This window comes from Pinus tabuliformis, chromosome Q (assembly GCF_031772625.1).
Source record: "Pinus tabuliformis cultivar Carrire ecotype Pingquan chromosome Q, CPIR1, whole genome shotgun sequence".
Classification (NCBI taxonomy): domain Eukaryota; kingdom Viridiplantae; phylum Streptophyta; class Pinopsida; order Pinales; family Pinaceae; genus Pinus; species Pinus tabuliformis.
In genome coordinates, this window is record NC_142296.1 from 1,203,421,674 (window position 1) to 1,203,493,762 (window position 72,089).

Below are 72,089 nucleotides of genomic sequence, written 5' to 3' on the forward strand. Positions count from 1 at the left end.
TAATGAGTAAGCATTTTTACATTGGGAATGAGTAAGCATTTTCACACTGTTTCAAAATTTCCCCTTCGATGGTGAAGAACCAATTCAATGCTATTTTTCGTGGAGTATTAAGTTATTAACCGAAGATAAAAAATGTTAGTTTCTTCAATGACTGAAAAGGGATATTTCGAATGTTATATAGAATTTACATTTCATGTAGCTATATCTGCCTTGACGTAACTATAATATTTCAGCTCCCTTTTTTATATAGAAGTTACATTTTAGGTAGTTATAGAAGTCACATTTACGTGTTTCAAGTAGAAATTACATTTTACATAGCTATATCTACCATGACTTAACTATAATATTCCAACTCCATTTTTTTCACACTTTTCAACATTTTAAAGATTTTTCTATTTTAGTGTGATTATGCAATTAAATAGTACTTAATTTTTAAGACATCTCCTATTTCGAACATTTTGAATTATTACGTGGGATCTTCTGTAGGATTTCGTTTCTACCATATATCATGTTTTAAGTACATGGTGTTTTATAATTCACCCAAGAGACTTTAGGAGCAACCTTGAATTGCATGCTTGTTTCCATTATACATCTAATATTTGGAACCTTTTCCACATGAAGAACCTGATAGACCATGTTGAACATGAAGCAAGTACCTAAAAAATTTGGAAATATCAGTTATTCTTTTTCCAGAGCGAGATAGATCCAGAGAAGGCAACAACAACTATGATAAATGGATTTTCTTGGGTTGTATCTAATGAAATCCCACTAGAATTTACTACTAAATTAAATCAATTGATGAATTTGAAGGTTGAAGGTAGTTTTGAATAGGTGTTGCAAGATATCTCTATAACACTATATATCTACATGATTCTAATGCCATGAGATGGCGTCTCAATAACACTATTATCCAGTGATGGGTACTAGATGTATATAGCTTTCTCATGTCCTAAAAGTAAATTGTATCATTATATTTCTATAAAATATCCTAATGTGTTCAAAGTTTGTCTCAGATAAGGAAATATGTATGTACTCTTTAATTTATCTATATTTAAATAAGATCAAGAATAAATTTTTCACTGAAAATAACTAAGATCTACCATGTAAGTCTACTTTACTACATGGAATTCTTGATTTGTTAGATCCCAACTAGTTAGGCTTGAATTTACTTTTGTTGAAATGAGATTACGAATAAACATGTCATTTTAATCACAGAAATCTACCATGCGAGAATTATTCACTACATGAAATTATTTATTTGTTAGAGCACAACTTATTAGAATTATGAAGAGTCCTCTTTCATGACAAAATTTATGAATGCTCTATTCTTTCTCAAAGAATTACATATTACAGAAAGGTGGAAAATAAATGAGATGCAGCTGAATGGTTTATGTCTTAAAATGTGTGGAGTATAAAATCATTTTTAGTTGCATTCAAATATTTTGGAGCACCCACTAAAGTTCTTAATTTTCCTCCTTGTTAATTCTATTTCTACTATACCAATGCTTCTAGAAGTCCTTCTCCAAAGTGATCTCTTAACTATCTTGGAGGGAAATTGACTACTTGATTGGAACCCATGGATTACAATTTGATTAGGATAAAGGGACGAGAAAGCTTCATATTCTTCAGTATATTCCACATGTCAAAATCATATCGAACAATTGCCTTTATGTTTAATTGATATGACAATCACTCTAGCATTTGCTAGGATTTTGTGACCTTTTTCAATGATTTTTTTTTTCCCTGAAAGTTATGTTCTCAATTAAAGAAATTAAAGAAAAGGTGAAAATGATGAAATGGAAAGATTTTTTGTTTTAGTGCCTAAGAATGCCTTTCTAATGTGAAGGGATTAGTATTTTCTTGACTCAAGATTTCGCATTTTTCTTCCTACCATTTCTTTTAATCTCATTTTTGTTGTGTTTATATTGTTATCCTTGAAGTTGGTGATCTATTGTGTCTATAATAGGAAGTATTAACTACTAAGCACTCTCAAAGGTGATATTGATGGATGAATGACTTTAAATGCCCTTACTTGACACTTTAGTATTACATTATCATGCAAAGAAATTATTAATCATTATTAAAGGGAAGATGATTAAAGTGTATTGTTTCTTGGCTTGTCATATAATTACTGCATTTTGGCCCCCAATAATATATTGGAGGCTAATTTTTGGTTGCTACTTGTGGAGCTTCCCTTTGGCCCCCACTATTGAATCTTGGGGTATATCTCATATAAATATTTTATAGTCTACCTTATTTTATATTCAATTATTCATCGTCTTTCATGTCTTATACTCTGCATTGTATCTTCCTTCATTTTCAAGAGAGGAAATCAATATTTATGGTAAGAAGTAACAACTGAAGGAGGAGGGGAACAATAACACCGGAGTGACAAATGTAAAATGAGAGGGAAAATAGAATCTATCTAGTGATACCCTTAGAGCCAATATCTTGCGTAAGACACACTCATAGAGATTGATGGTCGAGCCTTTAGAATTGGTGAATTCACTTGCAATGCTTTCGCAACACATTGATAATGTTTTGAAATGGTGAAACAATATTTCATGTGTAAATTGTAATCCAACAAATATTAAGTTGGAAACTCATATTGTAATACTTGATATTTTTTTTTTTTTTTTTTTTTTTTTTTTTTTTATTTGAATAAACTTGATCTCGGGAGATTGCGCTGGTGATGGAGCGCTGGTGATGGAGCTCTTCCGCCGCTGTAAACCCTGATCGCTCCCGCTCGAGCTTGGCAGCCCTGCTGCCGGGCTTGCAGGCCCCCTCGGGCTCCCCTTGCTGCGCCCTCCTTGCTCGTTGCTTCCTGGGCCTCCTGCTCGTCCCTGGCCCTTCGTGCTGCCCTGAGGGCAGCTCTCTTCTGCCGCTATTTCCTTCCCTGGGCCTCCTGCCCCCCTCCCCCTTGCCCTTCGAGGTTCGTCCCAGCCCGATGGATTCTCATTCTTCTCAACAGACCGATTTTGAGAAAGCCTTTGCATCTCTAGTTCCTGAGAATAACTCTGAAAAGATCCGTCCTGCTGCCTCCAAATTTATTAAAAAACTTGATGAAATCCCGGAAATCCCTCTTCCTCTCTCTCTTCCAAGGAGATCGGTTGTAGCCTTAGCTGAACGTGGATTGGTTGGCCAGTTCACGGGGCTATGGCCCTCCCCTCGAACTGTTCAACGTTGGGTAGAACGAAATTGGAACGCCATGGTCCAAGGAAAAATTGCCATAAGGTTCTGTGGAAGAGGCTTCTTCACCTTCCTTTTCGAGTCAGTGGAGGATCGCAATCTAATTTTCAGGAATGGCCCATACTTCATGGACACAAGAGGCCTTTACCTCAACCGCTGGACTCCGGATTTCGATCCAGAAATGGATGTACCCAATGCAGTCCCTGTCTGGGTTCGTCTTTCGCATCTGCCGCTCCATTGTTGGGCTGATGAAACTGTTCGAGCGATTGGGAATGCGATAGGCAAATACGTGGACAGATCTGAACCAAAGGAAAATATGTATGCATGCGCGAGGATCTGTGTGGAGGTAGACTTGGGCAAAGGCCTTCCAGAGGCAGTCAAACTCAGAGTGGACCAGTGGACGCATATTCAACAGGTGGACTATGAACAACTTCCCTTCAAGTGTAAGGTATGTCATGAGTACGGTCATTTTGCCAATAGGTGTCCTAAATCTAATTCAGAAGTCGCCAATAATAATTCTGAATCTCATGAGGAAGCATGGGAAATAGTAAGGAAAAAGAAGAAATCAAACCCTCCTCCTGAGCCTGAGGTACCTCACTCCGGAACTCCTCCCTCACCCCCTGTCTTTCCCTCGTCCTCCAACCCCTTTGGATCCCTTGCTTCAGAGGACCTCCCATCTCCCCCTCCCTCCCCCAAAGGCCCCAGAATCCCCTCCTCTTCCCCCCTCCAAGCATCCCCTCCTCACTCAGTGGAAAGGAACTTATCCAAAGACAAATCGAAAGTGTCTGATGATGGCCCACATCCTGATCAACCAGTTCTAATCCGCGCTGATCCTCCTTTGATCTCTTCGACTCCATCTCAGCCAGTCCTCGGATCACAGCCCATCAGGGCTACCAGAAGTTCCTCCAAGGACCTTGGTGCATCTGGCGAAATCCACAAGAAACCTGGACCAGGTAGAAAATCAGCCAAGCAGCATCGGGAAGAAAGTACGCAAAAGGACATAGCACTAGGGATACAAACTCCTATGGACTCCTTCATCACAGGTTCTCAAGAGAATGACACAGTAGCTAAGGAACTTGAGAGGCGAGCACCTCTCCGTTCGAAAGTCTTATGATGAAGCTTTTATCTTGGAACAGCAGGGGTATGGGGCACCCCTCTAAATCAGCTGCCCTAAAAGACCTCCTCCTTTCAGAAAGGCCTGAAATTGTTCTTATTCAGGAGACCAAGCAAAATCAGAATGATATGCAGTTAATTATAGAAGCGCAAAAATCCTTCACAGGGACCAGTAGCAATTCCAGAGGAGCCTCTGGAGGAATCACAACTATGTGGAATAAGCAGAAGTGGAACTCCAAATTCTCTGTCCTCAACCCAAACTGGATCAGGACCAATCTCGTCAACAAGGAAGAAATATGTGACTTAATTATTTACAATGTTTATATCCCCAACCATTTCCGGGAAAAGGAACAATGTTGGAAAGAATTAAAGGAAGAAATTGATAAGGAGCAGAATTCAAATATTATTCTTGCTGGAGATCTCAATCTAATTCTCCACGCAAATGAGAAAAGGGGGGGTACCTTCACACCTGACCCCTTTAGAAGGCAGCTGGAAATTATCATGGCTGAACACGAATTGATGGACATCATTCCAAAAAATAGAAAATACACTTGGAACAATAGACGCCTGGGTCCAGGTAACATTATGGAAAGGTTGGACAGAATTATGGTTAATGTTTCCCTGCTTTCCTCCTATGCAGCAGGCCACACCAAAATCCTTAGTGCCACAGCCTCAGATCATTTCCCCATCTTATTAGAGCTGGACACCCACGCTAATTTGGGACCCATTCCATTCAGATACAATCCATTGTGGAGAGACAGCCTTGAGGCCGAATCAATTATAGAAAATACATGGAAGAATCACGTGGAAGGCTCCCCAAACCACATTTGGGAAACCAAACTACGAAACACAAGGAAAGCAATCAAGGATTGGGCAAAACTCAGCTACCAAGAACCAGAAAAAATAAAAGGAAAAGTGCAGCAGAAATTGGAAGAGATACATAAACAAATAGAAGAACATGGATTCACTAATCAGCTAAAAAGTAAGGAGTGGGAAGTGCAGGGACAGCTAACACAAATTAAGAGGGCGGAAGAAATCAAATGGAGGCTCAAATCACGAGAGATATGGCTGAAGGAAGGTGATAAAAATACGGCATATTTCCATAAGCAGGCCACAGTAAAAAATCAAGGAACATTGTTACTACTATCACAGACAGTCAAGGTAGCCAGCATGATGACCAGGATTCTATTAAAAGAGCAGCCTTCCACCATTACAAGTGCCTTCTCACTGAAACTCAAGGCGCCATGGACTATACGGCTTTTCTTCGACACCTTCCAGGAAAAATCTCAGCTGAGGAGAATGAGAAGCTGAATAGTGAAATAACAGAGGAAGAGATAAGAAAAGCTATCTGGACTCTTCAACCAGATAAATCTCCAGGCCCAGACGGTTTCTCTATTAATTTTTACAGGGACCATTGGCACTTGATAAAAAAAGATTTCGTAAAAATGATGAAAGGAATCCAAAGAAAAAAGAAAATGGGAGGTTTCACAAATTCAACCTTTCTTGCTCTCATTCCTAAGGAAACCAGGCCCACTTCCTTTTCCAGATTCAGGCCTATCTCTCTGTGCAACACTTCTTATAAGATTTTTGCAAAAATCATAGCAGCTAGACTTCAGCCCTTGCTCCCTTCCATCATATCTGAAAATCAGGGGGGCTTCATGGCTAATAGGCAAATACATGATTCCATCTCCTTGGTCCAAGAAGCTATCCACTCTAGCACCTCTAGACAAGAGAAAGGTTTCGTCCTCAAGCTTGACTTAGCCAACGCTTTCGATCGAGTAAGACACTCTTTCTTGTATGCTGTTATGGGAAAAATGGGCTTTAACCCTGAATTCATAAGCACCATTGCTGCATGCATCTCTGGGCCCTGGATCTCGCCTCTCATTAATGGCCGCCCCTGTGAAGCTTTTCAATCTTCAAGAGGACTAAGGCAAGGATGTCCTCTCTCTCCCTATCTTTTCATATTGATGGCAGAATCCTTCAGCAGCAACCTCGACCACTGTCGAAGAGTCGGCCTCATCTCTGGTATCAAGTTCGGGAATGGAGTTAAAAACATTAATCATTCGCAATTTGCTGATGATACCCTGCTTATTGGTGGGGCTTCCACCACAATTGCAAAGCATTTCAAAACTCTTCTTGATCAATTTATGGATTGTTCTGGAGGAGAACTTAACATTCAGAAAAGCTGCATATATGGCTGGAATATCTCCAAACAAACAGCTCATAATATTGCTAATATCTTTGGAGTAGCATACAAAGAAACTTGGGATCACTTCTCCTATCTTGGGATGCCGGTCACCTTGGGTGCTCTAAAAGCGGCTACCTGGAATGAAATAATCGACAAAGTCAAAAGAAAGGTTCAGCAATGGGGGACTCAATGGCTTAACCCAGCGGGCAGACTAATCCTTCTTAAATCAGGTATTTCCTCCTTACCTTTATATCGCTTCACTCTTTACCAAGCTCCTGCTTCGTTCCACAACAAGCTAGAAATTATCCTCCGGAATTTTTTATGGCAAGGAGGAAAAAAAGAAAAAAATAGATATAATTTGGTCAACTGGAAAAGTGTAATTCAATCTCCAGACAGAGGTGGATTAGGAATCAGAATGCCCAAAATTCTAAACCTAGCCTTTGGGATCAAAATGGCTTGGAGACTCATTAGTGAACCAAAAGCCTGGTGGAAACAGGTCATGGAATGCAAATATCTCTCGGATCATAGACAAAGACTCCTTGAATCTGATATCCCTTTAAGAAACTCCACCAAAATCTGGCAACTATGCAAGAAAGCAATTCCCAATCTTATTCAAAACACCTCAAAGATTCCGGGAGATGGAAGCAGTATCAATTATGCCACTGACAAAATCATGGGCCTCCAACCCTTAAACACTGTCGATGAAGCCATTCCCATCATACATTACCTTCACAGCAAAGGCATCAAAAGGCTGGATCAAATCTCAAAATGGGACGCTGAATGCGGTGCTTGGCTTAGCTGGGAATTCCCAGCTATTCCCCCAAATCTGGAATCTAGTTATCAAGCCCTTCTCAAAAATCTTCAAAACAGAGCCCCTATCAAAAAAGGAGCTTTAGATGGGCTTAGATGGGATCCCACGGGCTCAGGTTACACCATTAAATCGGGCTACCAATTCATCTGCAACAATACATATCAGGCCCCGGTCTGGAATCAATGGAGAATAATTTGGAAGTCTGAGGCCATCCCAAAGGTCAAATTCTTCATCTGGCTGCTGCTTAAGGGCAGAATTCTCACTTCGGAAAATCTGAGAAAGAGAGGGATACATGGTCCTTCAATTTGCCCTAACTGCTGCTCTGAGGAGGAAACCATCCACCATCTATTCCTTGATTGCGCCTTTGCGAAGAAATGCTGGACTATCATGGCCAACCTGGGCAACATAACTTGGCAGCCTCAACAAAACATTGCTGAGACAATCCAGGATTGGAGGAGGAACTGCCCCTGGAAAGACAAGCGGAGCAAGATTGTTAAAAGAACCTGGGACATCATCCCCCACAACCTCCTTTGGAAAATCTGGCTAACTAGAAACAAGAAAATATTCCAAAATAAAGAAGGCAATGTCTGGAAAACAAGTAGCAGTGCCCATCTACTGGCTCAGTAGACGATGGCTGTCAAAATTTCGGGGACAATTAAAGCAACAGATTACACAATTGAAGAGAGGCTCATGATCAGGTATATTCTAGGCAGTCCAGGTCAACACAATGGCATTCATAGGAAAGCCATTAAACCTCAGCATAAGATCAAAGATTGGGAAATAAGGCTTACTTCTCAGGAACTCAAAAGATGGCTAAGGAGCAATAATTGTCCAATCCTATTTTTTGACGGAGCCTCCAAGTCCAATCCAGGACCAGCAGGCGCAGGAGGTAACATTCTAGATGAATCAGGAGAGGAAATATGCAGCTATGAATGGAGTTTAGGGGAAAACACAAATAATAATGCTGAGGCCCTTGCTCTGTATCAAGGATTACTGCAATTAAAAAATAAGGGAATTAAAAATGCTCTTGTCCTAGGAGATTCCTCAGTCATCATTGGCCATATGAATCATTACAGGACCTCTGCAAATAGTAGTCTTCAGCAGCACCTACAACGCATCAAACTTCTCATTGAAAACTTTGAAAAAATTCGATTCTGCCATATCCTCCGCACTCACAATGGGGAAGCGGATAATCATGCTAATAATGCAGTCGGGCGCCAGGAAGGGGCATTGAGGCACAGTCAACAAGCCTTCTTCCAACCTCTGCCATGAATCAAGTCAATACTGACAATCCTCAAGCGCGCAAATACAGTAAGTGTGTGAGGGGTATGGTAAATTCTGCTCCAGGGTACAGCTTGAAATGCGTATACAGTCACACCCAGGATCCGCCTTTCAGATCAGCTGAAATCCCAAGTAAAACTCATAATCACAGCTACATGAAGTGCTCAAGCCGTCACGCTCAGGATGCGATCTTCAAGACAGTAGATATCCTAAGCAAAAATCTTAACCACAGCGAGAGATGGAGGACGGATCCTGCTGTCACAGTGAATCGTTCTGGAGAAATAAAAAAAAATCTAATAATCACAGAGAATCCGATCTATGATAAGAAACCAGGGCGCTGTAGATGGCTTCGATCTATAAATTTGAATCCAGGAAGGCATCCTAATGACATTCAGTGCTTCGATCAAGAACAGCCCCGTGGAAGCGAAGAAGGCGCTTTGGATCAGTCAACAAGGAGATTCCTTGCTCTGGTATCGGTTCTTTTCTCTCTGTATACTCTTACTTTAACCAAGCTTGCGGTTTTTTTCAGGATCAGATACGCAGGGAAGCCAAGAGCCTTGGAGCCCCTCCTTCTCCAACTTCTGCTTCTCGCTAAGTGCCCTTGCTGGCTGTTACCCTGCCTCCCATCTTGCCCTTCCAGTTTGCATCTATCTGGCTCACCCCCCCTTCTTCCTTATCTTCTTCTTCGGATCGATCATATTCAGACCCTTCCCTCTTATCGTTCCTCCCTCTTGCAAGAGCGTTCGGTGGGTTTGACCTGCTTTAAACCTGCCCCTTTCAATTCTGTCATCCTCCCGCGCCTCCCTTTACGGCCCCTCCCCTTCTTATCCTGCAGACAAAAGGAGTCTATTGAACATCTCTGTGAACCCGTCCTTCTTAGAAACCACCTCATTTTTAATATGGCTCGATCTGAGCAATGCTTTCATTGCCGCGACCTTCAGGCGGAATTTGATGAGGTCAGAGCCCAGCAACGAATTCTAGAAGATCAAGTGCGCAATATGGAAGGTAGGCATGTCGAGCAGATTCGAAGTCTGGAAGCAAAATTCGAGGAGCAGTTCAGAAATCTCCATACCAAATACCGCACAGAAATGAATTTGTTTCTCCACAAGGTTCACTCTCTTCAGGAACAGTTTAATGGGCTCAGCAACAGATGTATCCATGCTGAGGAATCGCTGGCAATCCTAAGGGAAATTTTGGAAGCAAAACAGAAAGAAAAATCAACATCTTCAAGTGCAAAGCCGATGGAAGCAGATCAGCACCCCGAGGACTCCACAGCGAGAAATATCAGCCATATCTCCATTGACTGATTATGTATTGCAAATGCAAATTTTTGTGTCACCAATTTGTCCGGATTTATAGTAGTATTAGTTCTTTAGTAGTCAGAATTTTCAGAAATCAATTTCAGGATAGGGAACCCAAGCAGTGTCTTTGGAATTGTAACGCTCTTGAAGCATCCTATGTACGGCTTTATGCCTTATCTCTTTTTTCAATCAATACATAGCATCCGACCTTGTTAAAAAAAAAAAAAATACTTGATATTTTTTATAATAAAATTTATATGGTTGAAATTATTTTTAATTTCACTTGATATTATTTACTTTTAAAATTAACATATGTAACGTTGTGTTATCATATTAGATAAAAATGCACATTGTATGACAACTTTTTAAAATTTAGTTGCAAAATCATACTACTTAATTTATGTTGATTAATACTAAACACATAAAATCAAACTAAAACCACTGAATTAGTAGTTTATATTAATTAATGATGAACACAAATAAAATCAATATATGGCTAAATTAGTTGTTTATAATGATTATGAATGAAATTACTAAAAACCACTAAGTCATTGGTTTATATAATGAATATAAAAATACCAAAAAAGATAAATGACTACTATAAATAATAATTTTTTTATTAAAATGATGATCAAATTTTGCATATATACAACTATTAGTAGCTAATTTACAGTATCTTATAACATGACTAAAATTTGAATATATATAACTATTAGTAGCTAATATAGAGTATCTTATAGCATGACCAACATTTTGGTCATATTTATGTGTTCATTAATTGGTTTTCTCGAGGATTCATATATCAATATACTTTATTGTATATTTGGTCATTAATTGTGACAGTTAATGACAAAACCAATGAAAAATTAATGATCAAATTTACGACTAAATATACTACTATATGGTAAAATTGAGGAAACCAATTAATGGCTAAGATAAAAATGACTAAAAGTTGGTTGCGTTATAAGATAATATTAATTAGATACTATTGGTCACCGACTGAAAAATGGTCATTTATATGAAAATTTTAGTTGTTTTTTTGGTAATTAATTAGTCATTTTGTACTAGTGAATGGTATGCATTTTTTTGTAAGTTTTTTTATATGTGCGTCAGGTTTTAAAAAAGGGATGTATGATATATATTGTGGATGACATATAAAATTCATTTGTTGAATTAGTATATGTGTATAAAGATCCTTTTTGAAGGCCATATATTATATGGTATAAGATTAAGCTTGGTACATGGCATTATTTTTAAGATCTTATATGGTTCATGCATAAGCTGAAGTTTATGCATTCGAAATCCTTTTTATATTTTGAGGCTATCGTATATAACATATGATGGGAATAAATTAATAATATATTAAGGTGCGTTGAATAAGATATAATACATATATCTTATATATTCAATGTGTTTAAATTCATATGTATGCTTTGAATGAATGATGACATAAGTTAGATGCTTTATATATATAAAAGGAATATCAGTTTTATTGCAGAGACATTTTAGATTTTTGTGACTATTTACGGTGTAATTTAGGATTTTTATGATTCATGCACTCATCTCCGTAGTGGGAGTAGTTCTCACTAGCAAAGAGAACTACTATGAGTGGTTGAGAAATATAAAAATACCTTAATTTTTAAATTTTTGTGGAAAGGAGTTTGTGAGTTAGGATGAAATCCTCCTAAAAAGCCCACCTCTGACAACGTGCTTGCTATATGGGAGAAAAAGAACAACATGGTCTATGCCTTGGTTACAACATTAGGTAACGCAGAGGTGAGTCCTTATATTATACCATTCACAAATTATTTTGAATGCTTAATGAGATTATTATTATCTTTAAGATACTATAAATTAGCTACTAGGGGATATATAAGCCACTGGTGTTAAAATGGATGTTCCTTTCACAGCTTTTTTCAAGACATTATATCCCAATTATTCCTATTATCTTAAGTCATTACAAGTTAGCACTAGTAGAAAATAGGTTATTAGCTACTAAAAAATGACTAAATTTTGCATATAAATGGCCATTTTCAGTAAGTGACCAATAGTAGCTAATTTACAGTATGTTATAACGTGACCAAATTTTAGTTGTTTTTTAGCTTAGTCATTAATTAGTTGTTTCAATTTTATCATCTGGTAGTATATTTAGTCGTAAATTTGGTCATAAATTTAGTCATTAATTTCCACAATTAATGACCTTCATAAACAAAGGATTTAAAACATCACCATACAAAAGAACAACTTAGTAACTTATTATTGAAACTTTACAGAAAGATTACACAATCAATCCAACTAAGTTACATGCTGAAAATATCATACTATAGATAACTTGTGAAATCAAATAATCTGAGGATTGATGTCTAATCCTTGTTGTTTTAATTACAACACATTTCATTCTCTTACACAAGAACTTGGTCAAGAATATAGATAACCTGTGGTCAAATAACAACATGAAAGTAAACTTTTCTAACATTCATTAAATTTTCTTAACACAAAATAGCTAAAATGGTTTCAATTTTAATATCATGTATTACTAATCTCATCTTCAAGATTTTCATGTTTAAATGGACATGATACCAAGTATTTTAAATTTCATGGTTTAAAAACAAAACAAAATCAAAGGAAACTTTCAAAATACAATCAATCAATAAAGACGAGATATCATGGAATAAACATTACAGTTATAAAATATTTGTTTACATGTCCACCAATGTCTTGCCTAGCATTCCAGAAACACTTGTTTTCCAAAAATAACCATTAGGTGAAAGAATCACAACATTAAAAATCATAGGGTTCCCTACTAGAAACATTTTCAATGTTGATGGCGCATGTTCCTGAAGGATCTCTAACAACAAATGAATCATATCGAAGACATGATCTACATTGTCTTCCCATCCTTTTTTCAATCCCATTTCCTATAACCTACCCACACTAGAGTCAAGTAACAATCAAAAAAATGAATTAACATTTTTTTCTTTTATCTTTTATATCTATCAACATTGAATCTGATTTGTTTCAAGAACATATTAATTCATATTTAAAGTCTCGTGGTCACGAGAAGGTATTAATCATGTAGGACAATAGAAAAATCAACCTTAATGAGCTATGAAAAAGAACATATATGCAAAAGAAAAAAAATGCATTACTTGTATTCAAATTTTATATATGGTGTACTATTAGGCGGATTTTTAAGATATTCCTCTGTCTTTACTAAAGAAAATTGTAGCTTGGTTAAACTCTATATCATTTCATTCAACATCAATTTCTACATAATAAATGGAACACATTATTCTTTCACATTTATGAACATGATACAAATGATAAATTGAGAGTCACATAAAACTAAGAGAAAACCCTTTTCCAACCAAAACAAACAAACAAACAAACAATACCTCTAATAAAACTTTACAACTCAAAAATTACTTTGTCATGTACTTAAGCTAAAGGTGAGATTATTTGAATCATCTTTAGGTCCTACTCAATGGGATATTCATATGTTTACTATGACGTAAATTTGGTGTTAAAAGTATTATATAAATATAGGTTATTATCATTTCCACTATTGGTCCATTGTTAACTAATTGTACCCCATAGTATCATTTTCGCATGTTATCTCCACATACCCACAAAAAGTATCAAATATGGTAAACAAATGGAATTTGGGAATTGTTTCTAGAACCATGTCATTTGAACACCCTTCCATTGTATCTGACCAAATATACCCACTTGAATTTATTCTTTCATATTTATTTACATCATAAAATATACCCATTTCAAAAACCAAGACAACCCCAATACCTTCAGATCCTAACACATCCATATTTGATACAAACCATAGGAATTAGTAATCTCTTACAATTAAAATTGTTAAATTAAAATTGTTTGATGAAGAATAAGGAATTCTAAGAGAACAATAATTCTCTCACAAGTAATTACCAAGACCATAAACGCAACTTGCAATTTAATTTCGACAATCTTTCGGAACCAATGATATGACTTGCACATTCAAAAGTTTTATATATGAATATTACTTATATGTAAATATTACTTGTCATATAATGGATATTACCATATTCCATATATTATGAGTACTTGTGAGGATACGAACCTTGTCTATTACAAACTCATTGAAACCTACCAAATATTCAAGAAAATTAGTAGCCCTTTAATAATAACATCCAACTTTTGCATTGTGGGGAGACCAAAGAAACATTGCTCCATTCGATTAATTGTAAAAGGATAGACCATGATCTATCAAGGCTCTCAATGATAGCATAACTTTATACATTCATTCTAGGTTGGATGCGTACAAATTCCAAGCTGAGTTTAAGATCCATATTTCTCTCTTGCAATTTTCTTTAGGTGAATTATTTATCTTTTACTAGCCTGTAAGATTCTAGAGCCTTATCTATGGATCATTACTTAAATTACTACTATGAAAGTTATTATCGTTATTCAAGAAATATTACACTTATTATTTAAATTTAAAGTATCTTCATCGACTAGTGTTAGAGAGGGTGTCTTTACATACAACTTACCACTACTCTTAAAGTTAGCTACAATCTACAATATTTTTAACTCAATTGGGTCAGATATTGTTTTATGTTCTTCACAAGTTGTGTTTATAACATTGTTCGTTAGGTTGTAGACTGATTGTAATTGGTAGTAGAGGAATTAACCTCAATAGAAGAGACTCATATAAAGAAGAAACAACAAGGGAGATTCGTGGTTGGAAACTAGTTCACATGAATTTCTTTAGTAGAATAAACTAATTCAACTGTGCCTAGAAGGTGAATGGGATGATAAAATGATGAATTTGTTTATATATTTATATGGAAAGATAATAAGATTGAGTAGATATGAGGAAGACTTTCTTAACTTTCATTCACATTCTAAAGATGAAAAAATACGTGAAAGGTGAGCTTAAGATTGAAAAAATGGCTAAATTTGAACTATAAATTTATATATTGTTAGTTTGAAGTCATCCATACATAAATGTAAATTCTTCATGTGAGAATGCTGGCTTATAGGATGATTTTATTAGTAATTAGGCAATAGTTTTTTTTTGAAAGGGATAGGAAATGTTAAAGTTTAGGGAGCTCACAACAATTTGTTTCCATCAACCTTTTAAAAAGGAATATTATCCATCTGCACAAAGCAAAGTAGGGATTCTACCCTACACTACTTATCATCAATGTAATTGAATATCTTACAGTGGGGCATGGCTACTTGAATAACACTTTGGACCTTCATCAATGTCATGCTCCTCCCATTGTTCATGTAATTGTGTAGTTGTATGGATGCAAAGAAAGGGTGAAATGGATCAGATCATGGAAAGAAAGGATGGGGATGGTATGGGAATCAACTGGTCAAGAAGGGGAAAAAATGAAGGAAGAAGACAACATGGCTTGAGATGAATCGTGGAAAAACTATGAAATGGGAAACTAATAGGTAGGAGACAAGGAAAGAGGGCAAGAAAGGGGACATAATCCAATAAAGTTAAGCAACATAATTTTTTTATATACAAATAAATAAACTTGAGGAATTATAAATGAGTGAATCTCAACTATCACATGCCAAATATCAAAACAAATGAGTTTAAGATGGAGAAAATTCACTTGAGAAAGTTAAATTGTAAGTTGTTGGATAAAAACATTCATAAGGAAAATGTTTCATTCGCCAAAAATAAATAGGAAGGAAAATGATAGGATTAAGTCCAACGAAAGTCCTAAATTCAGAGAGGGCTCAGAACCCTAGAATATTGTACATATCATTATGGAAGAAGAGAAAAAGGGCTTCCCCGTATTGTTTAAGCATTAAGTTTCTTGGAAAACTGCATATATTTTCTAGCATTGTTATTCAACAATGATATCGTTATCTGTTAGCAAAGTTGGATTCATCCCTTGGACATAACATCAAAGAAAAAATATGTAGCTCTACTCGTAGTCTTGCGATACCAATGTTTAGGCTATTGCTTCATCCCTAAATCTCAATGAATTTTCAATCGTAGAACATGTCACAATTTTTGTATATTCTACAAAAAGTAAAAATGGTATGCCCTACACACATATAATTAATGGTGTTTGTATTTCCTAGTTTTCTTATTAGTAAAAAATTCCATTTTTCCTTTTCTTTTTCATATTTTTTTCCATTTATTCCCAACTAATCTTGAACCAAAGTTTTGTTAGATATCTATATTTCCTATATCAGTTTCTGTGAAGAGGGAAAATGCTTCCTCAACCAGATGGAAAACTATGTTAAAACACATATTCCAATAACTTTGGCATACTTCATTTGTGTCTACAACCAACCAAATGATAGGAAATTCAACATGTTTTATTTGAGGAGCAATATATTTTCAAGTTGGATTTTCCTAAAGGAAAATACAAGGGGGGATTTCTACTTTATTCATATTCATGGAATAATTGGGTTTATTGAGAAAATTGTAGCTATTTAAGAGGAAGGAACACTTCAAAGAGTATACGCTCCATCATATCATGGGAGTAGGTGAGTGAGAAAGAAGTTAAGAAGAGTGAATAAGAAAGCTTCAAGCAAGTCTCCTGGTAGGTTCCCTAAATGCATGTGTTACTAGAATACAGTGAATTAGACAATTAATTAATTAATCTCTTGTTGAGAATTGTTATTGTATTACTGTAGACTATAAGCTGAACAATTTCCACTTCAAGTGACTTGCTAAAACCAATCCTCACACAAGTTTACTAATGCTAAGGTATATCACTCACTGGTCATATTTTTGAAAAAGAATGTTGAATATTTCTATTTCAAGAGCAATAGTAATTTCTTGATAATTTCTCTTAATAAGGATTTTCCATCATCAAAGTTTAGTATCATATCGATGGTATCAATTAAAACACAGAAAAGTACACACGACATCAAGGTATTTGTAGATATGGCGAAAAAGTTGCTTGGGTTTTTGATATTCCAAATTGTAAGGGCATGATTTAAATTTTGTTGGATAGAGCATGAACAATTTTCAAATTGAATGAATACAAGTTATTTAACCCACTATTTAAACATCAATATTTCATAAAGACATTTATTCCATGTCAACATATATTGTAAAAATAAATATCAGAAGTAATAGATGAACACATGAATTTCTCCAACAATCTTATTTAGTGATATTCAAAATGAAGTTAAATACTCAAACTGCACTATGCACTCAGCTGGAAGTGTCTGTGCACTTAGTTGTGGACTGTACTATAGGCCTCTGCGCACTTAGAAGCAAAGCCTTTCCTTACTTTATTACTGACTTCTCTACGCTATCTTCTATTGACCCATTATCAACAGGTTATTATTTCTCTGCCTTAGACTATCTAAGACATGCCTATTTATATCTTTTCTTCATACAATCCCATGGTCCGCGGGCCATGGGTATATCTAAAAACTTACTTCACTTTAAATAAACAAGAGGCTAAACCCATTTTGAATTTTAACAATCTACGTGCTCCACATCCACAATTTGTGGAGACTTTACATCTTTTTACCAAAATTTACATCAAAACATTGGTTTTTAACCCCAAACCTAATCCAGGGGACCCCATCCCAACAGGTCTCGAATAAAAAGTTTGTGACCCACCTTGGAGTCACTCAGCTAGCACAATGATCTTGCTGCAAATATCCCCAGCTCCACCTACATAACTACCACCTCAACAGCACTTTGTGTAGTTTACTGCTTGATTTCTTCGACAAGCTTCTCAGTAGTCGGTCCTTCGATGACTAGCTTGATATTTTGATGTGTTTTTGATGCAAGCTCATTAGCTTCTCCTAAATTTCGGTTGTTACTTGGTATGCTTCTTCTAACCCAGGACCCAAGCTAGCCTTAAGCACACCTTCCTTCTCTTGGGCTGCTTCTATCTATGTGCGCAGCTGCTTCTCCTCCTACAACTTGGAGAGGCGCTGTGCTGGTGCAATTGAGAACGCCATTGCCTAAACCTCACCATACTAATTCTAGGGCTCATGGAATTCTGTGTTCATCATTTGTAGGGTTGGGTCGTCCTGCAGAGTCATCACTAATTCCATCGCCTATTCAAATAACATCGAGCAGCTAGTGACTGCAGCATCCAAAGTGGTCACTCCTTCTTATATAGCGGCTCCACACTGCTCCCTAACCTCTGGCAATGTCGAAGGTTGTGGTTTGAGCTGCAGCTCCATGATTTTCATGTTGAATTCAAATTGAACTCTCCCAACCTCTGCGTTTTCCTTGCGGATTCCTGCAACTAAGTTCTATATTTTGGCCTCTTATTGTGCATCCTCAGGTATATGAAACTCCGACACAATTCTACATGCCTCTGCTACTACAATTGCCATCTTCGAACTTTGTGCTCGGATAAAATCTCTCTACTTCAGGGCCTGTTTATTTTCGGTGAACATTTGTTCATTGTTCACTTGGTAATCACTGATTAAACTGAGAGTGCCCTATTACTGAGCTCTCAATTCCTCTGTAACTCATGTTTACAGTGCATGAATAAATTCATTGGGGAGCACTTCAATGTTTAGCTTGACATCCTTGATGGTGCTCATCAGCTAATTCTTCTTACAGGGACCCTTCTAGTAGTGCTACTAATCGAAGCTCCATTATCCTTACCAGTTCAATAGCTTGACTTGTTCCCATGGCCAGGCTCGTTTGTCTTGTGCTCGCTTCACCTGCGCCCACCTGTATCCCACTGGTTTGGATCTGCAGCTCGTGCATATCCTTTTTAACACTCTCCAATTCCTACATGTATTGCTACTCAAACTGTTGCAGCAAGTCTATGGTAGTACCCCTAAATTTGTTGTCAATGTCATCCAGATCACCCTCCATCAAATTTATGGGATCCACTTCTATTTTATGTAACTTCTTCTTCTTGTGGGAACCTTCCCATTGCTATTCTTTACGCTTCCTAAAAAGAAATGGTGTGCTTTGCCCTTCATCTCCTTCACCGCCCTGCTAAGATTGTTCGTCCTCTTCTGTGGTAGGCAAAGGTGATTTACCACTCCTCTAAGATTCACGTTTCTCCTACTGAGCCTGCTCTTTGGTAGCGTTCTCCTGTTCCATCCGAGCCTTCTCGACAACTTCCTTCTTCGTTGTGTAGCCAAATTTTGCGTAGCCAGTTTCATTGCATCATTTCTCTTCTTTTCATCGACGTTGTTCACACCCTTACTAGTTCCTGCATCCAAATCTTATGGGGCACAACACTATGCTGGTGAGTGCTTGATCGCTTTCTATATGTGGTGATCTATAACCAAGTATGGTAAATCATACCATTTCTATTGCGGATCCTTGCATGAGTGAATGTAGATGTGGTGGAAGTCCACTTTGAATGCGGCACATGGAAACAATTATTCATACAAGGTCGACGACAACCTTGGCCATTGATTGATGGCCATGTGGATATTGGACTCCATCAATACCCAGAAAATATTTGTTTCAGTGATCCACGTGGGATTCTTGTGGTCCACAAAGAGGTGAAATTTGCGGCATCCAACAATCCTTCCTTTAGTGGAGGAAATTGGTTGTCCTTCAGCAACTCACATGCGACCAATACTATTGAAAGAAAAAAGCACGCATAGTGGAATGGTTTGGTCTCATCCTGGACCTCACAACAATTCACGAGGAATTCAGTGCATAGGTACCAAAACTAGTTAAATTGCATGCCCTTTATGCATTGTGAAGGTAACGATACCATAGGTGCCAAAACCTCATCCACGTGACACTTTCTCATTAATTTTCCTTGCAGGATGTGCGTATCAATCTATACTGCAGAATCATTTATAGGCGTGATGGAATAGCCGCATAGATTTTTCACAAGCTCAAACTCCTTATTCATTTTACTCGCCAAGTATTTTTCTCCTTCCTTTTCGCCAAACTCCTTCGCCATATTCAAGCCCTCATACGGCAAGTGCATGATCATATGGATGAGAATGTGTGTGATGGGTATAGCTGCGCCAAGCCATAAGTACCCATATCTTATTAAAGGCTTCAACTGTTCCATTAGACTGAGGATGATATGATGTGCTCTTCTGATGATAAACCTGGAACTCATTGACGAAGGCGTACCGCAGTCACTCATCAATACTTTTGGGAAGCCAAACCTAATCAACATGTACTAAGATAGGAACTTCATGACTCTAGCCCCTGTGCAATCCTTCACCAGCTACGCCTCTGCCCATCTGGTTAGATACTCTGTCACAATGATCATATAGCATGCACCTATCTTCTTTCCTCGGTGCCGAATTAGTCCAATGAAATCAATTTCCCATTTTTCAAATGGTTGCAATGATACTTGAGTATTCAGTGGTAACTCGTCCCTCCGGATGGTATACCTATTTTTTTACATGCATCGCATGCCCTACAATATGCTTTTGAATATTTATGTAGCATAGGCCACCACAATCTTGTGTGCAAAATATTCTACGTTCTCACTTCTCCTACATAATGACCACTCGCAGCCCCCACATGAGCTTCATTGAGGATGATATTCCATTCAAAATCTGTCACATATCATCACAATATCTCATATGCACCCATATTATATAAATGTCCTACAATCACAGAGAAATCTACCATGTACACTACTAACTCCTTTTTTGCTAACTAGTGTATCCTTCTGGTGCCGTTATTATAGTCAAAAAGTGGATATTATCTGCAAATTGGTTATCATATAAGCGCAACGCAAAGAGCTACGCATAAGGAAATGAGTCCTCTATATTAGTTGGCTCTTCTCTCATATCAATCCATGATAGATGGCCAGGTCCTACATTCAACCTACCTGGCTTCACAATCACCTTGAAGACATACTCCTACAATAGCATCAACCATCGGCAGATCCCCCCCCACCGAACAAGCTTATTAACCTAGTATTTCAAGGTAGAATGATCTGTGTAGATTTTGAAATGTCCACCCAACAAGTAGTGCATGAAGTTTTGAAGCATGTACACCATAACCAATCCTTTGTGCTCTGTCATTGAGTAGTTCTTCTCGGCCTTTGATACTTTGATGCTCATGAATGCTATAGGGTGGTCCATCTCTCCTTCACCAGCTTGTGTTAGTACTGCTCCCAACACAGTGCACAAGGCATCGACATGTACATGGAATTCCTTTTTCCAATCTAGGAAGACCTAACTAGGTGCAGTAACCATATTCTACTTCAACACATCCAAACTCCGCTACCATTCTTCATCCCAATAGAATCTAGCATCCTCCTTCAATAGTTTCTCCATGGGCGAGGTAATATGAGCATCAGCCTTTATGAACTTTCTGTAATATCCTATATGCCCAAGTGTTGCACGCAACTATTAAACACTTCTTGGGGCCTCCAAATTGACTATCACCGCAATCTTGGCAAGGTCCTCCATCATTCATTGCTTGCACACAACATGACCCAACAATATCCCAAAGGGGACACAAAACATACAGTTCTTTAGGTTCAGCGCGATCTGGTATATACGACACATATCCGGCATCAGGCGTAGACTTGCTACATCACACTTCACCAAGTCAAATACCATCCGGTCATCAAAATAAACTTCCAAGAACTTATGGATGAACTCTTTAAATGCTGCTAGAACTATGTAAGAGAATATCAGGGTGCATTATTGAGTCCAATTGGCATGATAGTATATCGAAAATAAACCGATTCAGTCTCGAAGGTTTTTTTGCTCCTATCCTCTAGTGCGATCTTGATTTGATGGTACCCCAAAAATCCATCAGTGAATGAGAAGGCCTCCTACCCTCCAACATTATCTAATACCACATCAATAAATGATGTGAGAAAGGAATCATGGATGCAGGCATCATTAAGATCCCTAATATCTACGCAAATCCTTATTTCTCCCTTCTGTTGGTTTTCTTCAACTACCATCAGTCTTACCCAATCAAATTATTCCACAGGCTCGATAATGCCTCCCTCAAGCATCTTATCCAACTCCAAGCAGACCTCTTCCTTGTACTTCGAATTAAGGCGGGTCTCTACTTAATAGGCTTCACGTCTGGTTTCAAGGTAATCTTCACCACACCCAAATCACCTATGATTCCTTTCAGGTCTAAAATCTTGGTAGGAAAAATATCATGGTACTCGCAGAGTAACTCAATAACTTTATCCATGATGGCATCATCCATGTATTCCTCAATCTTCACAAATTTTAGCTCTGCTTTAGTACCAATGTTCACTTGCTTGGTTTTCAATGTCATGGTGATGTCTAGCTTTTCTATTTGCCAACCTTCAACTTCGTGATGGCCTTATGCATCTAGAATATTGATACTCCTTGGATCTTTATCCTCCCCCTTAGCAGTCACGTTATAGCATTCCAATGCATGGCGCAGCTGGCTACTCCAACTGGTTGAACCAAATCCAAATGATCCTACAGTATTCTAAAGATTGATGCCTTAACCTCCTACAAAGCTTCATTAATGCTTTCGAACCCATCTTCAAAACTGAAGGTCATTAAGAATCCTTCCCTTAATATATACCACTTCGTGGTGCCATGGTGGAGCTCTGTTTCTAGGTACCAATTCATAGGGATTATATCCAATGTATGATAGAATAAGTGCACCCACTTTGGCTGTGGCTCTAATCCATAAACCATACTCCACTACACTAAATGATCACGTGGATCATTTCCCCCATCGTGCTTCTCAATTAGTCAATGTTTTGGTCGCTCAAATTGTAGCCTCATCATCCTTCTATAATCATGCCAATCATCAAAACTGTCTTTGTGCGTACCCCACCATCATGTGGGTGTAGCCCACAGTGCCAAATCTAGTGCTTGGGATCGATGATCCTCAGGAACTTCTCATTCAGAGGCATCCAAAAACCTATCTACATTAGTTAAACCATCATAATAGGGTAAACTTCTTACCTCTGATGACACACAATGCAATTATTTAGTCATCATATTGCAACACAACATAGATACTTCAAGCAAACTACTTTGCCTATGCTTGAGTTCTTCATCTAAATCTGAGGTACAAGAAATTTCGTGGTCCCATGCAATCCGTCCATCAGCTATTGATCTCATGTAGTTATTTTATAAATTTGTTCCAAGTCATCATCATTTTCTTTATAGTCACGTCCTAGTTCAGTATAGTGTGGTTCTTCTACAGGGTCCAATGGTACTACAACCTGAAGCAATTTCCTTTCAAACGACATTGTTCATTTCTTCAAGTTGATGACTCCATTCATATCAATGGCCTAGTCAATTCCAAGGAGTTTTGGGCATGGATTGATGTTGTCCACACTTCTATTACTTTAGAATCATCTAGTGCCTTCTATATCCACTGTTACCCATGTAGTCATCCCATAGGGATGATATTTTGTTGGTTTTCCATTCTCAACTAGATCAGGGACCACTGTAGTGTAGGTCTCCCCATTCTCTCCCATGTCTATTTAGGAAAAATGTTTGCATTAGACCCCAGGTCCAAAATAACCTGGTCCATCTCATTATCCCCTATCTGCATAGTGAGCCTCATCTCACGCCCTGTTCTTACCTTATGTTTCCTAATTTTCTGTTCTACATAGTGTCCATTAAGAGCATTTTCTTTAATAGTACACTTATTTATCGACTCCTATAGACCCTTAATATCCTTGCTATCGTGTAGAAGTTTGATGAAGTATAGAGGGATGAACCTGTATAGGCATGCTAGTTTCTGGTGCCTTGTTCTAACCTCCTCAAGTAGATGCCTTAGCAAATCTTTTCTTGGCTTCCATAAATGTTTCCTCCGCACTTGCTAGATCAAAACCTGCATCCTTCTTTGGGGCCTTGCGAACCCATCCATCTTCTTTAGTCTATTTTCCCTTACCATCCCCTGTTGTTACTTTTCTTCTTAGCATGATATTTACATTTGGATTCCTTGCAAAGCTCAGCTCTAATCATTTGTAAGTTCTACGTAGGGTGTTGATGTTGCGCCTTGTTCTCTTGCATATTAGCTATCAGCATAAGACATTCTTTGGTAGTGTGGTCAAAATGGATGCAATATTGATAGGATGGGCATGTCTCATTCTAACACTCTTGTGCATAATTCCCTTGTTTCCCATAGTTATAGCAAATAACCTGACCGCGACCTCTACCAGGTCCTCCTCCTCCTCAACCTTGTCCTCACCCCCAATATCGTCAATGCACTCCCCGACTGCCCTTATCTGAAGGCCGAGTTTCTTCTTGCATTAAATAGATATACGTAATTTCCATTGTTAATTCATAGCTACGAAAGTGGCCCTCATTGTGGCCCACCGATTTGTGGAAATGCCAAAATAGTTATTGTGGAATTCGAATGAATTTTTGCAACAAATGACAATTATCCATCATGTGTTTTCCAGCCACCTGACAAATAGCGCACCATAGCACGGGCCGCCTACTTGGTCCTGCTAGAGCTTCCTGCCTCAGGGGAATCGGTCCCCCCTGTAAGATAATTCATGAACAGAGGGAATTGGTCTTTATCATGCTCCTAGCTCTTATACTTAAGGCACCAGTCTTCCTCACACACCTATGACCTAGCCTCCTTCTAATTTTTCAAACTCTTCAATTCCAAGTAGAGGTTCTATAGCTGTGAGTGAATCTGTTGGACTCCCAAAGTTGCATCCTAAATAGGTGCCTCATTCAATCTTGTTGTGATTTCCATGGCTTCTGCTTGAGTTCCTATATTCTACTATGAAAAAACAATTCCTAGTTGGGGCAGAAGTGAGGACATAAACCATTCGCAGTGCTAACCATCTGTGAGCTGCATTTTAGCTTCACAGATCACACATTTTAGCCTTTGATTTAACTCCTAGGGCATCTCACCAACCCTCATCATGATTTCCTTAAATCCAACGGCTGGCAATGAATCACACTTAGGCTTACTAAAATCCTTATTTAAAGCATCCTTAGTATCTGCTAGTGTTGCCAGAGGATGATCAATACAATACTTAATATACCATGTTACCGCATGATCTTGTAGATCAATAAGTAAGTGTGCCTTCTTTATGTTGTCATCAATGATCTGTTGTGCATTCCACATAGAATTTGCAACAAACCCAAATTTATTTGTATCTTCGCTCCCTATACGCTTGAAAATTGGCACCTTTATGAAGTTCAACATGTTGAACGACAGTCGTGGTGGTAGTGGTGTGGGTGAAGGTGTATGCCATCGAGGTGAAGGTGGAGGTGGGGTGGATGGATGACGTATACATGGAAAACCCTATCTTATCAGCTAGACCACACTCTACAGTGAGGCTTGTGTCATTCCCTCATCGTCACTCGAAGGACGTCTAATAAATGGGGTATATTCATGGCTTGCTTTCTCTTGATTTTTGAAGATCCATCCACTTGTGTAGATCTGAACATCAAGGCAACAGCATAATATATTTCTCACACAAGAGTATCTTAATCCATGTATTGAAAGTTCTCATATACTTACCTCGCAGTCCCTTGAAGAAGCATCACTTTGCTTCACTGTAGCTAACTGAGGTATCAACCTCAAACTCTGTAGCGAATCCTCCTATAATTCAATCAAGCCAGTATTCAATAATGCATGTGATCTTGTCTTCAAAGGTTTCCAACCTTCGCACTAGCTCTGGAGTCCACACTATTGGACTGTCAAGCCTCCACCTTCCTTGTTATTCTGCCAACTTAGTTATCCACTTGTATAGTTCGATCGAGAAGGTGCAAAAGAAAATATATGTCCAACCATTACTCCTTTGGTAGGTGTGGATTCCTATTTTCTTATGCCATGAATTTTTGAATCTTCCAGTCCATCCACTTCTTAATTTCCTTCTTGGTTGGATTCTAGTGATGCGACATCACATATCTCTTTATGCAGATCCATGTCCTGACAAGAGAGCCATTTCTTGCCTTAGTGGGTCCTGAACCAGGTTCAGAGTTAATTGTGCCAAACAAAACCCTACACTACTGGCCCTTTCGACATGAACACGAATAGCGCAGGCTGAAGTCTCACCTAAGGTAGTATGGGGGAGTACTGGAACCAAGTTTCTGCATCCAGAGATTAGTGTGATGTCTTTTATTTCCGTAGATCTACCTTTGCGCAAACCTATAAGTCCTCAATGCTTAGTACTGCAACTTCTCTTAAACAATCCTTAGACCTTTGCGAAGGTCTATGATATGGTTTTGCGAACCCTTAATAGATACCACATCCACTCACACGCACCATAAAGAAACCCTAGAGCTGAGTTCACACAGATATACTTAAGTATTTAATAAAAACAACAACAAGTATTATAATCTTTGCGTAAATACTTCACATGTATTGCATACAGTTAGTAAGATATATCAAACATAATTGTGCATCAATACATAATATTTCATAAAGACATTTATTACATGAAAACATATATCGTAAACATAAATATTAGAAGTAACAGATGAACACTCGAATTTTTCCAACAATCTTCTTTATTGATATTCATAATGAAGTTACAGACCGAAACTTCCCTGTGCACTGAGCTGTAGGGGTCTGCGCAATCAACTGTGGGCTCTACTCTAGGCCTTTGTGCACTCAGCTGCAAAGTCTTTCCTTCGTCTATAACTCACTTCTCTGCACTATCTTCTATTGACCCATTATCAACAGACTATTATTTTTCTGCCTTAGACTCTCTAAGACATGCCTATTTATAGCTTTTCTTCATACAATCCCATGGTCCGCGGACCATGGGTAGATCTCAAAACTGACTTGACTTGACATAAACAAGAGGTTAAACCCCTTTTGACTTCTAACTATCTACGTGCTCCGCATCCACAATTTGCAGAGACTTTACATATTTTTACCCAAATTTACATGAAAACTTGGGTTTTCAACCCCAAAAATGACCCAACGGAACCCATCCCAACATTTTAGTAAGTTTAGAAATAGTTTTTTATGAGGCTAACATCCCTTCCCATGCATTAAGCTTGTAAACTTGTTGTCATACATTTTTGTATTTTGTTTTACATAAATTCTTGATTTGTAGAGCTACAGGAAACCCTAGAATCACTCTTTTGGTTAAAAACATTATCCCTCATAGGCATAAGGACTTCAAAAATACCTCTTGACAATCCTTAAACCTGCCCTCAACCTATCCTTCCTTCAAATGACCTCTAAAACATCTTTTTTTGGGCACTAGACTATCTCCTATAGAAAAACAAGGACTCTTGCACCATCCCATGTTTTGCATCAAAAATTCATTTAGCTTTACAATTGAAGCATAGTTAACCTTCATTTTCATAGTACAATGTCCCTACGATCTTGAGAATTTAATTTGTAATCCTATAAAAGTTGTAGGATATTTGATGTAGTTAATGCATCAGAACTTCCTTTTTTTGTAAAATTATGGTTTGTTGTTTCATTGATTTCTTTATGTTGCAAGTTTGTTTCCAATGCATTGTAGAGTAGATTTAATTTTTATTTAGCATGATTGAATTGATTTTCCTCCTTTACCCTTACAAATAGAATATATTTTCTTTTTTATTCTCTTTTTCCTATTATTTTGAGTATTTCTAGTAGCATAGACAACACAATGGTCTCTATGTTACAACTTATTTCCTTTCATTTGCTTTAATTTGCATAATATTAAAAAAATAATAACACATTACTTGCTACGCACATAATGATGACCCCTCTTAAGTTTGTACTAACCTTGGGTTGAGAATTAAGGTCAAGCACCCTTGGGAGTTGTAACATTATTGTAATATTGAGCGCCATCACTCAAAAATAGTAGAATTTTTCTAAGGATAATTCTTGGTAGGAGTGATGAAATTCACATTTCTCCCTCCTTTCCTATATTCTAGCGATTTCTACCATTTTCCCTTGAAGTTAGTCTTATCTTTCTTTTTTCAGTCTATCTGGATCTGAAATTTGTGTTTGGATTTCTCATAGAAGTATTTGGACCTGGATAAATCCCCATGCCTTGATTGCTTCTCCAAAAATTTTTATAGAAGATTTTGGAATATAGTTTAAAATGATATGATGGAAATGTTGAATAATAATCAAAGTAAATAGAATATTAACAAAAGAACTAATTTTTCCTTTTTTGCTCTTATTCCCAGAGAATAAATCTGGTAAATTTCACCCCATTTTGACCAATTTCTCCTTTGTAATTTGATTTATAAAATTCTAATGACTAGATTGAAAAAAATATTGTTGGAAACCATATCATAGAGCCAAGGTGGTTTCATGAAATAGAAACAAATATTGGATAATATCATTCTAGTCCGGGAAGCCATTCATTCAAGCAAGGAATTAGACAAGCTACGAATGTTGATAAAGTTCGATATGGTCAATGCCTTTGACCAAGTAAGACACTCGTTTATTTTCTTGGATTTATGAGGTGGATAAATGCATTCATTGGCTCCATATGGATTGCGCCATTGGCTAATAACCGACCCACCCTGTTTTGTTGCCTCTCGAGGGCTAAGGTATGGCTACCCTCTCTCTCCTCTACATCACATCATTAGTTCTAAAAGTCTTAGTAGAAATTTCGAGAAATCCATGCAGGAAGATAATTTGGTGGGATTGAGTATCATGCGAAATGTTAAACGTGTAAATCTCTCTGATTTTTTAGATGACACTCTCCTATTGGGAGGTGCCTCCAAAATAATAGTCCTTTTTATTTATTTATTTATTCCCAGTTTGATCTATTAGGAAGTATGGTCAATAAAAGTTAATGTTAATTCTATATCGGGAATTGTGTTGAGTCAATGTTGAATAATGTTTCAAGGATATTGGAGTTTTCAATCGTAATGGAGTGGAATCACTCAAATATAAAATAAGAAAGAGAATACAAGCTTGGGGGGAACAATGGTTAAAAGTGGCAGGAAAGGTCGTCTTAATAAAATCAATATTCTCATATCTTCAAGTTTATATGGGTTCAAGTTTACTTGCCCCAAATGGAGTAATCCACCAAATTGGTGGCATATTGTGGAAGTTTCTTTAGAAATGAGGAAAGAACAATAATATAAATTTCAGTTAGTGAATTGGGATACCATGTGCCTTTCAAAAAAGCTTTGGTCAATTAGTTCTAAAAGATCATGAGATCGTGAATCTAGCTTTCGATGCAAATATAGTTTGGTTCCTTCTTTCATATTCCCATGAATGGTGGAAATTTGCATTTGTGCTCAAATTTTTCCAAATGAATAGGCTAATCCGACCCAAACAAAAGGTATGGCCAGAACAAGTTTCTAAAACTGGAAATTATCTAAGTGGTGGCCTAGATTATCATGGACCATTTGGGTTGGCAAGTTGGAAATGGCATGCACATTAGTCTTTGGAAGGATCAAATTCCTTTAGCAGATCTAGTGAGTGACAATGAAGGAGTAATGAAATTAGCTAAATAGATGGAGGCAAAGGGATTCAACAAGATCAATGATATATTGTGGTGGGATCTCAATGGTTAATGGGTTGTTTGGCGTTGTTCCAACATCCCCCCAAATCTTCAAAATCATTGGTCAATGGTAGTCAAAGCACTAATATATACACAGTGATAGTAGGATGTGATTTGTTAATTCAAAATTCATTCACTCACCTATAGAGAAAATATGCAGAAGAATTTGGTACAAGGATGGATTGCCAAAAATTAATCTCTTTATTGGAACTTAGTCTTTGGAAAGATATTGACAGGATAAAACCTCAAGAAAATAAATATTTAAGGCCCTCCCTATTGTGTCATGTGTGATATGGAATATGAAGGCATCCCTCGTGTCTTTGGACAACTCTCCCTCTCTTTTGATGTCTAAAAAATCACTTCAGACAAGGCCAAAGATAACTCATCCATTCCAAAAAATTGGAAAGAAATGTTTGAGGAATGGAAACTTCAAATCCCTTGGTAGTGAAAATTCAATACAATATCCATGACATGTTGGATGGCTTACCGAAGTTTTTTCCTTAGGAAGTTTGGTCAAAATCAAGTTATATTTAACGATGTTCATCTAAATTCAATTACATTGGACTCAAAAGAAACTCAGTTACTCTTTAATTCAATATGTACTAGACGTTATTAGTTTGTAGATAGTGGGGAAAATTTTTTAATCTCTTTTGTCCATGTATGTGCACAATGGATGTTGTTTTTGAAGATGTAAAAGAAACTCTTAATAATTATTAACCATTGCACCAACATGGTTCCATATTAACTCTCGATTTATCAATCCCTAAGACAGATCAAATCTCTTGAGGTACAAACCCTTCCTCAAGTTTTGCACTCAGAAAAGAGGTTTGCACCTTGAGAGATTTGATCCTTCTAGGGGAGTACAGTAAGTATGGATTAATGTTTATATAATAATAATTTCATTTTAAATTTACAACCATTATTTCCTGGATAGGCTCTCTCCAGCTCCGTATGGGAGAGATGTTATAAGCTTATGTAGGATTGTGTCCTTGATTTGCTCCACTGATTGAGGAATTAAGGATGATTTCTATATTGAGAGGATAAGATGACTTATTTTAACTTAGTCAAGTTCAGTTAGATTAATTTAACAAGTTGTTAAATTAATGAGATATAGTCTGTTGATTCTTGCATGCATGTGACAACTATTATTTTTAGATAACTGTGTATTCGCTCATGGATAACTCATGCATGTTAGTTCTATCAGAGACCCAGTTGAGATGAGAGAAGGGACAATGGACTTTCAATTGGATGAATATTTTTCCTATAAAGGAAGCTCATCGATCATGAGGATTTATCTCCTTCATGTTTGTGCAATTAGATCACATATTAGTGAGTGTGTGAAGAGGCCAATTCACACAGGTGGCAGCACTGGATGCCAATAAATTGCACAAGGAAGTAAGAGGCTTGGAGGGAAGAGGAGGTGGTTTTTGAGAAGCCTTTGACTGTCTATGAGCAGCAGAGGGATTGTAGCGAGAGTTGGATAGCTTCCGAGCTAAGGCTTTGTGTAATCCAGACTATATTTCCACTTGTATGATAATACAGAGTTGGGGTTTTAGGCTGAGGCTTTCCCTGGGTAAATTCTTATGTGCTATGTGTGATTGATTCCTTCTTATCAATTATATGTGCTCTTATTGATGTTGTTCATGGTTGATTAAGCTTCCACTAAATAGTTTGTAGAAGTAGATCAAGTGTTTTTCTTTGTTGCATTGCATTACCAGGCTGATCTACAACTGGGAAGTTTTTAGATGGTATCAAAGTTGACTAATTTGTAGAAAAATTCTACAATAATTCTACATGGTATCAGAGCTAACTGATTTGTAGGAAATATTCTACAAAATTTGTTAGGCCCCTATACTACTAGTGTAACCCATTATTGTTATTACGCAACCTCCTTTACATTACACTAATAACAATAAGGGGTTACACTAGTAGTATGGGGGCTAACATGCCCCTCTCCTTCAAAAAGGTTGTCCTCAACACTTGAGTAGTTCTTGATTCTTTTGTATAAAATTCTTGTCCTTCCATGTGAAATATTTAACAGCTAATTTCTTCCACTTGATGACATGCTTTCAAATTAATTGATTGAATAGCTGTCGACTTCTCGATTTTGTAAATGCTTCAGGTTCCAATATGTTTTTTTCTTTCTTGTCAAGTTCTGGCAATATTGTTGGAACTGGGATATTTGAAAACTTTTGAATGAGTTCTCACCCTGCTTCTCCATTCTTCCATTCATACCTTCCTTTGTTTATCAAATTTGGTTGGATAATTGTACCAACCCCTACCATTTCTGCAACCATATGTTCAATTTCACTCCTTTGGGCATATGGATATCTATAAGGATTGAATTTTGGAGGAACACATCCTAGAATAAAATGAATAGGATGATCATGATCAAAAATATGTGGGAGACCTTTGGGAGTATCAAATACATTGGAATGATTGTCCAAGACTTTTTCAAGATCTGGAGAAATAAATGATTTCAATGTGTGAATAGTTATCGAACATAATTGTGAAATTACTCCTCGTTGTTCTTTATTTAGAAGCATTGTCATTCTATCAGAGTTGATTATCTCTCCTAGTTTCCTTGTTATACCCCTTAATTCAAATTCTTTTCCTATCGAAGAAAATTTCATAAAGATTTCTTGAAAATTAAAAGCTATTATACCCAAGGATTGTAGCCATTAGACTCCTAATACAACATCACTACCACCCATTGGAAAAAAAACATTAGGCTATTCAATACATATTCTCCCATGGATAGCTTGAAATTATGGCACTTTCTAGAGCAATTTATTGTTCCTCCACTTACAACCGTCACTTTACACTCTGGTGCCAGATCTAGGAAGCAATTCCAGTCCTTGGCTATCTTAAAATTAATAAAATTATGGGTACTACCCGAATCAATTAACACTATTACATTTTTTTCTTGATATGTCCTTCTATCCTTACCGTTTGAGGAGTGGTAATTCCGATGAATGCATTACAAGATATGGTTGGATTCATTTATTCTTTCTCGATGTGATCTTTCACTTCTTGAACCTTTTTCTTCTTGATATGTCTTTCTATCTTGAGAGTTTCAAGAGTGGTAATTCTTGCCAATGCTTTACACGATATGTTCAGATTTATTTCTTCTTTCTCTGGGGTTTGGTCGTGGTGCATATCCTCTCCTTTTGATGTTTCTTGATCATTTTCTTCCTCCTCTTCATACTCTATGTATAATAATTTCTTCTCATCACACTTATGACCTTTAGTGCATTTTCTATCATAATTGTAACAAAGCCATTTTTTTATTTTTTCTTATAATTATTGTGATGTAACCCTTGTAGGTTGTGGAAGGCTTGAAGAAACAATACTTTATAGTTGTGAGGGGTAGACTTCCTTGTTGCTATAATTTTACTTTCCACTTTGCAAAAAATCCCTTTTTCTTTTTCCAATTGTTGTGGTGTTGCTCTAAAGAAGGCAATTCTCTTTGTATCCTCATAATGTGCTATCATTTCCTCCGTGAAAATTGACCACGTAACAAGTTGTTTATGAGAACAAATCCCTTTATACCATAAAAATTTATCTTGTTCTAAATATGAAGATGCAATACATACCTTTTGTAAAAGTGGTACACCATGTAGATCAAAATATTTCTCCATCTGAAGTATCCAATTTGTTGGATCCTTGCCATCAAGCTTCCTCATATCACCTTTTCTTGATTTTAGGAGCTCGATATTGAAAGGACTATAACTTTGTAATTTCAGTTCTTCCAGTTCTGAAATTTCGACCTGTAGTAGAACTCTGTGTCCTCTTTGCAATGCCACTAGTCTAATCAAATTTAGATTCTCCAATAAAGAGTTATGCGCAATCTCCCAAGATGACTTGATTATATACCTTTTCAGAAGAGAAAACTTGTATGAAGTGCCACATGTCACTATTTTTACCTTAGGATCAAAAAAATATACACAGGAAACTACATTCCATCCTCTTTCTGTAGCTTCTGATGAAATTTCAATCTGATGCTCAAAACAAAAGCTATTACTATTTTCCCCACGTCACCTGTTTGGAATGTAATTCAACACTCTACAAAAAGACCAAATTCCTTAGATCATATCTCCCCAAATATTGTGCGAAAAGCTCTGAAATTCGGACTTGAGGTTCAACACAATTTCTTCTTAAATGTGTTTTTTTGTATCATCTAAAACGTCGCAAAAAAGGTTATAGTGAAAATTGCACAATGACCTGTTTGGAGTAGCGAAAACCTAGAATTCAAAGATCTAATACCAAACGTTATGAAACCAACTCACAAAATGATAGAAAAAATATATCAACACTTTTTGAAGGAGAGGGGCATGTTAGGCCCTTACACTACTAGTGAATGCTCTTACTATTATTAGTACAACCCCCTTGTTATATTGTTGTACCCATGTAGTCCCCATATTGTTATTATTGTTCCCCATAGAAGCCCACTATTGTTATCGTTGTGCCCTTACATTATTATTGGTATGTCGACTATGATTATATTATGACCCCTTAGACTTCTATAGATAGAAAGGAGGTCTTTTAATTTGTATCATCCAAGAATTGTTCATTTGTGTAATGTAAAGGAGGTTTCACCCTCGAAGAGGCTAAATTCTAAGGTGTTGATCTATCTTTTCTATCTTTTTGTGAGCTGGTTTCATAAAACAATTCTACATGGTATCGGAGCACAGGTGATCAAGGAAAGAACAGTATACTGAGAGGTTATTTCGAAGTTTTGAGTTTTGGCCCGAGCATTTGCGGAGAAGATCTAAAAATTTCTGAACAAAATTTTTAGAAAAAAACAATAGATTTGGATTCCTTGTGGAAAGATACCCCAAAAAAAAATCAGCTGAATCAGAGTTCGAATGAGGGAGATATTGCAGATATAAAATCAGTTGTTTTTCTAGAAAATTTCATGATGATGGGAAAGTGGAAATAGATTGGCGTGCTAGCTATGAACCTGTATGCACTTGAGGTACAAGATGCATCCAAAGCCTTGAGGAGAAAAGTAAAGGTTAGATACTTGGTCGTTGAGAGGGAAAGTAAACTACCTCTCAACATGTAGAGCCAGAACAAGTCTCAGACAATTGTGCAGAAGCCATGATTAGTGCAATAACTTCAGGAGGTTGTGGAGCAGCTACAACAGGGGAAGCTAAGAGGAGATCGAGTAGAGACATCTACTCATGCAAAGACCTCCACTAGCGAGAAACTTCGAGCTAGGTGGCCTGAGTGATCACATGCAGCGATACCTTTTATAGACATTTTTGTGCCTTACAACATTGAGCATGAAATGTCCATAATCTAAGGGATCCAAAGTCCCTAAACATTTTGTTCCTACCCCTAGAGGAACAAGGCTAACAAACCACAGCAATTCACAGAAGTTCTCCACCAGAAACTGCTCAAAAACAAGTCAATTCAGGATCATTTCAGTGGCTACACTAGCTGTTTGTGCTGAATGTCAAAGCCAACACTGGCTACCTGCGTTGAATGTCAAAGGGAACACTGGCTACCTGCGCTGAACGAGAGTGGACATGTGGCAAGCTCATTTCTCAAGGTGTCAAAACCCAGGAAGCTTCCAAAATGACACTTGCCTCAGGGAATTCGACTGGTGATTAGTAAGAGGTTCCAAATCTCCAAGTGGAAGCAAGAACCTCCAAGTGGAATCAAGAACTGACAGAGGGAGAGGACACTAGTCAGATCTCAAGCTGACTCATCCTCTCTCCAAACATCTATATATGGATCTCTCCTCCATGAGATCTAGAGGTTGGAATTTTGTTATTGCAAAGAATTGTTGTTGGTTTGAGACTGGAATCATTGGGTGCTTAATGCTTTGGAGGGGGTGAAGATAGGAATTCCATTTGCTGGGAAGGAGATGCTGGATTGGAGCCCTCTGGGTTGTTTCTCTTCTTGAACCTTGTTATTCATCAATAAAGCTATCTTGGTTTCTCCTATATGCTGATGTATTTTTGATGTATGAATGCATTAGTATGTTTAGTTTATTTCTAATCCTAAACTAGTTATGAATGTGAATATCTGTCTTTGTGTAGTGTTCTTCTCTTGTCGCAAGTAGCTGTTCTCTTGTGATCTTGCAGGAACTGGTTGAAGCTGGACAAGCAAGAAGGCAAGTAGTTGTTCTCTTGTGATCTTGCATGAACCTGTTGAAGCTGGGCGAGTGAGAAGGCAAGTAGCTATGAACTCCCAAAGAGAAGAGAGACCAGATCGAGGGACAAACGGAAGACACCGGTAAGTCTATTTATCTCTCTTCTTTCACATTTCATAAAGGAAGAAACCAGAATAGTTGTCCTTGTTTGTTGCTAAGGCACTGTCACACCTTAGGTGGATAGGATCGTCCTGCATAGGCATTTTTCCCCACAACAAATTGGCGACTCCGCTGGGGAGATTTTTTTAGTCATTTTATTTGTGTTTCTATCATTATTTGTTTCATAGACTTGACAACAACAATCGAACTGCATCTGCTATTCCCGGATGCAAAGTAGACAATTGCTGCTTTGATCCAATCACTGGACTTGTCTATGATCCGAACGATGGACTCACAAATGATTTGATGATCCTTTGTGATAGATCTTAGTATCCCCTCAAAGTATCCCTTTGATTGCACCTTGCTTGTTGCTTTTATTTGGCCTGAAACAGTGAATTAAATAGCAATATGTGACCCAGAACCTGTGGGAAACGAGAGTTTCTCCTTCAACTCAGACCCAGTGAAGGGATTCTGCATTTCAACGCAGGTCCCGTGAAGGGTACCTGCACTGAATGTCAAAACCCCTGTGTTGAGGTTGCGCTGAACCAGTTTGGCCTTGTGCAGCTGGGGTTCTCTGCTCTGTTTTGCCTTGTTTTGATCTCTGATTTTTGCAGCCTGTAACCAGCATAGGTACCAGTCTGATAACTCCTTTTCTCTGCTTAAATTCGCCTCCTTTTGTACAAAAAGACTGTGAGTGTGTTTATGTGTTTGTGGCATCATTTACAGTTTTCCTTTGCATGAGTGAAATAGTCATCCTGTAGCCCTTGATTCAGATCTATTGATTGTGATCTTAGAAGAGAGTTCATTGGCTGTTTGCAGATTGATTATACATTTACTCTTGCTTATTGGTTTGAGTTTGTCCCTTTTAAGTGTCGGAACAAGTATTCATTTCGAAAATCATTAAGTGTTGTAATCTCTTCTACCCTTTCTGGTTTCGAAAAAGTAAACTTGTTTGTATTTGTCATTTAAAAGCAAATTCAAAGTTGTACAAAAAGCTTTCTTTGTAGGAATCAATACTAAGAAAGCGAAAAACAAACACCTGCATTGTGCATTTGCATCTTGATAGTTTGCATGTTTGATTTAGGAAAAGTGCATTAGAGTGTGCTGATTGCTCTTTGAGAAAAGATGGTGTCTTTATTTTCCCTTAGTAGCTAGGATTTTCAAAGTTGAAAAGATATAAAGCTTGCTTATCATCTTTAGACTGCATTTAGGAATTGTATCATACATCTCGTGGTGAACCTTGAAAGGCAAACTTCTAAAAAGATCAACCTAAAATAAATTGAATGAACTTAACAACGCTTTGCAACATAACGCACAACATAGAGGTCTAGGCTAGAGACGTGTTCCGGCGTCGTAAAGCCTGGTGACTGTCAATCACGTTGATGGTGGGTGATTCCTCCTGAGGGACGATAGCGCCAGTACGGATTGTGCTCCCACGTACCGTCGCGTATATATTGGGAGACCCCTATAGGCATAAAACCTTTATCCTTAGGAAGTCGTGTCGGCCGCCGTACTGATCGCAATGCACTGAACACATTATTCAGGAAGATCGACTGCCCGTACCCTAAAAAGTATTCTGCGGTTTTGCGAAAAGTTTGGCACACCCTCTGCCTAGAACTCCAGAGCAGTTCCTTTTGGCCTTTTTCAGACTCTATAACGGAAAAAGTCCATCCGAGCATTTGTCACTTCGGGCTCGTTAAAACATCGAAGGAGACTAGAGTCATCTTTAGCTTTTTCTCGACTCTTTAAAACTGAAAAAGCAAGTTGTGTCTAAAGCGTCGTTAAAATTTATTTTAAATGGAACAATCACCCTTTATTCCTACGTTGATCTTTAGGTTGAAAAGATGGAGCCCACCAACCAAGGAATTCCCCTTGGTGGAAATCCTAGTCCCTTCTCCTCTTGGGGAGATGTTGGTGCGTCCCATATGGCCACATTGTCGCTTCTAGGACTGACAATTGGCCTGCTGGTCTGGCTCTTTTCAACCAATGTCGTTCAGAACACCACTACTCCTGAACAGTCGAGTCAACAGTTAGACCAGACCAGAGTTGCCAACTAGCCTTCTACTTCATCTAACTCTTCCTCTCCTCCTTCCTCTTCGCTTGACGGAACTGGTAAAACAAAAAACCAAGTTCCTAAGGAGAAGAAGGAAAAGAAGAAGAAAGAGAAGAAGAAGAAGGAGCCAAAAGCGACTGGGGGCAAACAAGTGTCGTCTGACAAGAATCCACACACATCACTGACTAGGCCTAAATCGCCATGTGTCATATGCAAGGGAGACCACTTCCACAGAGATTGTCCCTGCATCCCTCGGATACTAAGGGACTGGTCTCCCCGTTTGCACAATTCGGTAGCGTCAACCTCTGATAGCCATGTTGACTGCTCACCGTCAACTAGTGAAAGTGAAGTCACAGGACAGAGAGGGAAAGCTAGATTTCCCTGCAAACTGTGTGAAGGCGACCATGCCATCCACCGTTGTCCCTTCTTAGACGAGGCCAAAAGAGTTTTGGAAGATCGCCCGATTTTACGAGCGCAACTTCCTCCTGGATATCAAAAACTCCTGCCAAGTCCTTCACTAGTTGAGAACCCGGCTGGCCCGCCCAGGTGGTCAGCCAAAGCACCTATCATTGAAGATGAACCGTTTGGATCCATGCCTAACGAAAGTCAAAAGGTTGAGGCGGCAGCTGACCCGGTTTTGCCTTCAGAGGCTCTATCTTCGAATGATACCATCACAGAGGAGAATAAAGACGACACCGTCCAAATTCTCTTCATCAACACAGACTCCGACGAACAAGGGGGCAATTTGCCCATTCCTTTATCACAGGAAGGAACTTCGTCAGAGTCATACCCAACCGTCTATTCGGTCCCACCACCAAGCAACCTAGTTGTCTCGTTCGACTGGAACCAACTAGGCAGACCCCGGTTACTAGCAAGCATACCATTTAGAATTATCGTTCAAATATACAAAATGGTAATGGCTGGCACTATCATTGATGAGGGGGCATCTGTGAGTATCCTTTCCTCTATTGCTTGGAAAGCGCTTGGTTCGCCATCGCTTTTGCCTGAAATGAGAAATCTATCAGGCTTTGATAAAGGAACCAGTCGACCTTTAGGGATCCTCCCCAATGTGCCCATAACATTGAAAGGGAAGACCGTTCAAATGAATGTGATGGTCGTTCAAGGACCCTTGAATTATAACCTACTCCTTGGACGAGACTATATATATTGCATGGGAGCCATCGTCTCCTCACTCTTTAGAGTAATGTGTTTTCCGCATGAAGGAAGAGTGGTCAAGCTCGTGGAACAACTTTCATTTCCAGGATCACGCATCGCAAATAGTCATATACCATCCCTAAATGGTCTTTTCACGCAAGAAATGTCTCAACCCATGGTCCGTCCTCCTGATGAGCATGAGTAATCCGGGAGGATATGACTGGAACCCAGGGGCATGCGTCCTGGTCTGCTTCGGCAGGAAAACTTTGGGTATAGAGTAGGTTTCCGCGGGAGAATATGACTAGTCTATACCCCGCCCTTGCTGGAGAGGGGTTATTCTAGGATAAGATTCTTTTGTCAAAGTTACGTGTTTGGCACTAAGGTCATTCACCTTTTTCTATTTCAGTAGATATCGCCGAAGAAGTGTTTTGTTTGAAAGATTAACGAGACAATCTTTGGGTAGCCTGAAAGAGGTAGGCCTTTCCTGCTTAAACAAATGTTTTGGTGGAGAAAATAAGGGTAACCTTGAAATCATATTTTATGCCTGGGGGCATGCAAACCTTTTGGATTGCAAGCAAGGGGTGGCTATTTATTTTTTAAATTTTTACGTCCTTCCCTTTAAACCTGTAGGTCTAACCCTTTAAACTCATAGGGTTAGTCGTTTCCAAGCTTGCATAACGAAAGGATCCGGAGCAAAGCTTCGTGAGATGAAGCTCCATAAAAAATAGCATCTTCACTGAGACATTCTTATCATATGACTGGGTAATCGAGAAGTTTTAGCACACAGTTCATGCTCGTTAAAAAATAAACGCAAGATCCGAGCAGTTTTAGCACATAGTTCATGCTCGTTAAAAAATAAACATAAGACTAAGCAAATGTTTCCACCCACCTTTAAGCTCGTTAAAAAATGAACTATCCAGGTAAATAACCATAGTGAATGTAATATTATCAGCCATTAAAGCCTTGGTCGTATTTGCACCGTCACCTCCACTTTTCATTTGGTCGATCGTTCACCTCCATATGATTGTTTACCCATTTTGAGGAACAGCTGTGAAGAGTGATTTCACCTAGCCATCCTTGTGACACTGTCGTGATTGGAAAATTCCAACCTGTACCTGGAATCAGTTGCTAACCCTGTTTATCACTCGTTCCTCAAAAGACGAGTCTTCTTTAAGCTCTTTTCAACTGACTCGTAAAATATGAAAAGATTGCCGAGTCCTTGGCCTTCCAGCTCGTTAAAGGGACAGGAAGAGCTATCCCTCCTCTAGATTTTAATCTTTTTGGACTTGAGGGATTATTGCACAAAAAGATCGAGCGCTTGTTTTATTCAACTCGTTAAAACTATCGAAAACTCATCCCTTCTGTATTGTTTTATACTTTTTCAGACTTAAGGGATTAAATGACGAAAAAGGACTTTTGGAGTTAACTTTATGTACCTTTTTAGACTCTCTAAAAATGAAAAGGACCGAGTTATCCTTGTCGTTAGACTCGTTAAAATCATTAAATAGTGACAAACTTGTCTTTAGACGAGAACGAGTTTCACTATCGCTAGGCTCGTTAAAACATAGCGATGGGCTTGCCCGAAGGGCAGGTTATAGAACAAGCATATGTTATCCTCCTCAAGCTTGACAAAAATAAAGAGGTACTGGTCAGCAATGACTGGGGAAAAATTGGGAGAAACTAAAGAAAACTTTGATGGTAGCAAGTCGCTCTTGAACATGACACTTTTCCTCCGTACCACAATCGGGTTGGGTTGTTTCATTCACCGGTCACATCCATGGTCTCGCCATACCATCAATATTTGGGGTAATGCTACCGATCCATCGCATCAGTGTCGCCACATGTTCAAGAGAAGTAGTTCAGAAAAGTCAACCGTGTCCCATCCACTGCCATACATTATCCTTCATCCTTTCATGACCGCCACCCTGAATCATATGTCACAGATCGTTTTCACCTCCATCAAAATCATTAGCTCCGTTCTGTGTCACTGATGTGGGATTCATTAAGGCCCTCCTTTGACGGATCGCTTCTTGTCGACATCAACTCATTATCCAAGAAGTTGATCTAGGAACAACCCCTTCAGTACTTTGAAGCTTGCATGCCTCAATGGCAAGTTTCTCACTTCCGGCGACAGGTATACATCAATGACCTTCGACCGAAAGATTTTGCGTGGTGTTCGACACCAATTCCTTTATTCACACCACGTGAATTGTACTGCAGTACCTTGAGGGTCATTATCATTATCGGTGATTCCTCTCGCGCTTGTTAACGGTTTACATCATTGACCGGTAATCAAGCGATGTCTTTCCATGTTCGACTTCAGAACATTTCTCACATGGATCGACTTGTACTTAGAGTGAAGATCGAAAGAGTTTGAAGACCCCGGATCTAGTTTCATCCATCCGGGCTGCGAAATATATTCAGGAAAGATAAAGACATTGACATGCACATCATTGCAGCAGATAATCATCCTACTCAAAGGATGATAATTTCATCAAAATTATCAGTCTACCATCAGACGATTGTCTGTTCTATGTACAGAAAAATGAATTTATAAAGCTGAGCATGGGAATGCCCACCTCAGCTAGATCATGAAAGCAGTATGAAAAATAATGTATTGTATTGTATCTTATTACAGCTGTCCTCACAGCATTGGATGAACTTCGGATCCCCCTGATAAAGCATTTCACCCGATAAACAGTCCCATACTTTAGGGGGCAACGGTTATAGACATTTTTGTGCCTTACAGCATTGAGCATGAAATGTCCATAATCTAAGGGATCCAAAGTCCCTAAACATGTTGTTCCTACCCCTAGAGGAACAAGGCTAACAAACCACAGCAATTCACAGAAGTTCTCCACTAGAAACTGCTCAAAAACAAGTCAATTCAGGATCATTTCAGTGGCTACACTAGTTGTTTGCGCTGAATGTCAAAGCCAACACTGGCTACCTGCGTTGAATGTCAAAGGGAACACTGGCTACCTGCGCTGAACGAGAGTGGACATGTGGCAAGCTCATTTCTCAAGGTGTCAAAACCCAGGAAGCTTCCAAAATGACACTTGCCTCAGGGAATTCGACTGGTGATGAGTAAGAGGTTCCAAATCTCCAAGTGGAAGCAAGAACCTCCAAGTGGAATCAAGAACTGACAGAGGGAGAGGACACTAGTCAGATCTCAAGCTGACTCATCCTCTCTCCAAACATCTATATATGGATCTCTCCTCCATGAGATCTAGAGGCTGGAATTTTGTTATTGCAAAGAATTGCTGTTGGTTTGAGACTGGAATCATTGGGTGCTTAATGCTTTGAAGGGGGTGAAGATAGGAATTCCATTTGATGGGAAGGAGATACTAGATTGGAGCCCTCTGGGTTGTATCTCTTCCTGAACCTTGTTATTCATCAATAAAGCTATCTTGGTTTCTCCTATATTCTGATGTATTTTTGATGTATGAATGCATTAGTATGTTTAGTTTATTTCTAATCCTAAACTAGTTATGAATGTGAATATCTGTCTTTTTGTAGTGTTCTTCTCTTGTCGCAAGTAGCTGTTCTCTTGTGATCTTGCAGGAACCCGTTGAAGCTGGACAAGCAAGAAGGCAAGTAGCTGTTCTCTTGTGATCTTGCATGAACCTGTTGAAGCTGGGCGAGTGAGAAGGCAAGTAGCTGTGAACTCCCAAAGAGAAGAGAAACCGGATCAAGAGACAAACGGAAGACACCGGTAAGTCTATTTATCTCTCTTCTTTCACATTTCATAAAGGAAGAAACTAGAATAGCTGTCCTTGTTTGTTGCTAAGGCACTGTCACACCTTAGGTGGATAGGATCATCCTGCATAGGCATTTTTCCCCACAACAATACCTCCAGGTAGGAAGTGGGGCGATGTGGAGTGATCGTCCCAAGGAGTATGGGCAAGATCCTTGAGGTACTCAACCTCCTGGATTGTTAAAATTGGCAACTAGGGCAAAACTTCATGTGGGTCATCTTATTCATGGCTGATAATATTTTTATTAGATTCCTCTCGTCGAGAGGTGTAGGATTGATATAAAGATCATCCGATTCCGATAAGTATTCATGGAGATATGAATTTATTTTGATTATGGAATTATTGTCAAGCCGACCTACAACTCATGTAGGGTCAGAAGCCCAACAGTCGTATCTATTCACCCACCAACGTTGTGTATAAATATAAGAGGACTTTTCCTCATTTAGACTCACTCATCCCATCACATCTCTCTCTCTCTATTGCGCAGATATGAGTCTCTCCTCTATTGCGCTGAAATGGGTCTCTCTCTCTCACACATGTGAAGTCGGAAGCTGTTGAATTTGAAGCTGCAACTAGAGAAGTAAAGATTGACTTGCGTGGCCTAGAAGATCTCCTTTTTGGAACTGCGTTGTAGGTTCATCTGAACCTCCTCTGAAAGCCGCAACTTTTGGTGGTGGAATGAAGCCAATCCGATGAACGGTTTGCAAGATATCGACTGCCCTAGTTTGAAGTCGGAAATTGTTGAATTTGAAGCTGCAACTGCAGAAGTAAAGATTGACTTGCGTGGCCTAGAAGATCTCCTCATCTGAACTGCGCTGTAGGTTCATCTGATCCTCCTTTGGAAGCCAAAATTTTTGGTGGTGGAATGACGTCAATCCGACGGTCGGTTTGTGATATATGGTTTGCCCTAGTTTGATAATGAAGTTGCTAATGCTAATGCTACTGATCTAGGGTTTGCTACTGCTGATATGAATCAGATTTATTGTACTATTTCTCTCTGCTGAATTATTGAAGATAAAAGAAGATTTGATCAAAGGGTTTCCCCACACATTGTGGGGTTTGTCCCTAGCTAACCGCCACATCTTGTGTCTCTTGTCTTGGCTTGTTTTCCGTCGATCATTTAATGTTTTATCTACACTTTACTTTATGTACATGTGATTCCTAATCGGTGGAATATAATAAGAAAAGGAAGTAAACTGTTATAAGCATAGAACATACCATAACTTAACATGGTACCAGAGCTGAGGTGAAGACAAAGCCCAAGCAAGAGCAAGAGCAATCACCGGAGAGAAGATTGGCAAGGCTATTCTAAAAGAACTATGGGGTCCTCAACACTCTTTCCTACTGAAGACAAGCTCCTTGAGAAAGCTGACTATCATGGATGGAAGATGTCTATCGATCTAATCCTTGAAGATCAAGGAGTGTTGGACCATGTAAGAGGCAATATTGTTGATCCTCCATCAAATGCATCCGCTGCTGCATGGAACAAATGGAAAATCGAAGAAGTCAAAATAGAAGATCATCTGGGACTTTATCGACAAGCACTTGGTGTCCTACATCTCTGATCTAGACACCTCCAAGGAAATCTACGATAGACTGGTGAGTTTATTTAAAGTTAATGATGCAAATCAAGTTTTGTTTCTTAGAATTAAGCTGAGGGAAATCAAGAAGGGTAAAGATAAAAGTATGCACGCATACTTCTTAAGAATCACCGAGATCAAGAACGATCTCCTATCTATTGGGGAAACTATTACTGACAGAGAAATGGCACTCTCAACTCTCGGAGGATTACCATCTGAATGGTATGTGTTCAGGAGTACTCTTGTGAACAATAATGTAATTCCTAGTTTCGAGGAATTATTGGCTAGATGCATTAAAGAACAAACAAGGGTAGAAGAGCAGGAAATGCCCTTGCCTAAAGGTCCTCCTGCTGCTTTTTCTTCTCATGCTAAGAAAAGAAACAATTCTGGGTCTAAATTGAAAAGAAAGGCTGGATTTAAGGGTGGAAGAAAAGGACGATGTTTCATTTGCAATAAAGCAGGTCACTATGCAAGGGAATTCCATGATAGAAAGGACTCTCACCGTGACATTGATCAAAATCCCTCTCATGGTAATCGAAGGAATGGAAAATTCAACAACAAAGGAAAAAGGAATGCGGGAAATCAAGGAAGAGGGCAACCATTCAAGAAGGCTAGAAATTCTAGGTATGAATCTAACACTGTTGACGATAAGCATGCTGAATATTATCTACCAGCTGCTCTATCTACCTCCGCTCCTACAGACTCAATGGGAATTTGGATCATTGATAGTGGTGCCTCAAGACACTTCACTGGTTACAAAGAAGTACTCTATAATCTGGTAGAGAAAGAAACTAACCTGGAAATTTTCCTTGGAGATGACATGAAATACCCAGTGAAAGGTGTAGGCAATGTTTCTCTTAAATTGAATCAAGGTAATACGATTCACTTACAAGATGTATTATATGTACCTGATCTCAAAAAGAACCTGGTATCCATCTCGGCAATGGAAGAAAAAGGCTATAAGGAAACCTTCATCGATGGTAAGGTACGCATATGGAAAAGTAATGTTAAATATGCTTTCACTCTTGGGTTTCGAGTTGATTCTTTATATCAAGTTGGTGGAGGTCTGCTAGGTGTCATGTCTTGTGACAGAACGCTTCTGTCCGAACATTGGCATCGGAGGTTTGCCCACCTTCATTACAAAGCTCTACTCGATGTAAGATAGATGGTAACAGGGATGCCTGAATTCCAGGTAGAGAAAGAAGGTGTATGTCCGGATGTGCCGAAGGAAAGCCCAAAAGGGGACCATTCCCCTCAAGCCAAAGCAAGACCTCCGATATATTACAATTGGTTCACTCAGGTATACCTGAGGTTGGCATTAAGAGGGAGACTACTACACCACATACTCCTGAGCATAATGGTGTGGTGGGAAGGAAGAACCACATGATGATGGAAGCTTTCTGGGCCATGCTACATGATCAAAGACTTCCAAAGTTTCTATGGGCTGGAACTACAATCACCGACGTATATGTACAAAATCAATGCCCTCATCAAGCATTGGGTTCCAAGACACCTTAAGAAAAATTCACCGGTAAGAAACCTGATGTTTCTCATTTTAGAATTTCTGGAAGCCCTGTATACTTTCATGTGCCGAAAGAGAAAAGAAATAAATTGGGAGCATCTGGAAAGAAGGGAATTTTCGTGGGCTATGGTGAAAATACTAAAGGCTATAGAATCTATGTAGTCGGTCAAAAGGAAGTCATAATTAGTCATGATGTCACCTTTGACGAAGATATGGCTCTCAGCAAGGTGATCAATCTTCCGACTTTGAGGAGCTCTCAAGAAGCCGACACCAGGGAACCGAAAGAAAAGGATGATGAATCAATGCCTGATGTAGAAGAACCCATGGATCTGATTGATCCTCCTCCATATGAGCCTTCCTCTTCTAGGAAGAGGCTTTCATGGCTTAAGGGGTTACTTGACGATGCTGAAGGACATGCTGCACCCCAAGGAACCTTTCGTGAAAGTAAGAAACCTAATAGGTATCAAGGATACCTGGCCATCATTTGCACGATCATACAAAATGAGCCTTCGTCATTCTCAGATGCCGTCAAGCATCAAGTATGGAAGGATGCTATGACCGAAGAATATGATTCTATCATAAAGAATGATGTTTGGGAAGTAGTTCCCAGACCCCAGGACAAGACTATTGTTACTTCAAAATGGATTTACAAGATAAAGCATGCAGCAAATGGAAGTATGGAAAAGTATAAGGTTCATTTTGTTGCCCGTGGTTTATCCCAGAAGGAAGGTATAGACTATGATGAGATATTTGCACCTGTTGCCAAATATACAACCATCCGCTCGATCATAGCCCTTGCCGCTTCACAAGGATGGAACCTACATCAGATGGATGTCAAGACTACGTTCTTGCATGGCTCGATCAAAGAAGAGGTCTATGTGGAGCAACCCGAAGGATTTGAGATTTATGATCGAAAATCTCATGTATGCAGGTTGAAGAAAGCTCTCTATGGGCTGAAGCAAGCAGCTCGAGCATGGTATGAGAGGATTGATAGCTACTTGATGAAGCTGGGATTCACTAGGAGTGAAGCCGATCTTAACCTTTACTTTAAGGTTGAAGATGACAAGCCTCTCATATTGGTGTTGTATGTGGATGACCTCTTTCTAACAGGTGCAGACCTTCTCATTTATAAATGTAAGAGGGAGATGGCTTCTGTATTTGAAATGAAGGACCAAGGACTTGAAGTGTGGCAGAAGGCAAGGGAAATTTTCCTATCTCAAGGAAAATATGTGGTAAATATATTGGAAAGATTCGGTATGATGGACTACAAGCCTGTGACTACCTCGAGGATCTTGACTTTTAGAAGTTTTATGGTAGTGATGTCGGACCAGACTTGGGAAATGCCTCTGAGTTTCAAAAACTCATTCGCATAGATGTTCTTGGTGAACCTCCATCCGAACATATGTTTTGCAGTTAGCATTGTGAGCTCATATTTGGTTGAGCCTCACTGGATTGATACCAGGAATCTTTTGAGATGTCTTCAGGACACAATCTCTCATGGATTAAGATACACTGCCGGAGATGTGAGACTACTTAGATATACTGATGTTGATTGGGCAGGTAGTGTGGTGGACCGTAAGAGCACTTCCGGGTACTGTTTCACCTTAGGATCTGCTTCGATATCCTGGATGAGCAGGAAGCAGAAGTCGGTGGCTTTGAGCACCGCCAAAGAAGGATATATTGTTGCTAGCATAACCTCGTGTGAGGCAGTCTGGTTGTGAAAGCTCTTCAGTGAGCTATTTGGATTTACATTGGATACCACTATGATTATCTATAACAACCAGAGGTGGGATTCGATTATTTAGGAATCCCGTATTCGTTAATTGCTCTAGCAGATAGACGTCATCTGGGATATGGTAAGTCGATGAGCAAGGAAGCTCCATCACTTTAAGATGATGTACAGGTGATACACCTTGTCAAAGCCCCGAGGAAAGATCTAATATGTGATTTTCCCAAACGACTTGGAGTCGGCAAGAAACCCTTGTAAAAGTGTCCTGCATGTTACATACATTGAGCTCTGGGAGCTCTGAGGGCTTGCGGTTCCTACTAGAGCAACATATGACCACAGGGTGACTCACCCTCCCCTGGTGGTGCACACTGGAACAAGATGATTCGCTCTTTTGTGGGACAAGATGATTTGCTCTCTTGTGGAACAGGATGATTCGCTCTCCTGTGTAGCAGGATGATTAGTTCTCCTGTGAGGCCTGGATTTATGTGTTCTCCATGGCAGCCTGGATTGATGTGTTCTCCATGGCAATTGTAGCAGGATTGATGTGTTCTCCTGTGAGGCCTGGATTGATGTGTTCTCCATGGAAATTGTAGCAGGATTGATTTGTTCTCCTGTGAGGACAGGATTGATTAGTTCTCCTCTCGAGGCATCCTACCCATGTAGTCTAGAACTCATGGGAAGTACCTCTCATCTGATCAATGAGCAGGGAAATGAAGTTAGGGACCATAGTAGTACCGATGGACGCATCGTTGTAACTACCGTACTCCTTACGCTAAGATGAACTCTATTAATCTGGGATGAATGATACTGGTCTGGGACCAATGGTAGGAGTTGTACCATACTATGACGCTGACTTTGGGTCGGTTGAGACTGGTCTGGGATCAGTGGTACATACTCTGAGACTGGCTTTGAGTCAGTGGAGGATGATATTGGTCCGGGACCATTGGAGTTGTACTCATTATGACGCTGACTTTGGGTTGGTTGAGACTGGTCTGGGACTAGTGGTACATACTCTGAGACTAACTTTGAGTCAGTATGATACATACTGGATCATTTCTTCTTCTTCATAATTCAGAAAAAAGCAGAGTAGAACAGAACAATGCAAGAGCAGAGCAGAACATAACAAAATAGTACAGATCAGTGCAGGGCAGAACAAGACAAAGCAGAACAGGCAAAATAGAGCAGAGCAGGGCAAGGGTCAAGCTGTACAAGGCAGTGCATTTGATGGATGAATAGTAACGACCGATAGAGAGATTGCAGATGAAGTTCTCCATGGTTGAGAGGGAGTGTTAAAATTGGAAACCAGGGCAAAACTTCATGTGGGTCATCTTATTCATGGATGATAATATTTTTATTAGATTCCTCTCGTCGAGAGGTGTAGGATTGATATAAAGATCATCCGATTCCGATAAGTATTCATGGAGATATGAATTTATTTTGATTATGGAATTATTATCAAGCCGACCTACAACTCATGTAGGCACAGAAGCCCAACAGTCGCATCTATTCACCCACCAACGTTGTGTATAAATATAAGAGGACTTTTCCTCATTTAGACTCACTCATCTCATCACATCTCTCTCTCTCTACTGCGCAGATATGAGTCTCTTCTCTACTGTGATGAAATGGGTCTCTCTCTCTCACACATGTGAAGCCGGAAGCTGTTGAATTTGAAGCTACAACTGTAGAAGTAAAGATTGACTTGCGTGGCCTAGAAGTTCTCCTTTTTGGAACTTCATTGTAGGTTCATGTGAACCTCCTCTGAAAGCCGCAACTTTTGGTGGTGGAATGAAGTCAATCCGATGAACGGTTTGCAAGATATCGACTGCCATAGTTTGAAGCCGGAAACTGCTGAAACTGAAGCTGCAACTGTAGAAGTAAAGATTGACTTGCATGACCTAGAATATCTCCTCATCTGAACTGCGCTGTAGGTTCATCTAAACCTCCTTTGGAAGCCGAAACTTTTGGTGGTGGAATGAAGTCATTTCGACGGTCAGTTTGTGAGATATGGTCTGCCCTAATTTGATAATGAAGCCGCTAATGCTGATGCTACTGATCTAGGGTTTGCTACTGCTGATACGAATCAGATTTATTGTACTATTTCTCTCTGTTGAATTATTGAAGATAAAAGAATATTTGATCAAAGGGTTTCCCCACACATTATGGGGTTTGTCCCTGGCTAGCCGCCACATCTTGTGTCTCTTGTCTTGGCTTGTTTTCTGTCGATCGTTTAATGTTCTATCTGCACTTTACTTTATGTACATGTGATTGCTAATCTGTGGAATATAATAAGAAAAGGAAGTAAACTGTTATAAGCATAGAACATAACATAACTTAACATGGATGAGACCTTGCTACGGGAGCCCTGATGTGGAGTAGTAGGAACTAATTGATTGGGTAGAGACAAATGCAGATTGAGAGGCAGAGAGAGCTACAGTGTAGGGAATCCCACGACAGTTCACAGCATGCAGTCTACAGCAATGCGAGAGGCACAAGTGTGTTGCACAGTGCAGGGTAGCATAGAGAAGAGTGCAACAGGTAGAGCTTCAACACCAGATTATGTTTCCAACCCAACATAGTGGTAACTTTGGAGGCTTTTTGTTCGAAGTGTTGCTGGAGCAACAACACTTGGTAGATGTTTCATGCAGAACATTCCAAAGTTACATGATCAGGTTTGAGAGGAATCCTTTCTTGTTGAGATGGAGTGTTGAAATGTGTGCAACATGAAATGTTAAATTTAGAAAGCTCTAAAAATAGAAGTACTAAAAATAGCACTTCCAAAAATAGCAGTTTGGCTAGTGAACATTTTGGCCACCTTGGGTGAGAGGTGAAACTACTAAAAATAACATCTTCTAAAAATAGCATTTCATGGTCCCTTCCTATTTATAATAGTCCCTGGTCTATCTATAGGATGTAAATTTGAATTTGGTCTTACCAATAGTTTGGAATATTAATTAATTAATTCTTCATGAGCTAATTCGTTATGGAAAAGAAAACTGAAGTCTTTGTGAGAACATGTAATTATTTCTCCTCTAATTGGGGAATGTGTCATTGATCTCCTCCACTTATTAAGGAATTAAGGATGAGTTCTATATTGAGAGGATTAGTTGACCTAGTTTAACTTGGTCAAGTTCAGTTAGATTAATTTAACAAGTTGTTAAATTAATGAGATATAGTTTGTTGATGCTTGCATGCATGTGCAAACTATTATTTTCATATAGCTATGTATTCACTTATGGATAATTGATGCATGTCAGTTCTGTGAGAGACCCAGTTGAGATTAGAGAAGGGACAGTGTACTATGAGTTGGATGAATATTTTTCCTACAAAGGAAGCTCATCCATGATGAATATTTATCTCTTTCAGGTTTGTGCAGTTAGATCAGAGGTTAGTGAGTGTGTGAAGGGGCCAATTCACATAGGTGGCAACACTAGACCCGAAGGAAATTGCACAAGGAAATAGGAAGCTTGGATGGCAGAGGAGAAGGTTTGTGAGAAGCCTTTAACTATCTATGAGCAGCAAAGGGATTGTACTAAGAGCTGGATAGCTTCCGAGCTAAGGCTTTGTGTAACCCAGACTATATTTCCACTTGTATGATAATATAGGGTTGGGGTTTTAGGCTTAGGCTTTCCCCGGGTAAATTCTTCTGTGTTATGTGTGATTGATTCCTTCTTATCAGTTATATGTGTTCTTATTGATGTTGCTCATGGTTGATTAAGCTTCTGCTAAATTGTTTGTAGATGTAGATCAAGTGATTTGCTTTAGTACAATGCATTACCAAGTTGATCTACAGGTGGGAAATTTCTATCTCGTACTAGATTTGATTGATTTGTAGAAAAATTCGACAATAGTTCTACATGGTATGAGAGCTAGCTGATTTGTAGGAAATATTCTACAAAATTCTACATTTGACTCAATCAAATTGCTTAAAAATAAAAATAAAAGTAAAATTAAATTAAAAAAAGAAAAAATTAGAATAAATATCATGCTGTCCAGAGACACTCTACAACCCAGTGCTGGGTAGATCTCACATAAAAATGTAAACATGCAAACGTAAAAGTGTAACCTTAATGTTTAACATTTAAGATTTTTAATCTAATTTGTGCCATATTTAAAAATCAATACCTCTCAATACTATCTGTGGCTCCCTAAGGTCTGTGAAAGACCCGATTGACCCTAAGGATATGAAGGGCGTCTATGTCATTCCCTGTTCCTGTGGGACCCCTTATATTGGTGAGACTGGTCGCTCTATCAACCAGCAGATTAGCGAGCATTCAACTGACTTAAGACATGGTAGGACCAAGTCCTCAGCCCTGGCTGAGCATGCGTGGAAGACTATGCATCATGTATGTATAGAAGAGGCTCAAGTCATTGCCAAAATTGTGCAGTTTCACCATCGCAAATTTAGAGAGGCCCTGGAGATCGAGAAAAGGCCGAACAATCTTAATAGGGATGATGGCTGGAAGATTAGAAGTTGTTGGGTCCCAGCCTTATCTTCCTAGCCTCCTCCTTCCCCTTTTTGTTTTGTCTTAGGGTTTCGGTCTTCCCCCTCCTTTATTTTTCTTTTGGCAGATTTGTCTGATTATTAGGTAGTATTTTTGTTTCGGGCTAATTATTGTATTATCCTTAACCTGTTTTCGATACTATTGGGCATGTTATAATTAAATTTCTTCCATAATCTCATATACATTTATTATTGAGTTTCCCTTTAACTAATATCTAAAAAACCCCCTTTTTTTTTAAACCTTATAAAGAATAATATAATTTCCTAATGACATAGTTAACTTTAATATTTTTTGTAATAAATAAATATCGAATAATATTGATTATTAATAGAAATTTGACCGTTAGAAAGAAACATGGACTTTATCAACCCTTTAGATAATAATATATTTACCTAAGGGCTTAGTTACCTTTAATATTTTTTGGAATAAAAAATATTGAATCAATATTAGTTAATTAACCATTAGGTTTAAAAGATAAATTATGATGTACCATAATATTAGTTATACTATTGGACTTTTCCCTATATTATGGTATTTACCTAATATAACTAAATTCTAGGAATATTAATGTTGAACAATTTGTTTGGAATTATAAATTATTAAATAGATATATATTATTTAATAAACATATATTATTTTTTATATAACTTATTATTTTAATAAACCATTATGTTTAAATAATAAATATGATATATTTTAATTAACTAAATGGTGAAGATCTAACCTACCAATGGACCATTAATAATTATTACACAATTACCTAGTGTAACTAAATTATAAAAATAATAGGGATTTATGACCAATCCTTGTATTTAAATAATATTGGAATAAGAATGAATATTGATTATTTAATATATAATGACCATTATAATTAAAATACTAATATTATACATATAATTAAATTATTAAATAGATATAGATTATTTAATAAACATATATATTATTTTTATAACTTATTATATTTAAATAATAAATATGATATATTTTAATTAACTAAATAGTGAAGATGTAACTTACCAATGGAGCATTAATGATTATTACACGATTACCTAGTGTAACTAAATTATAAAAATAATAGGATTTATTACCAATCCTTGTATTTAAATAGTATTGGAATAATAATGAATATTGATTATTTAATATATAATGACCATTATAATTAAAATACTAATATTATACTTTGGATTCTCTTAATATTTGAAATAATAATAATAATATATCTAGTTATTTCTAACAATTGAATTCCCTTATTTACCTATTTTAGCTATTTCTAGAAATATTAATTAACTAATTTAGTGGTTTGACCAGGATCATTAGGTCAAAATTAGCCGTTAGCATTTTAGCTGTTGGAGTCTGTGCACACGCTATTTAATCAAGCATAAGCCGGATTAGTTCTTCAACTTGTCGTGACTATGAACCAGTGGTTGGTTCGAAACGCGTCGACAAAAGATTGGTTATGTGATTTTGCCAAAGATTATCTAAACATCAATCTAATTATTAAAATGTATAAACACAATTTAAATTTAAAATATAAAGAGGTTTATGAACACTAAACGTAAATAAAACACCTTTTATATTTATTCTATAAACCTCTTTATATTTAGGAAAACTGAAAAAAAAATATGTTTTATTTAGGTGAAGCCTATGAGCCAAATATCATAGTAAATAAAAAAGATATGATAAATAAATAAAAATATATTAGATATCATTTTGGGATTCAACTGCGTTAAGTCATTCATCTATGACCATTTCCATGAGAGGTAGTCATATCTGAATGACTTACTTAAGACACTTGAATCATAAAATGATATCTAATATAATGCATTGTGAAAACCCCCATACTTAAATAAAAATATAAATAAACCCCAGGTATGATAAATAAATAAAACATCTTTTTATATCACCCAAAAAATAGGTTTTATTTAGGTGATGCGTATGGGCCAAATTATTATTAATACCATAAAAAATATTATTAACCCTATTATTATTACTAAAAGATTAATAATAATAATAATATTAAATAATATTAATATTATTAAATTTAATCTCTTGAGGTGCAAACTTTTTTTGAGCCCAAAACTTGAGGAAAGTTCTCTTTGGGTTCTTGATAGATTGAGAGTTAAAATGGATCTATGTTGATTAATAGTTATCAATATCTAGATCCATCTAATCTCAGATCTATCAAGCTCTCACATAGACCAAATATCTCTAAATACAAACCTTTCCTCTAATTTTACCCTTCAAAAAAATTCACTGCTTAAAAAATAAGTCTAAACTAATAATACTATAATATTATTCTTATTCAATAAACAAACTCAATAATATAATATTATTCTTATTTAATACTCCTTTTTTAACCATTAAATCCAATTTGGAAAATAAATAAACCCCATACTCGACCATTTCTTTTGTCATAACTTACAGTTTAAAATCAATAGATAATAATATAATATTATTGTTATTCAATCAACAAACTCCTTTTTTTAACCATTAGATCTATTCTTATAAGCATTTGTCAAACGATGGACCTTCAGAGGTCATGAGAGAAGCAGAAAGATATTCTTTGATACAACTTAGTAATTCCCAAAACGATCCTGAGAGGGGGAGCAGCGAAGAAAAAAGATCATCTTTCAGAAGAAATTCCCAAAAATAAGAGATTGAGGCCATCATTAATCGTAATCGGCTTCCAAGAATTCCTCTAAATCCAACGTTACCTCCCCAGGATTTTTTCAGATTTGGTAATGGTGGTCAGTTTTCAAACATGGTTGTACCTGAATCGTTACTTCCAGTGCTTTTCGTCAGAAATGGTAATGTTGGTAAGATTGAAAACATGGGTGTGCCTGCACTGTTACCTCCACAACATTTCTTCAGATATGGTAACGGTGGTCAGTTTTCAAACATGGCTGTACCTGCACCGTCAACTCCATATGTAACGTTACCTCTCCAAGAATTCTTCAGATACGTTAATTGTGGTCAGCCTGCAAACATACCTGTACGCCCACCCTTACCTCCACTCCATTTCGTCAGATATGGTAATGGTGGTCAGCACGCAAACATGGCTGTACCTGCACCGTTACCTCCACAGCATTTCGTCAGATATGGTAATGGTGGTCAGATATGGTAATGGTGGTCAGCTAGCAAACATGGCTGCACCTGATTTAGACTTTGTATCCTTTCATTTAGCATCAATTTCTGCCAGATAAATGTCGCACATTATTCTTTTCCATTTCTCAAAATGTTACAAATGATAAATTAAACGCCGCATAAAACCAAGATCAAACACTTTTCTAACCAAAACAAATAGGCAAATGATGCCAATCATAGAACTTTACACCTCAAAAATTACTCTCCCAAGAACTTTACACCTCAAAAATTACTCTCCCATGTGCTTTGCTAAAGGTGAGATTATTTGTATCAGCTTTAGGTCATACTTAATGGGGTATTCTTATTTTTACGATGATGTCAATTTGGTGGTACAAGAAATATATAAGTCTAGGTTACTATTAGTGAAATTCAAGTATAATTCATACAAATAACATTGCAATGTAGTGGAGAGAGAAACATATTCAAATTAGTATTCTCTATTTTAGTTTTTTCTTGAGTTAAGTTTGTATTTGAATATATATTTTTTCCTAAAGAAGAGAGATAGAAAGATGAGAATGGAAATATCCCTCTGAAGTTTTAATCAATTCATATTATATATCTCTAAAACAGCTAGGTGGTCCTTCTCTTCTATTTGATAGAGATTTATTATGCACAGAAGAATAATGAATTAATTATCAAACACAATGATACAATATATTAAACAAGGAAAGAAAATGGCATGGTTGTGGTATTTGTGTGCTCAAACGAAATCCAAAAATAGGCACATGCTTTCTTTATCATGACATGCATTTAATGATTCTTTTGTGTCCATGAAAATGAATAATCATATCGAGGCAGGGTGGTGACACACAAGTAGTTCCAAATTTTATTCTTGTTTGAATGTCTAACCACACAATTGAATTAGTATTCTGACATGGCATTTAATGATTCTTTTGTGTCCATGAAAATGAATACTCATATCGAGGCAGGGTGGTGACACATAAGTAGTTCCGAATTTTATTCTTGTTTGAATGGCTAACAACACAATTGAATTAGTATTCTGACATGGCATTTAATCATTCTTTTGTGTCCATGAAAATGAATAATCATATCAAGGTGGTGACACCCAAGTAGTTCCTAATTGGTAATAGAGCAATAGGTTAAAAGGTTGATATTTGACATGCATATGAAATGATATTTTAAGGTTCACGAGACTAAAACTAGTTTATGAGACCATTAGTTTCCCTTTTTTTTGGTCTTTGCAATTCAGTTCTTTTGGGATTCGAACTGATCATGGGCTGACCCAACCTTCCAACAATCCCCTCGTTAAAAAGACAATGCCAAGAAATTGATGCTAACATGTTATCGTAACTTTCTCTTATGTGGTTGAATGCATCACATTCCAAAATGAAATGTTTTTCCCACTTGCAAAATGTACACTCCTTTTCCTCCCAAGGCCCTTTAGGGTTGAATGCATCACATTAAAATGTACACACCCTTTCTTCCCAAGCTTCTTTAGGCCTTTTCCACCATCCTATTTCACACAGAAGTTCAGCTTTTTAGTGTAATGATTTTTCATTTTTTTCATGTTTAAATTGCCAAATAGTTGGTTGTATGAGCTAGGAAAGTTTCTAAGATGGTAGAGAGATGTTTATCTAAGTAGGTGTTATGTACAAATTTATGTAATATTGATTAATTTTGATTAAAAAAATGTACAAAACTATTTATTTTTATATGCCCTTGGAGTATTGTGAAATGAGATTACTATAATAATATAATATTTTTCTTTTTATTTATATATAATGGAATCACAATCTACATCAACAAAGAATGAATATTTAATGAGAGTGTCTTACTTGGGTCATAGATTATTGCAAGAATTTTTCCTTTACCAATGTGTAATTTAGCTTTTGTAGGACATAAACTATTGCCAATAAGTAAATTGCAAATGAAATTGCTTTACTTTTAACTCAAAACAACCCAATTTTGTTTTCAATACATTAATATGGATGTTAAAATGAATCTCCCACCAAGGACATTGAAAAATATAGATTGTAGTGAACTTTTCTTTTAATGCACTCAAAGGATTCCACTTTCTATTATCCAACAAAATTTAGTGTCCTTGCAAAACAAAGTGAATAGGGACATCAAAGGGATCCATGTAGATATTCATTTTTGCATCAGTACTAATGTTTAAATAGATCCCTTTCATGTCATTAGAGTTTCATTAGTAAAACTAGAGATAATTTTTAGGGTTTATGAGGAAAATATTTCCACTATTCATTATTGTTTTAATAGTCTCATTAATTTATAAATATGCCAATAAGAGAAAGCAAATAAAACCCTATAGAAAACTATTATATTACAAAAATTGAAATGAATCATGATAAAGTAAGCTAACAACTTTTTTTTGTAATGCTAAAGAAAACAATGGTTTAACATATTTATTATAATGATTGAAAAATAGTTTAAAATAACCAAAATAGTGCTCAAAATGAGCTTGTAAGAAATATATTATTTCAAAAATTAGTACAAAGCTAATATATGAGCATGACCACAAAAGTTGGGGTTCTAAACACTCTAACTCATTCTTTGCGGATTCTTGACAAAAATGACCTAGACGATGCCAAAACTCATCTCTTTGATTTTTTTGAATTGAATGGAGAAAGTAGATCGGTAAGTACCAAAGATTTTTAAAAACAAGCAAATATCGGAAGGTTAAGATAGAAGCTAAACAATCTACTTCCAAACTTTTTCTTCCCTTATTCAAGGAACTACAAACAAGATTTCTTTGGTTCTTGAGAAACGCAATGTTTCTTCCACATTCAAACCATTGAACACAATTTGAAGCTCCCTACGATTAGTGAAAGACCTGGTGAATCTAATAGATATGAAAGGTGTGTATTTCATCCGATGTTTTTATGGGACTCCCTACATTGGGAAAACTGGTGGTTACATCAATCAAAGAATTCAGGAAATTCCCATGTCTCATTTTAGTTTTGTAGTAACATTTTTGTAGGTCAAGGAGCTCTGCAACCAACCACATAATTATGGCCTAATAATAGCCCCAAAAGAAGGTGTGGGTTTCATCTACTATAGTTTGAAGAAAGTGATATTTATTTTAGTAATAATTTTCTACATCGAAATCTATCTATGAGTTGTAAGGGGTTAATGCCATCCTTGTTTCTGTTTTCCCACCACTTTTCCCATGTTTATTTTGACTTTGCATGCATAAATGATGAAATTGTATTGAACTGGTATGAAATTGTATTCCTTCTTCTGTGTTTTATTTTCCTTCCATACTTTTAATGGGTAGTCACCTAAAATTTGAGTCCCATATGACCTTATTCAATTGGGGCCACCCTACTAGATAAATCCACAAACCCAACTTGATATGAGACATAATGGCTAGCTGAAACTTATTTTCACCTTGAATCGCCACATTGTCACCCAAATTCTGTTTAAATATCCCTCTCAACATGCAATAAGGAAACCCCCTTTGTTCATAGTTCCCATTATTGAAGGTATAATTGGTTTTTGGGTTTATGAAGTTCTCATTGCTATAGGTCTTAGTAATATGAGAAAACCATCATAATTTAAAGGCTTTTTATTGTCTTCATTAGAGGTCCCGAAAACAATTGGCTAAATTTTCATCCTACAACAAGAACCCTCACTGTCTAGCTATAGTTTAATTTATCAGGTCAATACTATGGATTTTCCTTTCCCAAGTTAATGATAATGTAGTATTTGTTTGCCATTATCTTCAAAAGAATATCCATATACTTTGAACTTTTGTTTCTTTTGTAATGGAATACACATAACACATGACCTCTATTGTAAAATTGAAAGCCACCTTCGTTGCTTTCCAATAACACCTATTGCATGAGGAGCTTCAATATTTTAATCAAAATCTTTACAATATGCAAATGTGCCATAGCTCAATGACAACTATTTGCAATATATTGAATTTTCTACAACCTTTTGTCACAAGCTCATCTCATTAAATCTTTTTCATTCATGCTGCTTTATTTGCATTATGCCTAGCCCTTCATTGCCCCAGTTTCAAATCTTGGTATTGAGTCTCACTTAATTCATTTTGTCACCAAAGGTTTTCTTTGAAGTGAAAAAAACATAAAGGGGGTCATTTCTGGGTTAAATGAGTTTCATATCCAATTGTGTATGTTGTAAACATTGGACCCTCCTCTTAGTTTAAAATATTAGCCATATAGGGTACCTGAAAATGAACTCACAATTACTAAATTATTTGGTGAATGGTGAGTCCTCTTCTATTAGTTTTCTATTACATATCATGTTATCATGTGTAATACACCATCAATTTCTTTGTTGGTTTCCATTTGAATACTCTAGCCAAAAGAGCTCATACTTTATTACCTATTATGAATCCGTTATCTCTTCACAATTAAAAAAAAATTCATATTTCTAAGTAGGACGTTCTTAATTCGACATTGAAATTATATAAAGAAAAAGTCTCCTACATTCATTGTATTAACACTTAACGTACTTCAATGCTCATATATTGTATTACAATGTGATGTCGACACCTAATCCAAAAGAATTGGGAATATTGTTAATATTTTAAATAGTTTACTATTTTAGTTATGAATTGGAAAAAAAGAAAGAGATCTTGGAATTCGAATCTGAATAGTCTCTCCACTCATGTATATATTCACATATTGGTTAATGCAATTACAAAGGTTGCATTGCAGATTTACTCACCTTACATGACATGGTATTAGAGCAGAAGCCCAAAACTAATCTCTTTCTATCATGACTCTTATTTTCTGTGCCATATTTTTTCATGTGTCCTTATTTTCTTTTCAAAGTCACCCAAAGTTGTGTTGGTCCTTCATGTAGGAAGTTGCATTGGTGTCAAGTATGGAACCTGCATTGAGAATTTAAGTCTCATGGAAACTCCATGTAATGATTTTTTTTCTTCCTGTTCAAATTCCTGAGTGTGTTATACATTGGAATGGCTAATTTTTGTAGTCATGTTCTGCATTTAAGAACTAACCTAAGAGATAGTGCATATGAAACCATGTGTTCTTGTACAGTGCATTGAAAAGTTTAAATTGTGCATTGAATTATGTGTTAATTGTGATTTTCTATTATGTTTTTCGTTGGCCGAGTATCATGGTGGTCATTTGTTGAATAATTCTATAAATTAATTAAATATTAAGGTGTGTTTAATCATATACTATATATATATATATATATATATATATATATATATATATATATATATATATATCATATTCAATGTGTTTAAATTCATATATATGCTTTGAATGGGGGATGGCATAAGTTGGATGCTTTACATATATAAAAGGGATACCAGTTTTATTGCAGAGACATTTTAGATTTTTGTGACTATTTAGGGTGTAACTCAGGGTTTTTATGATGCATTCACTCATCTTCATAGTGGGAGCAGTTCTCACTATAAAAGAGAACTACTATGAGTAGTTAAGCATATAAAAAATACCTTGATTCTTAATGATTTGTGGAAAGGAGTTAATGATGGAGAAGGAGGCAATCCTCCTCAAAAACCCACTTCTTGCAATATGCTTGCTATATGGGAGAACAAGAACAACATGGCCTATGCCTTGATTACAACATCAGTTAATGAAGACATCAGTCCTTATATTATACCATTCAAAAATTATTCTGAGTCCTTTATATGACTCATAATTTGGGCTTGAAATTATTCAATTAATTATCCAATTGTTTAATTTAGAATTGAAGGAGGATGACCCCCTTTCTTGGCCTTTTGAGATAACAACCATTATGAATGACATATAAACCATTGTGTTAAAATGGATGCCCCTCTCATACGTTTTTTCAAGGCTTATATCCCACTTATTCCTATTATCTTGAGTCATTTCAAGCTAGCACTAGTAGAAAACCATTTCTCAATCTATTGAAGAATTTGTGTGCTTTGTAAAAAATGATAAGAATCAAGGATATGGTTTTTATAGAGGAAGGGGTGGTTGAAGAGGATGAGGAAGGAAGAATAATCACATGATCTTCATTGCATACAATGTAATAGAAATGGACATGATGATTATGCATTTAAGATCTCATGGGACAAGATTAGATAGGAAAGGGATGAGGAGAAAGGAAAATCATTATGTTGTGGCACATTGAAACGTTGAAGTAACTAGAGACCTATTTAATGTTTCACTTGATTCATGGAAAGATGCATGGTTGGTTAATTCATGAGAAACATTGCATATGAATTTTAGAAGAGATTTATTTCAAGAATACACTCACAATGTTGATGGAGTGATCTACTTTACAAATAATTCAAAAATCAAGCCATCACTAGTACAAAATGGCTAATTAGTCACTAAACAAATGACTAAATTTTGCATATAAATAACCAAATTTCAACGGGTGTCCAATAGCAACTAATTTACAATATCCTATAATGTAACCAACTTTTACTCATTTTTAGCTCAACCACCACTATATGGTTTACCCATGAATACCAATTAATGACCACATAAATATGACCAAAATATTATTAGTGTTATAAGATATTGTAAATTAGCTACTAATAGTCATATACATGGAAAATTTTAGTCATCATTTGAAACCAATTAACGACTAAAGAAATATGACTAAATTTTGGTGGTGTTATAAGACACTGTAAATTAGCCAATAATAGTTGTATACATGCAACAATTAGTCATCATTTTTAATCACAAATTTATCATTTACGACAATCATTTATATTTTTTTTGTAGTTTAATATTCATTATACAAACAACTAATTTAGTGTTATATTCATTTTATTTGTGTTCATAATTAACCAATATAAACTACTAATTTATTAGTTTTAGATTTATTTTATGTGTTTATTATTAATCAACATAAATTACTTAGTATGATTTTGCGACTAAATTAAAAAAATGCCATACAATGTGCATGTTCATCTAAAATGAAAACACAAAGTTACATATATTAATTACAATACTAAATAATATCAAGCACAAATATAAATAATTTCAACCACAAATTATATTATATCAAATGTCAAGTACTACAATGTGAGTTTCCAACTCAATATTGGTTGTACTACAATTTACACATGAAATATTGTTTCATCACTTCATAACATTATCATTTTGTTACCAAGGCATTGTAGGTGAATTGATTGAATTTAAAGACTTTACCATCATTATTTGTGTTTGTCTCATGTAGGATATTGGATTTAAGGGTATCATTAAATTGGTTCTCTTCTCCCCTTCTTTTTGCATTGTTGCACCAGTGGTATTGTTTTCATTTTTTTTCAACTTTTGCTTCTTACAATCAATACCGTGTTCCTCTTCTAAAAACGAAAGATACAATGCAGAGTACGATACATGAAATATGATAAACAATTAAATATAAACTAAAGTAGAGTATAAAGGATTTATATGATGTATACCTCAACATTAACAATGTCAATGCCATTTTCCCCTAGAAAATCAAGAAACTTGAAGAAATTTTCTTCAATTGGAAAATAGTTGCCACTATGTGGCCATATGACCTATATAAACAAAGAAAATAAATTTTCACTATAGAAAATAACAACTTAGTAACTTGGTATTCAAGCATTAGGGAAAGCTTAGGCAAAATCATGCCTACTAAGTTACATGCTAAAAATCTTAGGATGTAGATAACTTATGAAAACAAATAATCTAAGGTGTGATGTCTAACCCTTGTCAATTTATTCACAACAATATTTCATTCTCTAACACATGAACTTGGTCAAGTATTTAGCCAACCTGTGCTCAAATAACAACAACAAAATAAATTTTTGTAATGGTCATGAAAATATTTTAACAAAAAGAACTAAAAGGATTTGAAACAATATCGTGTAATACTAATTTCATCTTCAAGATTTGTATGTTGTTTAATTGAACAGGATACCAAGTATTTTCAATTTCATAGTTAAAAGAAAAAGCAAAATCAAAGGAAGTGTTCAAAATACAATCAAAAAATAAAGAGAGGATATCAGGGAATGGACATTGCAATTATAAAAAATATGTTTACTTGTCCACCGATGTCTTGTATGGCATTCCTAAAAAAATTTCTTACCAAAAATAACCATGATTTAAAGAATCACAACATTAAAAGCCATAGGAATCCCTACTAGAAACATTTCCAAAGTCGATGGGTTATGTCCCTAAAGGATCTCAAAAAGATAATATATCATATCGAAGACATACTCTGCATTGTCCCCCCATCCTTTTTCCAATCTTATTTCTTATTACTTGCCGACACGAGGGTCAAGTAACAATCAATCGAAGGAATTGGAATTTGTTTCTATATTTTATATCTATAAACATTGAATCTATTTTTTTTTAGGAACATATTACTTCATATTTAAAGTCTTTCTATCTTGAGAATGTATCAATTAAGTAGGGTATCAGAAAAATTGACCTCATTGGGGCCCTCGAACAATTCCTACAATATCAATATTTTTTCCTGCTGTGATATCTTGGGTAGAAAATGGAACATATATCAAAAATAAAAATCGATATCTTACTTATGCTTAAACTCTATATATGGCGTATTCTTAGGTAGCCTTTTAGGATGTTCCTCTGCTTTTACCAATGCACACTATAGCTTGGTTAGACTTTTTATCCTTTCATTTCGCATCAATTTCTGCCAGATAAATGTCGCACATTATTCTTTTCCATTTTCAACATGTTACAAATGATAAATTAAAAGTCACTTAAAACCAAGACCAAACACTTTTCTAACCAAAAAAAATAGGCAAACGATGCCTCTAATAGAACTTTACACCTCAAAAATTACTCTGCCATGTGCTTCGGTAAAGGTGAGGTTATTTGTATCAGCTTTAGGTCATACTTAATCGGGTATTCACATTTTACCATGATGTCAATTTGGTGGTACAAGAAATATATAATTCCAGGTTATTATTACTAAAATTCAATTATATTCATACAAGTAACATTGCAATGTAGTGGAAAGATAAACATATTCAAAATTAGTCTTCTCTATTTTAGTTTGTCTTGAGTTAAGTTTGTATTTGAATATATATTTTTCTCTAAAGAAGCGAGATAGAAAGATGAGAAGCGAAATATCCCTGCAAAGTTTTAATCAATTCATAGAAGCTAAAGAATCTACTTCCAAATATTTTCTTCCCTTATTCATGGAACTATAGACAAGATTGCTTTGGTTCTTGAGAAACGTAATGTTTCTTCCACCTTCAAACCACTAAACACAATATGAACCTCCCTAGCATTAGTCAAAGACCTGGTGGATCTAAAAGATATGAAATGTGTGTATTTCATCCCATGTTTTTATGGGACTCCCTATCTTGGGGAAACTGGTCATTCCAACAATCAAAGAATTCAGGAAATTCCCAGGTCTCATTTTAGTTTTGTAGTAACATTTTTGAAGGTTAAGGAGATCTGCAACCAACCGCATAATTATGGCATATTAAGAGCCCCAAAAGAAGGTGTGGGTTTCATCCACTATGGTTTGAAGAAAGTGATATTTATTTTAGTAAGTATTTTCTGCATCGTAATTTATCTATGAGTTGTAAGGGGTTAATCCCATCCTTGTTTCTATTTTCCCACCATTTTTCCCATGTTTATTTTGACTTTGCATGCATAAAAAATGAAATTGTATTCAACTAGTATGAAATTGTATTCCTTGTTTTGTGTTTTATTTTCCTTCCATACTTTAATGGGTAGTAGCCTAAAATTTGCGTCCTATATGACCTTATTCAATTGGGGCCACCCTACTAGATAAATGCACAAACCCAACTTGATATGAGACATAATGTCTCGGGGAAACTTATTTTCCCCTTGAATCACTGCATTGTCACCCAAATTTTGTTTAAATATCCCTCTCAACATGCAATATGGAAACCCCCTTTGTTCATAGTTCCCATTATTGAAGGTATAATTGGTTTTTGGGTTTATGAAGTTCTCATTGCTATAGTTCTTAGTAATATGAGAAAATCTTCATAATTTAAAAGCTTGTTACTGTCTTCATTAGAGCTCCGGAAAACAATTGGCTAAATTTTCATCTTACAACATGAACCCTCACTCTCTAGCTCTAGTTTAATTTATCAGGTCAATACTATGGATTTTCCTTGCCCAAGTTAATGATAATGTAGTATTTGTTTACCATTGTCTTCAAAATAATATCCATATACTTTGAACTTTTGTTTCTTTTGTAATGGAATACACATAACACACGACCTCTATTGTAAAATTGCAAACCACCTTCCTTGCTTAACAATAACACCTATTTCATGAGGAGCTTCAATATTTTAATCAAAATCTTGACAATATGCAAATGTGACATAGGCCAATGACAATTATTTGCAAAATATTGAATTTTCTACAACCTTTTGTTACAAGCTTATCTCATTAAATATTTTTCATTCATGCTACTTTATTTGCGTTATGCCTAGCCCTTCATTGCCCCATTTTCAAATCTTGGTATTGAGTCTCACTTAATTCATTTTGTCACCAAAGGTTTTCTCTCAAGTGAAAAAACATAAAGGTGGTCATTTCTGGGTTAAATCAGTTTCATATCCAATTGTGTATGTTGTAAACATTGGACCCTCCTCTTAGTTTAAAAGATTAGCCATATAGGGTACCTAAAGAGGAACTCACAATTACTAAATTATTTGGTGAATGGTGAGTCCTCTTCTATTAATTTTCTATTACATATGATGTTATCATCTATAATACACCGTCAATTTCTTTGTTGGTTTCCATTGAATACTCTCGCCAAAAGAGCTCATACTTTATCACCTATTATGAATCCGTTGTCAATTCACAATTAAAAAAAAATTGCATACTTCTATGTAGGATCTTCTTGAGTCAACATTGAAATTATATAAAGAAAATGCCTCATACATTCACCATATTAACACTTATCATACTTCAATGCTCATATATTGTATTACCATGTGATGTTGACACCTAATCCAAAAGGATTGGGAATATTGTTAATATTTTAAATAGTTTATTATTTTAGTTATGAATTGGAAAAAAAGAAAGAGATCTTGGAATTCGAATCCGAAGAGTCTCTCCACTCATGTATATATTCATACATTGGTTAATGCAATTACAAAGGTTGCATTGTAGAGTTACTCACCTTACATGACATGGTATTAGAGCAGAAACCCAAAACTAGTCTCTTTCTATCATGACTCCTATTTTCTCTGCCATATTTTTCATGTGTCCTTATTTTTTTTTCAAATTCACCCACAGTTGTGTTGGTCCTTCATGTAAGAAGTTGCATTGGTGTCAAGTATGGAACCTGCATTGAGCATTTAAGTCCCGTGGAAACTCCATGTAATGATTTTTTTTCTTCCTCTTCAAATTCCTGAGTGTGTTATACATTGTAATGGCTAATTGTTGTAGTCACATTCTACATTTAAGAATTAAGCTAAGAGATAGTGCATAGAAAACCTTGTGATCTTGTACAGTGCATTGAAAAATTTAAATTGTGCATTGAGTTATGTGTTAATTGTGATTGTCTATTATGTTTTTCGTTGGCCAAGTATCATGGTGGTCATTTCTTGAATAATTCTATAAACTAATTAAATATATAAAAGGCATATAAGTTTTATTGCAGAGACATTTTAGATTTCTGTGACTATTTAGGATGTAATTCAGGCTTTTTATGATGCATTCACTCATCTTCATAGTGGGAGCAGTTCTCACTATGAAAGAGAACTACTATGAGTAGTTAAGAATATAAAAAATACCTTGATTCTTAATGAGTTGTGGAAAGGAGTTAATGATGGAGATGGAGGCAATCCTCCTCAAAAACCCACTTCTTACAATATGCTTGCTATATGGGAGAACAATAACAACTTGGCCTATGCCTTGATTACAACATCAGTTAATGAAGACGTGAGTCCTTATATTATAGCATTCAAAAATTATTCTGAGTCCCTAATTATCTGAAGAATTTATATGACTCATAATTGGGGCTTAAAATTATTCAATTAATTATCAAATTGTTTAACTTAGAATTGAATGAGGGTGACCCCCTTTCTTAGCCTTTGAGATAACAACCATTATGCCTGATATATAAACCATCAGTGTTAAAATGGATGCCCCTCTCATAGGTTTTTTCAAGGCTTATATCCCACTTATTCCTATTATCTTGAGTCATTACAGGCTAGCACTAGTAGAAAACCATTTCTCAGTCTCTTGAAGAAGTTGTGTGCTTTGTAAAAAAGGATAAGAATCAAGGATATGATTCTTATAGAGGAAGGGGTGGTTGAAGAGGATGAGGAAGGAAGAATAAAAACATGATCTTCATTGCATATGGTGTAATAGAAATGGACATGATGCTTATGCATTTAAGATCTCATGGGACAAGATTAGATAGGAAAGGGATGAGGAGAAAGGAAAATCATTATGTTGTGGCACATTGAAACATTGAAGTAACTAGAGACTTATTTAATGTTTCACTTGATTCATGGAAATATGCATGGTCGGTTGATTCTTGATAAACATTGCATATGACTTCTAGAAGAGATTTATTTCAAGAATACACTCACAATGTTGATGGAGTGCTCTACTTTACAAATAATTCAAAACTCAGGCCATCGCTAGTACAAAATGGCTAATTAATCACTAAACAAATGACTAAATTTTGCATACAAATAACCAAATTTCAGCGGGTGTCCAATAGCGACTAATTTACAGTATCATATAATGTAACCAAGTTTTAGTCATTTTTAGCTTAGCCATTAATTGGTTGTCTCAATTTTATCATCTAGTAGTATATTTAGTCATAATTTTGGTCATTGATGTAGTCATTGATTGCAAAAATGAATGACCGAATACACAACAAAATACACTACTATATGGTCACCCATGAAAACCAATTAGCGACCACAAAAATATGACCAAAATATTAATCGTGTTATAAAATATTGTAAACTAGCTACTAATAGTCATATACATGAAAATTTTAGTCATCATTTGAAACCAATTAACGACTAAAGAAATATGACTAAATTTTGGTCGTGTTATAAGACACTGTAAATTAGCTAATAATAGTCATATACATGCAACAATTACTCATCATTTGTAATCACAAATTTATCATATACAATAGTCATTTATCTTTTTTGTTGTTGTTTAATATTCATTATACAAACAACTAACTTAGTTGTATATTCATTTTATTTGTGTTCATAATTAAGCAATATAAACTACTAATTTATTAGTTTTAGATTGATTTTATGTGTTTATTATTAATCAACATAAATTAATTAGTATGATTTTGCGACTAAATTAAAAAAATGCCATACAATGTGCATGTTCATCCAAAATAAAAACACAAAGTTACATATATTGATTACAACACTAAATAATATCCACTACAACTATAAATAATTTCAACCACAAATTACATTATATGAAATGTCAAGTATTACAATGCGAGTTTCCAATTTAATGTTGGTTGTACTACAATTTACACATGAAATATTGTTTCATCACATCAAAACATTATCAGTTTGTTATGAAGGCATTGTAGGTGAATTCACCAAATTTAAATACTTTACCAACATTATTTGTGTGTGTCATTCAGGATATTGGCTTTCAGGGTATCATTAGACTAGCTCTCTTTTCTCTTTCTTTTTGCACTATTGCACCAGTGTTATTGTTCTCATTTTTATTCAATTTCTACTTCTTACAATAAATAATGTGTTCTTCTTCTGAAAAACAAAAGATACAATGCAGAGTACAATACATGAAATATGATGAACACTTAAACATAAACTAAAGTAGAGTATAAATGATTTATATGATGTATACCTCAACATTAGCAATATCAATGCCATTTTCCCCTAGAAAATCAAGAAACTTGAAGAAATTTTCTTCAATTGGAAAATAGTTGCCAATATGTGGCCATATGACCTATATAAACAAAGAAAATAAATTTTCACTATAGAAAATAACAACTTAGTAACTTGGTATTCAACCACTGGGGAAAGCTTAGGCACAATCATGCCTACTAAGTTACATGCTACAAATCTTAGGATGTAGATAACTTATGAAAACAAATAATCTAAGGTGTGATGTCTAACCCTTGTCATTTTATTCACATCAATATTTCATTCTCTAACACATGAACTTGGTCAAGTATTTACCCAACCTGTGCTCAAATAACAACAACAAAATAAATTTTTGTAATCGTCATGAAAATCTTTTAACAAAATACAATTAAAAGGATTTCAATCAATATCGTGTAATACTAATTTCATCTTCAAGATTTGTATGTTGTTTAATCGGACATGATACCAAGTATTTTCAATTTCATAGTTAAAAGAAAAAACAAAATCGAAGGAAGTGTTCAAAATACAATCAAAAAATAAAGAGAGGATATCAGGGAATGGACATTGCAATTACAAAAAATATGTTTACTTGTCCACCGATGTCTTGTATGGCATTCCTAAAAACATTTCTTACCCAAAATAACCATGATGTTAAAGAATCACAACAGTAAAAGCCATAGGAATCCCTACTAGAAACATTTTTTATAGAAGATTTTGGATTATGGTTAAAAATGATATGACAAAAATGTTGAATAATAATCAAAGTAAAGAGAATATTAACAAACGAACTAACTTGTCCCTTTTTGATCTTATTCCCAGAGGAATAAATCTGGTAAATTTCACCCCATTTTGACTAATTTCTCATTGTAATTTTACTTATAAAATTCTAATGAAGCTCATAGCGGCTAGATTGAAAAAAATATTATTGGAAACTATATCATAGAGCCAAGGTGTTTTCATGCAATAGAGACAAATATTGGATAATATCATTCTAGTCTGGGAAGCCATTCATTCAAGCAAGGAATTAGACAAGCCAGGAATGGTGATAAAGAGATATGGTCAATGCCTTTGACCAAGTAAGACACTCCCTTATTTTCTTGGATTTATAAGGTGGATAAGCACATTCATTGGCTAACTATGGATTGTGCCATTGGTTAATGAGCAACCCACCCTTTTTTTGTTGCCTCTCGAGGGCTAAGGTATGGCTACCCTCTCTCTCCTCTCCATCACATCATTAGTGCTAAAAGTCTTAGTAGGAATTTAGAGAAATCCATGCAAGAAGATAATTTGGTGGGATTGAGTATCATACAAAATGTTAAATGTGTAAATCTCTCTGATTTTTTAGATGAAATTCTCCTATTGAGAGGTGCCTCCAAAATAATAGTCCCCCGCTTCATTTATTTTTTTATTCTCAATTTGATCTATTAGGAAGTATGGTCAATAAAAGGTAATGTTAATTATACAATGGGAATTGTGTTGAGTCAATGTTGAATAACGTGTCAAGGATGTTGGAGTTTTCAATCGTCATGGAGTGGAATCACTCAAATATTTAGGAATCCAAATTTCACTAGGAGAATATAATGCAAATGAATGTGGGGAAATCTTGTATAAAATAAAAAAGAGAATACAAGCTTGTGGGACAAAATGGTTAAATGTGGCAGGAAAGGTCATCTTAATAAAATCAATGTTCTCATATCTTCAAGTTTATATGGGTTCAAGTTTACTTACCCCAAATGGAGTAATCCACCAAATTGGTGGCATATTGTGGAAGTTTCTTTAGAAATGAGGAAAGAACAATAACATAAATTTCATTTAGTGAATTGGAATACCATGTTCCTTTCAAAAAAAAATTGGTGGATTAGCTCTAAAAGGTCATGAGATCGTAAATCTACCTTTTGATGTGAATATAGTTTGGTGCCTTCTTTCATATTCCCAAGAATGGTGGAAATTGGCATTTGTGCACAAATATTTCCAAAAGAATAGGATAATAAGACCCAAACAAAAGGCATGGCCAGAAAAAGTTTCTAGAATTGGAAATTATATAAGTGGTGACCTAGATTATCATGGACCATTTTGGTTGGCAAGTTGGAAATGGCATGCACATTAGTCTTTGGAAGGATCAAATTCCTTTAGCAAATTTAGTGAGTGAGAATGAAGGAGTAATGCAATTAGCTAAATAGATGGAGGAAAAGGGATTCAACAAGATCAATGATATATTTTGGTGGGATCTCAATGATTAATGGGTTGTTTAGCGTTGTTCCAATATCCCCCAAAATCTTCAAAATCATTGGTCAACAGTAGTCAAAGCACTAAAAGGTTTCACCCCAATAACTACTTGAAGATTGGATTGGTGCATATAGATGGGTAGTAAGAATAATATATACACAGTGACAATAGGATGTGATTTCTTAATTCAAAATTCATTCACTCACCTATAGAGAAAGTATGGGGAAGAATTTGGTATAAGGATGGATTTCCAAAAATTAATCTCTTCTATTGGAAATTAGTCTTTGGAAAGATATTGGAAAGATAAAACCTCAAGAAAAGAAGTATTCAAGGCATTTCCTATTGTGTCATGTGTGATACGGCATAGGAAGGCATCCCTCATGTCTTTTGAGAATTCTCCCTCTCTTTTGATGTCTACAAAATCACTTTGGACAAGGCCAAATATAACTCATCCATTCCAAAAAATTTGAAAGAAATGTTTGAGGAATGGAAACTTCAAATGCCATGGAAGTGAAAATTCAATTCAATATTCATGACATACTGGATGGCTCACCAAAGTGTTTTCCTTAGGCGGTTTGGATTGGTCAAAATCAAGCTGTATTTAATGATGTTCATCTAAATTCAATTACACTGGACTCAAAAGAAACTCAGTTACACCTAAATTCAATATGTACTAGAGGTTATTAGTTTGTAGATAGTGGGGAAAATATGTTAATCTCTTTTTTCCATGTATATGCACAATGGATGATGTTTTTGAAGAAGATGTAAAAGAAACTCTTAATAATTATTAGCCATTGAACCAACATGGTTCCATCTTAACTCTCGATTTATCAATCCCCAAGGCAGATCAAATCTCCTAGGGGACTAGAGTAAGGATGGATTAAGGTTTATATAATAATAATTTCATTTTAAATTTAAAACCATTATTTCTTGGATAGACTCTCTCCAGCTCCGTATGGGAGACATGTTGTAAGCTTATGTAGGTTATGTTATGTTAAGATTTTGATGTTGAAAAGTGTGCAGCAAGAAATGCTAAATTTAGAAAGTTCTAAAAATAGAACTACTAAAAATAGCACTTATAAAAATAGCAGTTTGGACAGTGAGCATTTTGGCCACCCTTGGTGA